Genomic DNA, 70,276 nt, shown 5'->3' on the forward strand with positions numbered 1-70,276 from the left:
ATTTTGTCACCAGCCGACTCCAAAATTCAGCGTTTCCCCATCTCAGCCCAGAAAGCAGGTAGAACAACTTTTGTGGTGTCTTTCAGATGCCTACCAAGGTAGTGTAAAAACTACCAAGAGAACTCCTGTCTGGCACCTTCCCCGGTGGAGTTGTGCATGGGGTGTGTTTGGAACATTTTGTCACCGGCCGAGTCCAAAATTCAGCGGTTCCCCATCTCAGCCCAGAAAGCAGGTAGAACAACTTTTGTGGTGTCTTTCAGATGCCTACCAAGGTAGTGTAAAAACTACCAGGAGAACTCCTGTCTGGAACCTTCCCCGGTGGAGTTGTGCATGGGGTGTGTTTGGAACATTTTGTCACCGGCCGAGTCCAAAATTCAGCGGTTCCCCATCTCAGCCCAGAAAGCAGGTACAACAACTTTTCTTGTGCCTTTCAGCTGCCTACCAAGGTAGTGTAAAAACTACCAAAAGAATTCGTTCCTGGCACCTTCCCCGGTGGAGTTGTGCATGGGGTGTGTTTGGAACATTTTGTCACCGGCCGAGTCCAAAATTCAGCGTTTCCCCATCTCAGCCCAGAAAGCAGGTAGAACAACTTTTGTGGTGTCTTTCAGATGCCTACCAAGGTAGTGTAAAAACTACCAGGAGAACTCCTGCCTGGCACCTTCCCCGGTGGAGTTGTGCATGGGGTGTGTTTGGAACATTTTGTCACCGGCCGACTCCAAAATTCAGCGGTTCCCCATCTCAGCCCAGAAAGCAGGTACAACAACTTTTCTTGTGCCTTTCAGCTGCCTACCAAGGTAGTGTAAAAACTACCAAAAGAATTCGTTCCTGGCACCTTCCCCGGTGGAGTTGTGCATGGGGTGTGTTTGGAACATTTTGTCACCGGCCGAGTCCAAAATTCAGCGGTTCCCCATCTCAGCCCAGAAAGCAGGTAGAACAACTTTTGTGGTGTCTTTCAGATGCCTACCAAGGTAGTGTAAAAACTACTAAGAGAACTCCTGTCTGGCACCTTCCCCTGTGGAGTTGTGCATGGGGTGTGTTTGGAACATTTTGTCACCAGCCGAGTCCAAAATTCAGCGATTCCCCATCTCAGCCCAGAAAGCAGGTAGAACAACTTCTGTGGTGTCTTTCAGATGCCTACCAAGGTAGTGTAAAAACTACCAGGAGAACTCCTGTCTGGCACCTTCCCCGGTGGAGTTGTGCATGGGGTGTGTTTGGAACATTTTGTCAACGGCCGAGTCCAAAATTCAGCGGTTCCCCATCTCAGCCCAGAAAGCAGGTAGAACAACTTTTGTGGTGTCTTTCAGATGCCTACCAAGGTAGTGTAAAAACTACCAAGAGAACTCCTGTCTGGCACCTTCCCCGGTGGAGTTGTGCATGGGGTGTGTTTGGAACATTTTGTCACCGGCCGAGTCCAAAATTCAGCGTTTCCCCATCTCAGCCCAGAAAGCAGGTAGAACAACTTTTGTGGTGCCTTTCAGCTGCCTACCAAGGTAGTGTAAAAACTACCAGGAGAACTCCTGTCTGGAACCTTCCGTGGTGGAGTTGTGCATGGGGTGTGTTTGGAACATTTTGTCACCGGCCGAGTCCAAAATTCAGCGGTTCCCCATCTCAGCCCAGAAAGCAGGTACAACAACTTTTCTTGTGCCTTTCAGCTGCCTACCAAGGTAGTGTAAAAACTACCAAAAGAATTCGTTCCTGGCACCTTCCCCGGTGGAGTTGTGCATGGGGTGTGTTTGGAACATTTTGTCACCGGCCGAGTCCAAAATTCAGCGGTTCCCCATCTCAGCCCAGAAAGCAGGTAGAACAACTTTTGTGGTGTCTTTCAGATGCCTACCAAGGTAGTGTAAAAACTACTAAGAGAACTCCTGTCTGGCACCTTCCCCGGTGGAGTTGTGCATGGGGTGTGTTTGGAACATTTTGTCACCAGCCGAGTCCAAAATTCAGCGGTTCCCCATCTCAGCCCAGAAAGCAGGTAGAACAACTTTTGTGGTGTCTTTCAGATGCCTACCAAGGTAGTGTAGAAACTACCAGGAGAACTCCTGTCTGGCACCTTCCGTGGTGGAGTTGTGCATGGGGTGTGTTTGGAACATTTTGTCACCGGCCGAATCCAAAATTCAGCGTTTCCCCATCTCAGCCCAGAAAGCAGGTAGAACAACTTTTGTGGTGTCTTTCAGATGCCTAACAAGGTAGTGTAAAAACTACCAGGAGAACTCCTGTCTGGAACCTTCCGTGGTGGAGTTGTGCATGGGGTGTGTTTGGAACATTTTGTCACCGGCCGACTCCAAAATTCAGCGGTTCCCCATCTCAGCCCAGAAAGCAGGTACAACAACTTTTCTTGTGCCTTTCAGCTGCCTACCAAGGTAGTGTAAAAACTACCAGGAGAACTCCTGTCTGGCACCTTCCCCGGTGGAGTTGTGCATGGGGTGTGTTTGGAACATTTTGTCACCGGCCGAGTCCAAAATTCAGCGGTTCCCCATCTCAGCCCAGAAAGCAGGTAGAACAACTTTTGTGGTGTCTTTCAGATGCCTACCAAGGTAGTGTAAAAACTACTAAGAGAACTCCTGTCTGGCACCTTCCCCGGTGGAGTTGTGCATGGGGTGTGTTTGGAACATTTTGTCACCAGCCGAGTCCAAAATTCAGCGATTCCCCATCTCAGCCCAGAAAGCAGGTAGAACAACTTCTGTGGTGTCTTTCAGATGCCTACCAAGGTAGTGTAAAAACTACCAGGAGAACTCCTGTCTGGCACCTTCCCCGGTGGAGTTGTGCATGGGGTGTGTTTGGAACATTTTGTCACCGGCCGAGTCCAAAATTCAGCGGTTCCCCATCTCAGCCCAGAAAGCAGGTAGAACAACTTTTGTGGTGTCTTTCAGATGCCTACCAAGGTAGTGTAAAAACTACCAAGAGAACTCCTGTCTGGCACCTTCCCCGGTGGAGTTGTGCATGGGGTGTGTTTGGAACATTTTGTCACCGGCCGACTCCAAAATTCAGCGTTTCCCCATCTCAGCCCAGAAAGCAGGTAGAACAAGTTTTGTGGTGTCTTTCAGATGCCTACCAAGGTAGTGTAAAAACTACCAGGAGAACTCCTGTCTGGCACCTTCCCCGGTGGAGTTGTGCATGGGGTGTGTTTGGAACATTTTGTCACCAGCCGAGTCCAAAATTCAGCGTTTCCCCATCTCAGCCCAGAAAGCAGGTAGAACAACTTTTGTGGTGCCTTTCAGCTGCCTACCAAGGTAGTGTAAAAACTACCAGGAGAACTCCTGTCTGGAACCTTCCGTGGTGGAGTTGTGCATGGGGTGTGTTTGGAACATTTTGTCACCGGCCGAGTCCAAAATTCAGCGGTTCCCCATCTCAGCCCAGAAAGCAGGTAGAACAACTTTTGTGGTGCCTTTCAGCTGCCTACCAAGGTAGTGTAAAAACTACCAAAAGAATTCGTTCCTGGCACCTTCCCCGGTGGAGTTGTGCATGGGGTGTGTTTGGAACATTTTGTCACCAGCCGAGTCCAAAATTCAGCGTTTCCCCATCTCAGCCCAGAAAGCAGGTAGAACAACTTTTGTGGTGTCTTTCAGATGCCTACCAAGGTAGTGTAAAAACTACTAAGAGAACTCCTGTCTGGCACCTTCCCCGGTGGAGTTGTGCATGGGGTGTGTTTGGAACATTTTGTCACCAGCCGAGTCCAAAATTCAGCGGTTCCCCATCTCAGCCCAGAAAGCAGGTAGAACAACTTTTGTGGTGTCTTTCAGATGCCTACCAAGGTAGTGTAGAAACTACCAGGAGAACTCCTGTCTGGCACCTTCCGTGGTGGAGTTGTGCATGGGGTGTGTTTGGAACATTTTGTCACCGGCCGACTCCAAAATTCAGCGTTTCCCCATCTCAGCCCAGAAAGCAGGTAGAACAACTTTTGTGGTGTCTTTCAGATGCCTAACAAGGTAGTGTAAAAACTACCAGGAGAACTCCTGTCTGGAACCTTCCGTGGTGGAGTTGTGCATGGGGTGTGTTTGGAACATTTTGTCACCGGCCGAGTCCAAAATTCAGCGGTTCCCCATCTCAGCCCAGAAAGCAGGTACAACAACTTTTCTTGTGCCTTTCAGCTGCCTACCAAGGTAGTGTAAAAACTACCAGGAGAACTCCTGTCTGGCACCTTCCCCGGTGGAGTTGTGCATGGGGTGTGTTTGGAACATTTTGTCAACGGCCGAGTCCAAAATTCAGCGGTTCCCCATCTCAGCCCAGAAAGCAGGTAGAACAACTTTTGTGGTGTCTTTCAGATGCCTACCGGAGCAATGTAAAAACTACCAAGAGAACTCCTGTCTGGCACCTTCCCCGGTGGAGTTGTGCATGGGGTGTGTTTGGAACATTTTGTCAACGGCCGAGTCCAAAATTCAGCGGTTCCCCATCTCAGCCCAGAAAGCAGGTAGAACAACTTTTGTGGTGTCTTTCAGATGCCTACCGGAGCAATGTAAAAACTACCAAGAGAACTCCTGTCTGGCACCTTCCCCGGTGGAGTTGTGCATGGGGTGTGTTTGGAACATTTTGTCACCGGCCGAGTCCAAAATTCAGCGTTTCCCCATCTCAGCCCAGAAAGCAGGTACAACAACTTTTCTTGTGCCTTTCAGCTGCCTACCAAGGTAGTGTAAAAACTACCAACAGAATTCGTTCCTGGCACCTTCCCCGGTGGAGTTGTGCATGGGGTGTCTGTGGAACATTTTGTCACCGGCCGAGTCCAAAATTCAGCGGTTCCCCATCTCAGCCCAGAAAGCAGGTAGAACAACTTTTGTGGTGTCTTTCAGATGCCTACCGGAGCAATGTAAAAACTACCAGGAGAACTCCTGCCTGGCACCTTCCCCGGTGGAGTTGTGCATGGGGTGTGTTTGGAACATTTTGTCACCGGCCGAGTCCAAAATTCAGCGATTCCCCATCTCAGCCCAGAAAGCAGGTAGAACAAGTTTTGTGGTGTCTTTCAGATGCCTACCAAGGTAGTGTAAAAACTACCAGGAGAACTCCTGTCTGGCACCTTCCCCGGTGGAGTTGTGCATGGGGTGTGTTTGGAACATTTTGTCACCAGCCGACTCCAAAATTCAGCGTTTCCCCATCTCAGCCCAGAAAGCAGGTAGAACAACTTTTGTGCTGCCTTTCAGCTGCCTACCAAGGTAGTGTAAAAACTACCAAGAGAACTCCTTTCTGGCACCTTCCCCGGTGGAGTTGTGCATGGGGTGTGTTTGGAACATTTTGTCACCGGCCGACTCCAAAATTCAGCGGTTCCCCATCTCAGCCCACAAAGCAGGTACAACAACTTTTGTGGTGCCTTTCAGCTGCCTACCAAGGTAGTGTAAAAACTACCAGGAGAACTCCTGCCTGGCACCTTCCCCGGTGGAGTTGTGCATGGGGTGTGTTTGGAACATTTTGTCACCAGCCGAGTCCAAAATTCAGCGTTTCCCCATCTCAGCCCAGAAAGCAGGTAGAACAACTTTTGTGGTGTCTTTCAAATGCCTACCAAGGTAGTGTAAAAACTACCAAGAGAACTCCTGCCTGGCACCTTCCCCGGTGGAGTTGTGCATGGGGTGTGTTTGGAACATTTTGTCACCGGCCGAGTCCAAAATTCAGCGTTTCCCCATCTCAGCCCAGAAAGCAGGTAGAACAAGTTTTGTGGTGTCTTTCAGATGCCTACCAAGGTAGTGTAAAAACTACCAAAAGAATTCGTTCCTGGCACCTTCCCCGGTGGAGTTGTGCATGGGGTGTGTTTGGAACATTTTGTCACCGGCCGAGTCCAAAATTCAGCGGTTCCCCATCTCAGCCCAGAAAGCAGGTAGAACAAGTTTTGTCGTGTCTTTCAAATGCCTACCAAGGTAGTGTAAAAACTACTAGGAGAACTCCTGTCTGGCACCTTCCCCGGTGGAGTTGTGCATGGGGTGTGTTTGGAACATTTTGTCACCAGCCGAGTCCAAAATTCAGCGATTCCCCATCTCAGCCCAGAAAGCAGGTAGAACAACTTCTGTGGTGTCTTTCAGATGCCTACCAAGGTAGTGTAAAAACTACCAGGAGAACTCCTGTCTGGCACCTTCCCCGGTGGAGTTGTGCATGGGGTGTGTTTGGAACATTTTGTCAACGGCCGAGTCCAAAATTCAGCGGTTCCCCATCTCAGCCCAGAAAGCAGGTAGAACAACTTTTGTGGTGTCTTTCAGATGCCTACCAAGGTAGTGTAAAAACTACCAAGAGAACTCCTGTCTGGCACCTTCCCCGGTGGAGTTGTGCATGGGGTGTGTTTGGAACATTTTGTCACCGGCCGAGTCCAAAATTCAGCGTTTCCCCATCTCAGCCCAGAAAGCAGGTAGAACAAGTTTTGTGGTGTCTTTCAGATGCCTACCAAGGTAGTGTAAAAACTACCAGGAGAACTCCTGTCTGGCACCTTCCCCGGTGGAGTTGTGCATGGGGTGTGTTTGGAACATTTTGTCACCAGCCGAGTCCAAAATTCAGCGTTTCCCCATCTCAGCCCAGAAAGCAGGTAGAACAACTTTTGTGGTGCCTTTCAGCTGCCTACCAAGGTAGTGTAAAAACTACCAAGAGAACTCCTTTCTGGCACCTTCCCCGGTGGAGTTGTGCATGGGGTGTGTTTGGAACATTTTGTCACCGGCCGAGTCCAAAATTCAGCGTTTCCCCATCTCAGCCCACAAAGCAGGTACAACAACTTTTCTTGTGCCTTTCAGCTGCCTACCAAGGTAGTGTAAAAACTACCAGGAGAACTCCTGTCTGGCACCTTCCGTGGTGGAGTTGTGCATGGGGTGTGTTTGGAACATTTTGTCACCAGCCGACTCCAAAATTCAGCGTTTCCCCATCTCAGCCCAGAAAGCAGGTAGAACAACTTTTGTGGTGTCTTTCAGATGCCTACCAAGGTAGTGTAAAAACTACCAAGAGAACTCCTGTCTGGCACCTTCCCCGGTGGAGTTGTGCATGGGGTGTGTTTGGAACATTTTGTCACCGGCCGAGTCCAAAATTCAGCGGTTCCCCATCTCAGCCCAGAAAGCAGGTAGAACAACTTTTGTGGTGCCTTTCAGATGCCTACCAAGGTAGTGTAAAAACTACTAAGAGAACTCCTGTCTGGCACCTTCCCCGGTGGAGTTGTGCATGGGGTGTGTTTGGAACATTTTGTCACCAGCCGAGTCCAAAATTCAGCTGTTCCCCATCTCAGCCCAGAAAGCAGGTAGAACAACCTTTGTGGTGTCTTTCAGATGCCTACCAAGGTAGTGTAAAAACTACCAGGAGAACTCCTGTCTGGCACCTTCCCCGGTGGAGTTGTGCAGGGGGTGTGTTTGGAACATTTTGTCACCAGCCGACTCCAAAATTCAGCGTTTCCCCATCTCAGCCCAGAAAGCAGGTAGAACAACTTTTGTGGTGTCTTTCAGATGCCTACCAAGGTAGTGTAAAAACTACCAGGAGAACTCCTGTCTGGCACCTTCCGTGGTGGAGTTGTGCATGGGGTGTGTTTGGAACATTTTGTCACCAGCCGAGTCCAAAATTCAGCGTTTCCCCATCTCAGCCCAGAAAGCAGGTAGAACAACTTTTGTGGTGTCTTTCAGATGCCTACCAAGGTAGTGTAAAAACTACCAGGAGAACTCCTGTCTGGCACCTTCCCCGGTGGAGTTGTGCATGGGGTGTGTTTGGAACATTTTGTCACCAGCCGAGTCCAAAATTCAGCGTTTCCCCATCTCAGCCCAGAAAGCAGGTAGAACAACTTTTGTGGTGCCTTTCAGCTGCCTACCAAGGTAGTGTAAAAACTACCAAGAGAACTCCTGTCTGGCACCTTCCCCGGTGGAGTTGTGCATGGGGTGTGTTTGGAACATTTTGTCACCGGCCGACTCCAAAATTCAGCGGTTCCCCATCTCAGCCCACAAAGCAGGTACAACAACTTTTCTTGTGCCTTTCAGCTGCCTACCAAGGTAGTGTAGAAACTACCAGGAGAACTCCTGTCTGGCACCTTCCCCGGTGGAGTTGTGCATGGGGTGTGTTTGGAACATTTTGTCACCGGCCGAGTCCAAAATTCAGCGTTTCCCCATCTCAGCCCAGAAAGCAGGTAGAACAAGTTTTGTGGTGTCTTTCAGATGCCTACCAAGGTAGTGTAAAAACTACCAGGAGAACTCCTGTCTGGCACCTTCCCCGGTGGAGTTGTGCATGGGGTGTGTTTGGAACATTTTGTCACCGGCCGAGTCCAAAATTCAGCGGTTCCCCATCTCAGCCCAGAAAGCAGGTACAACAACTTTTCTTGTGCCTTTCAGCTGCCTACCAAGGTAGTGTAAAAACTACCAGGAGAACTCCTGTCTGGCACCTTCCCCGGTGGAGTTGTGCATGGGGTGTGTTTGGAACATTTTGTCAACGGCCGAGTCCAAAATTCAGCGGTTCCCCATCTCAGCCCAGAAAGCAGGTAGAACAACTTTTGTGGTGTCTTTCAAATGCCTACCAAGGTAGTGTAAAAACTACCAAGAGAACTCCTGCCTGGCACCTTCCCCGGTGGAGTTGTGCATGGGGTGTGTTTGGAACATTTTGTCAACGGCCGAGTCCAAAATTCAGCGGTTCCCCATCTCAGCCCAGAAAGCAGGTAGAACAACTTTTGTGGTGTCTTTCAGATGCCTACCGGAGCAATGTAAAAACTACCAAGAGAACTCCTGTCTGGCACCTTCCCCGGTGGAGTTGTGCATGGGGTGTGTTTGGAACATTTTGTCACCGGCCGAGTCCAAAATTCAGCGTTTCCCCATCTCAGCCCAGAAAGCAGGTACAACAACTTTTCTTGTGCCTTTCAGCTGCCTACCAAGGTAGTGTAAAAACTACCAAGAGAACTCCTGCCTGGCACCTTCCCCGGTGGAGTTGTGCATGGGGTGTCTGTGGAACATTTTGTCACCGGCCGAGTCCAAAATTCAGCGGTTCCCCATCTCAGCCCAGAAAGCAGGTAGAACAACTTTTGTGGTGTCTTTCAGATGCCTACCGGAGCAATGTAAAAACTACCAGGAGAACTCCTGCCTGGCACCTTCCCCGGTGGAGTTGTGCATGGGGTGTGTTTGGAACATTTTGTCAACGGCCGAGTCCAAAATTCAGCGGTTCCCCATCTCAGCCCAGAAAGCAGGTAGAACAACTTTTGTGGTGTCTTTCAAATGCCTACCAAGGTAGTGTAAAAACTACCAAGAGAACTCCTGCCTGGCACCTTCCCCGGTGGAGTTGTGCATGGGGTGTGTTTGGAACATTTTGTCAACGGCCGAGTCCAAAATTCAGCGGTTCCCCATCTCAGCCCAGAAAGCAGGTAGAACAACTTTTGTGGTGTCTTTCAGATGCCTACCGGAGCAATGTAAAAACTACCAAGAGAACTCCTGTCTGGCACCTTCCCCGGTGGAGTTGTGCATGGGGTGTGTTTGGAACATTTTGTCACCGGCCGAGTCCAAAATTCAGCGTTTCCCCATCTCAGCCCAGAAAGCAGGTACAACAACTTTTCTTGTGCCTTTCAGCTGCCTACCAAGGTAGTGTAAAAACTACCAACAGAATTCGTTCCTGGCACCTTCCCCGGTGGAGTTGTGCATGGGGTGTCTGTGGAACATTTTGTCACCGGCCGAGTCCAAAATTCAGCGGTTCCCCATCTCAGCCCAGAAAGCAGGTAGAACAACTTTTGTGGTGTCTTTCAGATGCCTACCGGAGCAATGTAAAAACTACCAGGAGAACTCCTGCCTGGCACCTTCCCCGGTGGAGTTGTGCATGGGGTGTGTTTGGAACATTTTGTCACCGGCCGAGTCCAAAATTCAGCGATTCCCCATCTCAGCCCAGAAAGCAGGTAGAACAAGTTTTGTGGTGTCTTTCAGATGCCTACCAAGGTAGTGTAAAAACTACCAGGAGAACTCCTGTCTGGCACCTTCCCCGGTGGAGTTGTGCATGGGGTGTGTTTGGAACATTTTGTCACCAGCCGACTCCAAAATTCAGCGTTTCCCCATCTCAGCCCAGAAAGCAGGTAGAACAACTTTTGTGGTGCCTTTCAGCTGCCTACCAAGGTAGTGTAAAAACTACCAAGAGAACTCCTTTCTGGCACCTTCCCCGGTGGAGTTGTGCATGGGGTGTGTTTGGAACATTTTGTCACCGGCCGACTCCAAAATTCAGCGGTTCCCCATCTCAGCCCACAAAGCAGGTACAACAACTTTTGTGGTGCCTTTCAGCTGCCTACCAAGGTAGTGTAAAAACTACCAGGAGAACTCCTGCCTGGCACCTTCCCCGGTGGAGTTGTGCATGGGGTGTGTTTGGAACATTTTGTCACCAGCCGAGTCCAAAATTCAGCGTTTCCCCATCTCAGCCCAGAAAGCAGGTAGAACAACTTTTGTGGTGTCTTTCAAATGCCTACCAAGGTAGTGTAAAAACTACCAAGAGAACTCCTGCCTGGCACCTTCCCCGGTGGAGTTGTGCATGGGGTGTGTTTGGAACATTTTGTCACCGGCCGAGTCCAAAATTCAGCGTTTCCCCATCTCAGCCCAGAAAGCAGGTAGAACAAGTTTTGTGGTGTCTTTCAGATGCCTACCAAGGTAGTGTAAAAACTACCAAGAGAACTCCTGTCTGGCACCTTCCCCGGTGGAGTTGTGCATGGGGTGTGTTTGGAACATTTTGTCACCGGCCGAGTCCAAAATTCAGCGGTTCCCCATCTCAGCCCAGAAAGCAGGTAGAACAAGTTTTGTCGTGTCTTTCAAATGCCTACCAAGGTAGTGTAAAAACTACTAGGAGAACTCCTGTCTGGCACCTTCCCCGGTGGAGTTGTGCATGGGGTGTGTTTGGAACATTTTGTCACCAGCCGAGTCCAAAATTCAGCGATTCCCCATCTCAGCCCAGAAAGCAGGTAGAACAACTTCTGTGGTGTCTTTCAGATGCCTACCAAGGTAGTGTAAAAACTACCAGGAGAACTCCTGTCTGGCACCTTCCCCGGTGGAGTTGTGCATGGGGTGTGTTTGGAACATTTTGTCAACGGCCGAGTCCAAAATTCAGCGTTTCCCCATCTCAGCCCAGAAAGCAGGTAGAACAACTTTTGTGGTGTCTTTCAGATGCCTACCAAGGTAGTGTAAAAACTACCAAGAGAACTCCTGTCTGGCACCTTCCCCGGTGGAGTTGTGCATGGGGTGTGTTTGGAACATTTTGTCACCGGCCGAGTCCAAAATTCAGCGTTTCCCCATCTCAGCCCAGAAAGCAGGTAGAACAACTTTTGTGGTGTCTTTCAAATGCCTACCAAGGTAGTGTAAAAACTACCAAGAGAACTCCTGCCTGGCACCTTCCCCGGTGGAGTTGTGCATGGGGTGTGTTTGGAACATTTTGTCACCGGCCGAGTCCAAAATTCAGCGTTTCCCCATCTCAGCCCAGAAAGCAGGTAGAACAAGTTTTGTGGTGTCTTTCAGATGCCTACCAAGGTAGTGTAAAAACTACCAAGAGAACTCCTGTCTGGCACCTTCCCCGGTGGAGTTGTGCATGGGGTGTGTTTGGAACATTTTGTCACCGGCCGAGTCCAAAATTCAGCGGTTCCCCATCTCAGCCCAGAAAGCAGGTAGAACAAGTTTTGTCGTGTCTTTCAAATGCCTACCAAGGTAGTGTAAAAACTACTAGGAGAACTCCTGTCTGGCACCTTCCCCGGTGGAGTTGTGCATGGGGTGTGTTTGGAACATTTTGTCACCAGCCGAGTCCAAAATTCAGCGATTCCCCATCTCAGCCCAGAAAGCAGGTAGAACAACTTCTGTGGTGTCTTTCAGATGCCTACCAAGGTAGTGTAAAAACTACCAGGAGAACTCCTGTCTGGCACCTTCCCCGGTGGAGTTGTGCATGGGGTGTGTTTGGAACATTTTGTCAACGGCCGAGTCCAAAATTCAGCGTTTCCCCATCTCAGCCCAGAAAGCAGGTAGAACAACTTTTGTGGTGTCTTTCAGATGCCTACCAAGGTAGTGTAAAAACTACCAAGAGAACTCCTGTCTGGCACCTTCCCCGGTGGAGTTGTGCATGGGGTGTGTTTGGAACATTTTGTCACCGGCCGAGTCCAAAATTCAGCGTTTCCCCATCTCAGCCCAGAAAGCAGGTAGAACAAGTTTTGTGGTGTCTTTCAGATGCCTACCAAGGTAGTGTAAAAACTACCAGGAGAACTCCTGTCTGGCACCTTCCCCGGTGGAGTTGTGCATGGGGTGTGTTTGGAACATTTTGTCACCAGCCGAGTCCAAAATTCAGCGTTTCCCCATCTCAGCCCAGAAAGCAGGTAGAACAACTTTTGTGGTGCCTTTCAGCTGCCTACCAAGGTAGTGTAAAAACTACCAAGAGAACTCCTGTCTGGCACCTTCCCCGGTGGAGTTGTGCATGGGGTGTGTTTGGAACATTTTGTCACCAGCCGAGTCCAAAATTCAGCGTTTCCCCATCTCAGCCCAGAAAGCAGGTAGAACAACTTTTGTGGTGTCTTTCAGATGCCTACCAAGGTAGTGTAAAAACTACCAAGAGAACTCCTGTCTGGCACCTTCCCCGGTGGAGTTGTGCATGGGGTGTGTTTGGAACATTTTGTCACCGGCCGAGTCCAAAATTCAGCGGTTCCCCATCTCAGACCAGAAAGCAGGTAGAACAACTTTTGTGGTGCCTTTCAGATGCCTACCAAGGTAGTGTAAAAACTACTAAGAGAACTCCTGTCTGGCACCTTCCCCGGTGGAGTTGTGCATGGGGTGTGTTTGGAACATTTTGTCACCAGCCGAGTCCAAAATTCAGCTGTTCCCCATCTCAGCCCAGAAAGCAGGTAGAACAACCTTTGTGGTGTCTTTCAGATGCCTACCAAGGTAGTGTAAAAACTACCAGGAGAACTCCTGTCTGGCACCTTCCCCGGTGGAGTTGTGCAGGGGGTGTGTTTGGAACATTTTGTCACCAGCCGACTCCAAAATTCAGCGTTTCCCCATCTCAGCCCAGAAAGCAGGTAGAACAACTTTTGTGGTGTCTTTCAGATGCCTACCAAGGTAGTGTAAAAACTACCAGGAGAACTCCTGTCTGGCACCTTCCGTGGTGGAGTTGTGCATGGGGTGTGTTTGGAACATTTTGTCACCAGCCGAGTCCAAAATTCAGCGTTTCCCCATCTCAGCCCAGAAAGCAGGTAGAACAACTTTTGTGGTGCCTTTCAGCTGCCTACCAAGGTAGTGTAAAAACTACCAAGAGAACTCCTGTCTGGCACCTTCCCCGGTGGAGTTGTGCATGGGGTGTGTTTGGAACATTTTGTCACCGGCCGACTCCAAAATTCAGCGGTTCCCCATCTCAGCCCACAAAGCAGGTACAACAACTTTTCTTGTGCCTTTCAGCTGCCTACCAAGGTAGTGTAAAAACTACCAACAGAATTCCTGTCTGGCACCTTCCCCGGTGGAGTTGTGCATGGGGTGTGTTTGGAACATTTTGTCACCGGCCGAGTCCAAAATTCAGCGGTTCCCCATCTCAGCCCAGAAAGCAGGTAGAACAACTTTTGTGGTGTCTTTCAAATGCCTACCAAGGTAGTGTAAAAACTACCAAGAGAACTCCTGTCTGGCACCTTCCCCGGTGGAGTTGTGCATGGGGTGTGTTTGGAACATTTTGTCACCGGCCGAGTCCAAAATTCAGCGTTTCCCCATCTCAGCCCAGAAAGCAGGTAGAACAAGTTTTGTGGTGTCTTTCAGATGCCTACCAAGGTAGTGTAAAAACTACCAAGAGAACTCCTGTCTGGCACCTTCCCCGGTGGAGTTGTGCATGGGGTGTGTTTGGAATATTTTGTCACCGGCCGAGTCCAAAATTCAGCGGTTCCCCATCTCAGCCCAGAAAGCAGGTACAACAACTTTTCTTGTGCCTTTCAGCTGCCTACCAAGGTAGTGTAAAAACTACCAAAAGAATTCGTTCCTGGCACCTTCCCCGGTGGAGTTGTGCATGGGGTGTGTTTGGAACATTTTGTCACCGGCCGAGTCCAAAATTCAGCGGTTCCCCATCTCAGCCCAGAAAGCAGGTAGAACAAGTTTTGTCGTGTCTTTCAAATGCCTACCAAGGTAGTGTAAAAACTACCAGGAGAACTCCTGTCTGGCACCTTCCCCGGTGGAGTTGTGCATGGGGTGTGTTTGGAACATTTTGTCAACGGCCGACTCCAAAATTCAGCGGTTCCCCATCTCAGCCCAGAAAGCAGGTACAACAACTTTTCTTGTGCCTTTCAGCTGCCTACCAAGGTAGTGTAAAAACTACCAACAGAATTCGTTCCTGGCACCTTCCCCGGTGGAGTTGTGCATGGGGTGTCTGTGGAACATTTTGTCACCGGCCGAGTCCAAAATTCAGCGTTTCCCCATCTCAGCCCAGAAAGCAGGTAGAACAACTTTTGTGGTGTCTTTCAGATGCCTACCGGAGCAATGTAAAAACTACCAGGAGAACTCCTGTCTGGCACCTTCCCCGGTGGAGTTGTGCATGGGGTGTGTTTGGAACATTTTGTCACCGGCCGACTCCAAAATTCAGCGATTCCCCATCTCAGCCCAGAAAGCAGGTAGAACAACTTTTGTGGTGTCTTTCAGATGCCTACCAAGGTAGTGTAAAAACTATCAGGAGAACTCCTGCCTGGCACCTTCCCCGGTGGAGTTGTGCATGGGGTGTGTTTGGAACATTTTGTCACCGGCCGAGTCCAAAATTCAGCGATTCCCCATCTCAGCCCAGAAAGCAGGTAGAACAACTTTTGTGGTGTCTTTCAGATGCCTACCAAGGTAGTGTAAAAACTACCAGGAGAACTCCTGTCTGGCACCTTCCGTGGTGGAGTTGTGCATGGGGTGTGTTTGGAACATTTTGTCACCAGCCGACTCCAAAATTCAGCGGTTCCCCATCTCAGCCCACAAAGCAGGTAGAACAACTTTTGTGGTGCCTTTCAGCTGCCTACCAAGGTAGTGTAAAAACTACCAAGAGAACTCCTGTCTGGCACCTTCCGTGGTGGAGTTGTGCATGGGGTGTGTTTGGAACATTTTGTCACCAGCCGAGTCCAAAATTCAGCGGTTCCCTATCTCAGCCCAGAAAGCAGGTAGAACAACTTTTGTGGTGCCTTTCAAATGCCTACCAAGGTAGTGTAGAAACTACCAGGAGAACTCCTGTCTGGCACCTTCCCCGGTGGAGTTGTGCATGGGGTGTGTTTGGAACATTTTGTCACCAGCCGACTCCAAAATTCAGCGTTTCCCCATCTCAGCCCAGAAAGCAGGTAGAACAAGTTTTGTGGTGTCTTTCAGATGCCTACCAAGGTAGTGTAAAAACTACCAGGAGAACTCCTGTCTGGCACCTTCCCCGGTGGAGTTGTGCATGGGGTGTGTTTGGAACATTTTGTCACCAGCCGAGTCCAAAATTCAGCGTTTCCCCATCTCAGCCCAGAAAGCAGGTAGAACAACTTTTGTGGTGCCTTTCAGCTGCCTACCAAGGTAGTGTAAAAACTACCAAGAGAACTCCTTTCTGGCACCTTCCCCGGTGGAGTTGTGCATGGGGTGTGTTTGGAACATTTTGTCACCGGCCGACTCCAAAATTCAGCGGTTCCCCATCTCAGCCCACAAAGCAGGTACAACAACTTTTCTTGTGCCTTTCAGCTGCCTACCAAGGTAGTGTAAAAACTACCAAAAGAATTCGTTCCTGGCACCTTCCCCGGTGGAGTTGTGCATGGGGTGTGTTTGGAACATTTTGTCACCGGCCGAGTCCAAAATTCAGCGGTTCCCCATCTCAGCCCAGAAAGCAGGTACAACAACTTTTGTGGTGTCTTTCAAATGCCTACCAAGGTAGTGTAAAAACTACCAAGAGAACTCCTGTCTGGCACCTTCCCCGGTGGAGTTGTGCATGGGGTGTGTTTGGAACATTTTGTCAACGGCCGAGTCCAAAATTCAGCGGTTCCCCATCTCAGCCCAGAAAGCAGGTACAACAACTTTTGTGGTGCCTTTCAGCTGCCTACCAAGGTAGTGTAAAAACTACCAAGAGAACTCCTGTCTGGCACCTTCCCCGGTGGAGTTGTGCATGGGGTGTGTTTGGAACATTTTGTCACCGGCCGAGTCCAAAATTCAGCGGTTCCCCATCTCAGCCCAGAAAGCAGGTACAACAACTTTTCTTGTGCCTTTCAGCTGCCTACCAAGGTAGTGTAAAAACTACCAAAAGAATTCGTTCCTGGCACCTTCCCCGGTGGAGTTGTGCATGGGGTGTGTTTGGAACATTTTGTCACCAGCCGACTCCAAAATTCAGCGGTTCCCCATCTCAGCCCACAAAGCAGGTACAACAACTTTTGTGGTGCCTTTCAGCTGCCTACCAAGGTAGTGTAAAAACTACCAGGAGAACTCCTGTCTGGCACCTTCCCCGGTGGAGTTGTGCATGGGGTGTGTTTGGAACATTTTGTCAACGGCCGAGTCCAAAATTCAGCGGTTCCCCATCTCAGCCCAGAAAGCAGGTAGAACAACTTTTGTGGTGTCTTTCAGATGCCTACCAAGGTAGTGTAAAAACTACCAGGAGAACTCCTGTCTGGCACCTTCCCCGGTGGAGTTGTGCATGGGGTGTGTTTGGAACATTTTGTCACCGGCCGACTCCAAAATTCAGCGTTTCCCCATCTCAGCCCAGAAAGCAGGTAGAACAACTTTTGTGGTGTCTTTCAGATGCCTACCAAGGTAGTGTAAAAACTACCAGGAGAACTCCTGTCTGGCACCTTCCCCGGTGGAGTTGTGCATGGGGTGTGTTTGGAACATTTTGTCACCGGCCGAGTCCAAAATTCAGCGATTCCCCATCTCAGCCCAGAAAGCAGGTAGAACAACTTTTCTGGTGTCTTTCAGATGCCTACCAAGGTAGTGTAAAAACTACCAGGAGAACTCCTGTCTGGCACCTTCCCCGGTGGAGTTGTGCATGGGGTGTGTTTGGAACATTTTGTCACCAGCCGACTCCAAAATTCAGCGTTTCCCCATCTGAGCCCAGAAAGCAGGTAGAACAACTTTTGTGGTGTCTTTCAAATGCCTACCAAGGTAGTGTAAAAACTACCAGGGGAACTCCTGTCTGGCACCTTCCCCGGTGGAGTTGTGCATGGGGTGTCTGTGGAACATTTTGTCACCGGCCGACTCCAAAATTCAGCGGTTCCCCATCTCAGCCCAGAAAGCAGGTAGAACAACTTTTGTGGTGTCTTTCAGATGCCTACCGGAGCAATGTAAAAACTACCAGGAGAACTCCTGTCTGGCACCTTCCCCGGTGGAGTTGTGCATGGGGTGTGTTTGGAACATTTTGTCACCGGCCGAGTCCAAAATTCAGCGATTCCCCATCTCAGCCCAGAAAGCAGGTAGAACAACTTTTGTGGTGTCTTTCAGATGCCTACCAAGGTAGTGTAAAAACTACCAAGAGAACTCCTGTCTGGCACCTTCCCCGGTGGAGTTGTGCATGGGGTGTGTTTGGAACAGTTTGTCACCGGCCGAGTCCAAAATTCAGCGTTTCCCCATCTCAGCCCAGAAAGCAGGTAGAACAACTTTTGTGGTGTCTTTCAGATGCCTACCAAGGTAGTGTAAAAACTACCAGGAGAACTCCTGTCTGGCACCTTCCCCGGTGGAGTTGTGCATGGGGTGTGTTTGGAACATTTTGTCACCGGCCGAGTCCAAAATTCAGCGATTCCCCATCTCAGCCCACAAAGCAGGTACAACAACTTTTCTTGTGCCTTTCAGCTGCCTACCAAGGTAGTGTAAAAACTACCAAAAGAATTCGTTCCTGGCACCTTCCCCGGTGGAGTTGTGCATGGGGTGTGTTTGGAACATTTTGTCACCAGCCGAGTCCAAAATTCAGCGTTTCCCCATCTCAGCCCAGAAAGCAGGTAGAACAACTTTTGTGGTGCCTTTCAGCTGCCTACCAAGGTAGTGTAAAAACTACCAGGAGAACTCCTGTCTGGCACCTTCCCCGGTGGAGTTGTGCATGGGGTGTGTTTGGAACATTTTGTCACCGGCCGAGTCCAAAATTCAGCGGTTCCCCATCTCAGCCCAGAAAGCAGGTACAACAACTTTTCTTGTGCCTTTCAGCTGCCTACCAAGGTAGTGTAAAAACTACCAAAAGAATTCGTTCCTGGCACCTTCCCCGGTGGAGTTGTGCATGGGGTGTCTTTGGAACATTTTGTCACCGGCCGAGTCCAAAATTCAGCGGTTCCCCATCTCAGCCCAGAAAGCAGGTAGAACAACTTTTGTGGTGTCTTTCAAATGCCTACCAAGGTAGTGTAAAAACTACTAAGAGAACTCCTGTCTGGCACCTTCCCCGGTGGAGTTGTGCATGGGGTGTGTTTGGAACATTTTGTCACCAGCCGAGTCCAAAATTCAGCGTTTCCCCATCTCAGCCCAGAAAGCAGGTAGAACAACTTTTGTGGTGTCTTTCAGATGCCTACCGGAGCAATGTAAAAACTACCAGGAGAACTCCTGTCTGGCACCTTCCCCGGTGGAGTTGTGCAGGGGGTGTGTTTGGAACATTTTGTCAACGGCCGAGTCCAAAATTCAGCGGTTCCCCATCTCAGCCCAGAAAGCAGGTAGAACAACTTTTGTGGTGTCTTTCAGATGCCTACCAAGGTAGTGTAAAAACTACCAAGAGAACTCCTGTCTGGCACCTTCCCCGGTGGAGTTGTGCATGGGGTGTGTTTGGAACATTTTGTCACCGGCCGAGTCCAAAATTCAGCGTTTCCCCATCTCAGCCCAGAAAGCAGGTAGAACAACTTTTGTGGTGTCTTTCAGATGCCTACCAAGGTAGTGTAAAAACTACCAGGAGAACTCCTGTCTGGCACCTTCCCCGGTGGAGTTGTGCATGGGGTGTCTTTGGAACATTTTGTCACCAGCCGAGTCCAAAATTCAGCGTTTCCCCATCTCAGCCCAGAAAGCAGGTAGAACAACTTTTGTGGTGCCTTTCAGCTGCCTACCAAGGTAGTGTAAAAACTACCAAGAGAACTCCTTTCTGGCACCTTCCCCGGTGGAGTTGTGCATGGGGTGTGTTTGGAACATTTTGTCACCGGCCGAGTCCAAAATTCAGCGGTTCCCCATCTCAGCCCAGAAAGCAGGTAGAACATCTTTTGTGGTGTCTTTCAGATGCCTACCAAGGTAGTGTAAAAACTACTAAGAGAACTCCTGCCTGGCACCTTCCCCGGTGGAGTTGTGCATGGGGTGTGTTTGGAACATTTTGTCACCAGCCGAGTCCAAAATTCAGCGTTTCCCCATCTCAGCCCAGAAAGCAGGAAGAACAATTTCTGTGGTGTCTTTCAGATGCCTACCAAGGTAGTGTAAAAACTACCAGGAGAACTCCTGTCTGGCACCTTCCCCGGTGGAGTTGTGCATGGGGTGTGTTTGGAACATTTTGTCACCGGCCGAGTCCAAAATTCAGCGGTTCCCCATCTCAGCCCAGAAAGCAGGTAGAACAACTTTTGTGGTGCCTTTCAGCTGCCTACCAAGGTAGTGTAAAAACTACCAAGAGAACTCCTTTCTGGCACCTTCCCCGGTGGAGTTGTGCATGGGGTGTGTTTGGAACATTTTGTCACCGGCCGACTCCAAAATTCAGCGGTTCCCCATCTCAGCCCACAAAGCAGGTACAACAACTTTTGTGGTGCCTTTCAGCTGCCTACCAAGGTAGTGTAAAAACTACCAAAAGAATTCGTTCCTGGCACCTTCCCCGGTGGAGTTGTGCATGGGGTGTGTTTGGAACATTTTGTCACCGGCCGAGTCCAAAATTCAGCGGTTCCCCATCTCAGCCCACAAAGCAGGTAGAACAACTTTTGTGGTGCCTTTCAGCTGCCTACCAAGGTAGTGTAAAAACTACCAAGAGAACTCCTGTCTGGCACCTTCCGTGGTGGAGTTGTGCATGGGGTGTGTTTGGAACATTTTGTCACCAGCCGAGTCCAAAATTCAGCGGTTCCCCATCTCAGCCCAGAAAGCAGGTAGAACAACTTTTGTGGTGCCTTTCAGATGCCTACCAAGGTAGTGTAGAAACTACCAGGAGAACTCCTGTCTGGCACCTTCCCCGGTGGAGTTGTGCATGGGGTGTGTTTGGAACATTTTGTCACCAGCCGACTCCAAAATTCAGCGTTTCCCCATCTCAGCCCAGAAAGCAGGTAGAACAACTTTTGTGGTGTCTTTCAGATGCCTACCAAGGTAGTGTAAAAACTACCAAGAGAACTCCTGTCTGGCACCTTCCCCGGTGGAGTTGTGCATGGGGTGTGTTTGGAACATTTTGTCACCGGCCGAGTCCAAAATTCAGCGATTCCCCATCTCAGCCCAGAAAGCAGGTAGAACAACTTTTCTGGTGTCTTTCAGATGCCTACCAAGGTAGTGTAAAAACTACCAGGAGAACTCCTGTCTGGCACCTTCCGTGGTGGAGTTGTGCATGGGGTGTGTTTGGAACATTTTGTCACCAGCCGACTCCAAAATTCAGCGATTCCCCATCTCAGCCCAGAAAGCAGGTAGAACAAGTTTTGTGGTGTCTTTCACATGCCTACCAAGGTAGTGTAAAAACTACCAGGAGAACTCCTGTCTGGCACCTTCCCCGGTGGAGTTGTGCATGGGGTGTGTTTGGAACATTTTGTCACCAGCCGAGTCCAAAATTCAGCGTTTCCCCATCTCAGCCCAGAAAGCAGGTAGAACAACTTTTGTGGTGCCTTTCAGCTGCCTACCAAGGTAGTGTAAAAACTTCCAAGAGAACTCCTTTCTGGCACCTTCCCCGGTGGAGTTGTGCATGGGGTGTGTTTGGAACATTTTGTCACCGGCCGAGTCCAAAATTCAGCGTTTCCCCATCTCAGCCCAGAAAGCAGGTAGAACAACTTTTGTGGTGTCTTTCAGCTGCCTACCAAGGTAGTGTAAAAACTACCAAAAGAATTCGTTCCTGGCACCTTCCCCGGTGGAGTTGTGCATGGGGTGTGTTTGGAACATTTTGTCACCAGCCGACTCCAAAATTCAGCGATTCCCCATCTCAGCCCAGAAAGCAGGTAGAACAACTTTTCTGGTGTCTTTCAGATGCCTACCAAGGTAGTGTAAAAACTACCAGGAGAACTCCTGTCTGGCACCTTCCGTGGTGGAGTTGTGCATGGGGTGTGTTTGGAACATTTTGTCACCAGCCGACTCCAAAATTCAGCGGTTCCCCATCTCAGCCCACAAAGCAGGTAGAACAACTTTTGTGGTGCCTTTCAGCTGCCTACCAAGGTAGTGTAAAAACAACCAAAAGAATTCGTTCCTGGCACCTTCCCCAGTGGAGTTGTGCATGGGGTGTGTTTGGAACATTTTGTCACCGGCCGAGTCCAAAATTCAGCGGTTCCCCATCTCAGCCCAGAAAGCAGGTAGAACAAGTTTTGTGGTGTCTTTCAGATGCCTACCAAGGTAGTGTAAAAACTACCAGGAGAACTCCTGTCTGGCACCTTCCCCGGTGGAGTTGTGCATGGGGTGTCTTTGGAACATTTTGTCACCAGCCGAGTCCAAAATTCAGCGTTTCCCCATCTCAGCCCAGAAAGCAGGTAGAACAACTTTTGTGGTGTCTTTCAGATGCCTACCAAGGTAGTGTAAAAACTACCAAGAGAACTCCTTTCTGGCACCTTCCCCGGTGGAGTTGTGCATGGGGTGTGTTTGGAACATTTTGTCACCGGCCGAGTCCAAAATTCAGCGGTTCCCCATCTCAGCCCAGAAAGCAGGTACAACAACTTTTCTTGTGCCTTTCAGCTGCCTACCAAGGTAGTGTAAAAACTACCAAAAGAATTCGTTCCTGGCACCTTCCCCGGTGGAGTTGTGCATGGGGTGTCTTTGGAACATTTTGTCACCGGCCGACTCCAAAATTCAGCGATTCCCCATCTCAGCCCAGAAAGCAGGTAGAACAAGTTTTGTGGTGTCTTTCACATGCCTACCAAGGTAGTGTAAAAACTACCAGGAGAACTCCTGTCTGGCACCTTCCCCGGTGGAGTTGTGCATGGGGTGTGTTTGGAACATTTTGTCACCAGCCGAGTCCAAAATTCAGCGTTTCCCCATCTCAGCCCAGAAAGCAGGTAGAACAACTTTTGTGGTGCCTTTCAGCTGCCTACCAAGGTAGTGTAAAAACTTCCAAGAGAACTCCTTTCTGGCACCTTCCCCGGTGGAGTTGTGCATGGGGTGTGTTTGGAACATTTTGTCACCGGCCGAGTCCAAAATTCAGCGTTTCCCCATCTCAGCCCAGAAAGCAGGTAGAACAACTTTTGTGGTGTCTTTCAGCTGCCTACCAAGGTAGTGTAAAAACTACCAAAAGAATTCGTTCCTGGCACCTTCCCCGGTGGAGTTGTGCATGGGGTGTGTTTGGAACATTTTGTCACCAGCCGACTCCAAAATTCAGCGATTCCCCATCTCAGCCCAGAAAGCAGGTAGAACAACTTTTCTGGTGTCTTTCAGATGCCTACCAAGGTAGTGTAAAAACTACCAGGAGAACTCCTGTCTGGCACCTTCCGTGGTGGAGTTGTGCATGGGGTGTGTTTGGAACATTTTGTCACCAGCCGACTCCAAAATTCAGCGGTTCCCCATCTCAGCCCACAAAGCAGGTAGAACAACTTTTGTGGTGCCTTTCAGCTGCCTACCAAGGTAGTGTAAAAACAACCAAAAGAATTCGTTCCTGGCACCTTCCCCAGTGGAGTTGTGCATGGGGTGTGTTTGGAACATTTTGTCACCGGCCGAGTCCAAAATTCAGCGGTTCCCCATCTCAGCCCAGAAAGCAGGTAGAACAAGTTTTGTGGTGTCTTTCAGATGCCTACCAAGGTAGTGTAAAAACTACCAGGAGAACTCCTGTCTGGCACCTTCCCCGGTGGAGTTGTGCATGGGGTGTCTTTGGAACATTTTGTCACCAGCCGAGTCCAAAATTCAGCGTTTCCCCATCTCAGCCCAGAAAGCAGGTAGAACAACTTTTGTGGTGTCTTTCAGATGCCTACCAAGGTAGTGTAAAAACTACCAAGAGAACTCCTTTCTGGCACCTTCCCCGGTGGAGTTGTGCATGGGGTGTGTTTGGAACATTTTGTCACCGGCCGAGTCCAAAATTCAGCGGTTCCCCATCTCAGCCCAGAAAGCAGGTACAACAACTTTTCTTGTGCCTTTCAGCTGCCTACCAAGGTAGTGTAAAAACTACCAAAAGAATTCGTTCCTGGCACCTTCCCCGGTGGAGTTGTGCATGGGGTGTCTTTGGAACATTTTGTCACCGGCCGAGTCCAAAATTCAGCGGTTCCCCATCTCAGCCCAGAAAGCAGGTAGAACAACTTTTGTGGTGTCTTTCAGATGCCTACCAAGGTAGTGTAAAAACTACTAAGAGAACTCCTGTCTGGCACCTTCCCCTGTGGAGTTGTGCATGGGGTGTGTTTGGAACATTTTGTCACCAGCCGAGTCCAAAATTCAGCGTTTCCCCATCTCAGCCCAGAAAGCAGGTAGAACAACTTTTGTGGTGCCTTTCAGCTGCCTACCAAGGTAGTGTAAAAACTACCAAGAGAACTCCTTTCTGGCACCTTCCCCGGTGGAGTTGTGCATGGGGTGTGTTTGGAACATTTTGTCACCGGCCGAGTCCAAAATTCAGCGGTTCCCCATCTCAGCCCAGAAAGCAGGTAGAACATCTTTTGTGGTGTCTTTCAGATGCCTACCAAGGTAGTGTAAAAACTACTAAGAGAACTCCTGCCTGGCACCTTCCCCGGTGGAGTTGTGCATGGGGTGTGTTTGGAACATTTTGTCACCAGCCGAGTCCAAAATTCAGCGTTTCCCCATCTCAGCCCAGAAAGCAGGAAGAACAATTTCTGTGGTGTCTTTCAGATGCCTACCAAGGTAGTGTAAAAACTACCAGGAGAACTCCTGTCTGGCACCTTCCCCGGTGGAGTTGTGCATGGGGTGTGTTTGGAACATTTTGTCACCGGCCGACTCCAAAATTCAGCGGTTCCCCATCTCAGCCCAGAAAGCAGGTAGAACAACTTTTGTGGTGCCTTTCAGCTGCCTACCAAGGTAGTGTAAAAACTACCAAGAGAACTCCTTTCTGGCACCTTCCCCGGTGGAGTTGTGCATGGGGTGTGTTTGGAACATTTTGTCACCGGCCGACTCCAAAATTCAGCGGTTCCCCATCTCAGCCCACAAAGCAGGTACAACAACTTTTGTGGTGCCTTTCAGCTGCCTACCAAGGTAGTGTAAAAACTACCAAAAGAATTCGTTCCTGGCACCTTCCCCGGTGGAGTTGTGCATGGGGTGTGTTTGGAACATTTTGTCACCGGCCGAGTCCAAAATTCAGCGGTTCCCCATCTCAGCCCACAAAGCAGGTAGAACAACTTTTGTGGTGCCTTTCAGCTGCCTACCAAGGTAGTGTAAAAACTACCAAGAGAACTCCTGTCTGGCACCTTCCGTGGTGGAGTTGTGCATGGGGTGTGTTTGGAACATTTTGTCACCAGCCGAGTCCAAAATTCAGCGGTTCCCCATCTCAGCCCAGAAAGCAGGTAGAACAACTTTTGTGGTGCCTTTCAGATGCCTACCAAGGTAGTGTAGAAACTACCAGGAGAACTCCTGTCTGGCACCTTCCCCGGTGGAGTTGTGCATGGGGTGTGTTTGGAACATTTTGTCACCAGCCGACTCCAAAATTCAGCGTTTCCCCATCTCAGCCCAGAAAGCAGGTAGAACAACTTTTGTGGTGTCTTTCAGATGCCTACCAAGGTAGTGTAAAAACTACCAAGAGAACTCCTGTCTGGCACCTTCCCCGGTGGAGTTGTGCATGGGGTGTGTTTGGAACATTTTGTCACCGGCCGACTCCAAAATTCAGCGTTTCCCCATCTCAGCCCAGAAAGCAGGTAGAACAACTTTTGTGGTGTCTTTCAGATGCCTACCAAGGTAGTGTAAAAACTACCAGGAGAACTCCTGTCTGGCACCTTCCGTGGTGGAGTTGTGCATGGGGTGTGTTTGGAACATTTTGTCACCGGCCGAGTCCAAAATTCAGCGGTTCCCCATCTCAGCCCACAAAGCAGGTACAACAACTTTTCTTGTGCCTTTCAGCTGCCTACCAAGGTAGTGTAAAAACTACCAAGAGAACTCCTGTCTGGCACCTTCCCCGGTGGAGTTGTGCATGGGGTGTGTTTGGAACATTTTGTCACCGGCCGAGTCCAAAATTCAGCGGTTCCCCATCTCAGCCCAGAAAGCAGGTAGAACAACTTTTGTGGTGTCTTTCAGATGCCTACCAAGGTAGTGTAAAAACTACTAAGAGAACTCCTGCCTGGCACCTTCCCCGCTGGAGTTGTGCATGGGGTGTGTTTGGAACATTTTGTCACCAGCCGAGTCCAAAATTCAGCGGTTCCCCATCTCAGCCCAGAAAGCAGGTACAACAACTTTTCTTGTGCCTTTCAGCTGCCTACCAAGGTAGTGTAAAAACTACCAGGAGAACTCCTGTCTGGCACCTTCCCCGGTGGAGTTGTGCATGGGGTGTCTGTGGAACATTTTGTCACCGGCCGAGTCCAAAATTCAGCGGTTCCCCATCTCAGCCCAGAAAGCAGGTAGAACAACTTTTGTGGTGTCTTTCAGATGCCTACCGGAGCAATGTAAAAACTACCAGGAGAACTCCTGCCTGGCACCTTCCCCGGTGGAGTTGTGCATGGGGTGTGTTTGGAACATTTTGTCACCGGCCGAGTCCAAAATTCAGCGATTCCCCATCTCAGCCCAGAAAGCAGGTAGAACAACTTTTCTGGTGTCTTTCAGATGCCTACCAAGGTAGTGTAAAAACTACCAGGAGAACTCCTGTCTGGCACCTTCCGTGGTGGAGTTGTGCATGGGGTGTGTTTGGAACATTTTGTCACCAGCCGACTCCAAAATTCAGCGATTCCCCATCTCAGCCCAGAAAGCAGGTAGAACAAGTTTTGTGGTGTCTTTCACATGCCTACCAAGGTAGTGTAAAAACTACTAAGAGAACTCCTGTCTGGCACCTTCCCCGGTGGAGTTGTGCATGGGGTGTGTTTGGAACATTTTGTCACCAGCCGAGTCCAAAATTCAGCGTTTCCCCATCTCAGCCCAGAAAGCAGGTAGAACAACTTTTGTGGTGCCTTTCAGCTGCCTACCAAGGTAGTGTAAAAACTACCAAGAGAACTCCTTTCTGGCACCTTCCCCGGTGGAGTTGTGCATGGGGTGTGTTTGGAACATTTTGTCACCGGCCGAGTCCAAAATTCAGCGTTTCCCCATCTCAGCCCAGAAAGCAGGTAGAACAACTTTTGTGGTGTCTTTCAGCTGCCTACCAAGGTAGTGTAAAAACTACCAAAAGAATTCGTTCCTGGCACCTTCCCCGGTGGAGTTGTGCATGGGGTGTGTTTGGAACATTTTGTCACCAGCCGACTCCAAAATTCAGCGATTCCCCATCTCAGCCCAGAAAGCAGGTAGAACAAGTTTTGTGGTGTCTTTCAGATGCCTACCAAGGTAGTGTAAAAACTACCAGGAGAACTCCTGTCTGGCACCTTCCCCGGTGGAGTTGTGCATGGGGTGTGTTTGGAACATTTTGTCACCAGCCGACTCCAAAATTCAGCGATTCCCCATCTCAGCCCAGAAAGCAGGTAGAACAACTTTTCTTGTGCCTTTCACATGCCTACCAAGGTAGTGTAAAAACTACTAAGAGAACTCCTGTCTGGCACCTTCCCCGGTGGAGTTGTGCATGGGGTGTGTTTGGAACATTTTGTCACCAGCCGAGTCCAAAATTCAGCGTTTCCCCATCTCAGCCCAGAAAGCAGGTAGAACAACTTTTGTGGTGCCTTTCAGCTGCCTACCAAGGTAGTGTAAAAACTACCAAGAGAACTCCTTTCTGGCACCTTCCCCGGTGGAGTTGTGCATGGGGTGTGTTTGGAACATTTTGTCACCGGCCGAGTCCAAAATTCAGCGTTTCCCCATCTCAGCCCAGAAAGCAGGTAGAACAACTTTTGTGGTGTCTTTCAGCTGCCTACCAAGGTAGTGTAAAAACTACCAAGAGAACTCCTGTCTGGCACCTTCCCCGGTGGAGTTGTGCATGGGGTGTGTTTGGAACATTTTGTCACCAGCCGACTCCAAAATTCAGCGATTCCCCATCTCAGCCCAGAAAGCAGGTAGAACAAGTTTTGTGGTGTCTTTCAGATGCCTACCAAGGTAGTGTAAAAACTACCAGGAGAACTCCTGTCTGGCACCTTCCCCGGTGGAGTTGTGCATGGGGTGTGTTTGGAACATTTTGTCACCAGCCGAGTCCAAAATTCAGCGTTTCCCCATCTCAGCCCAGAAAGCAGGTAGAACAACTTTTGTGGTGTCTTTCAGATGCCTACCAAGGTAGTGTAAAAACTACCAGGAGAACTCCTGCCTGGCACCTTCCCCGGTGGAGTTGTGCATGGGGTGTGTTTGGAACATTTTGTCACCGGCCGAGTCCAAAATTCAGCGGTTCCCCATCTCAGCCCAGAAAGCAGGTACAACAACTTTTCTTGTGCCTTTCAGCTGCCTACCAAGGTAGTGTAAAAACTACCAAAAGAATTCGTTCCTGGCACCTTCCCCGGTGGAGTTGTGCATGGGGTGTGTTTGGAACATTTTGTCACCGGCCGAGTCCAAAATTCAGCGGTTCCCCATCTCAGCCCAGAAAGCAGGTAGAACAACTTTTGTGGTGTCTTTCAGATGCCTACCAAGGTAGTGTAAAAACTACTAAGAGAACTCCTGCCTGGCACCTTCCCCGCTGGAGTTGTGCATGGGGTGTGTTTGGAACATTTTGTCACCAGCCGAGTCCAAAATTCAGCGGTTCCCCATCTCAGCCCAGAAAGCAGGAAGAACAATTTCTGTTATCTTTCAGATGCCTACCAAGGCAGTGTAAAAACTACCAAGAGAACTCCTGTCTGGCACCTTCCCCGGTGGAGTTGTGCATGGGGTGTGTTTGGAACATTTTGTCAACGGCCGAGTCCAAAATTCAGCGGTTCCCCATCTCAGCCCAGAAAGCAGGTAGAACAACTTTTGTGGTGTCTTTCAGATGCCTACCGGAGCAATGTAAAAACTACCAAGAGAACTCCTGTCTGGCACCTTCCCCGGTGGAGTTGTGCATGGGGTGTGTTTGGAACATTTTGTCACCGGCCGAGTCCAAAATTCAGCGGTTCCCCATCTCAGCCCAGAAAGCAGGTACAACAACTTTTCTTGTGCCTTTCAGCTGCCTACCAAGGTAGTGTAAAAACTACCAACAGAATTCGTTCCTGGCACCTTCCCCGGTGGAGTTGTGCATGGGGTGTCTGTGGAACATTTTGTCACCGGCCGAGTCCAAAATTCAGCGGTTCCCCATCTCAGCCCAGAAAGCAGGTAGAACAACTTTTGTGGTGTCTTTCAGATGCCTACCGGAGCAATGTAAAAACTACCAGGAGAACTCCTGCCTGGCACCTTCCCCGGTGGAGTTGTGCATGGGGTGTGTTTGGAACATTTTGTCACCGGCCGAGTCCAAAATTCAGCGATTCCCCATCTCAGCCCAGAAAGCAGGTAGAACAACTTTTCTGGTGTCTTTCAGATGCCTACCAAGGTAGTGTAAAAACTACCAGGAGAACTCCTGTCTGGCACCTTCCGTGGTGGAGTTGTGCATGGGGTGTGTTTGGAACATTTTGTCACCAGCCGACTCCAAAATTCAGCGATTCCCCATCTCAGCCCAGAAAGCAGGTAGAACAAGTTTTGTGGTGTCTTTCACATGCCTACCAAGGTAGTGTAAAAACTACTAAGAGAACTCCTGTCTGGCACCTTCCCCGGTGGAGTTGTGCATGGGGTGTGTTTGGAACATTTTGTCACCAGCCGAGTCCAAAATTCAGCGTTTCCCCATCTCAGCCCAGAAAGCAGGTAGAACAACTTTTGTGGTGCCTTTCAGCTGCCTACCAAGGTAGTGTAAAAACTACCAAGAGAACTCCTTTCTGGCACCTTCCCCGGTGGAGTTGTGCATGGGGTGTGTTTGGAACATTTTGTCACCGGCCGAGTCCAAAATTCAGCGTTTCCCCATCTCAGCCCAGAAAGCAGGTAGAACAACTTTTGTGGTGTCTTTCAGCTGCCTACCAAGGTAGTGTAAAAACTACCAAAAGAATTCGTTCCTGGCACCTTCCCCGGTGGAGTTGTGCATGGGGTGTGTTTGGAACATTTTGTCACCAGCCGACTCCAAAATTCAGCGATTCCCCATCTCAGCCCAGAAAGCAGGTAGAACAAGTTTTGTGGTGTCTTTCAGATGCCTACCAAGGTAGTGTAAAAACTACCAGGAGAACTCCTGTCTGGCACCTTCCCCGGTGGAGTTGTGCATGGGGTGTGTTTGGAACATTTTGTCACCAGCCGAGTCCAAAATTCAGCGTTTCCCCATCTCAGCCCAGAAAGCAGGTAGAACAACTTTTGTGGTGTCTTTCAGATGCCTACCAAGGTAGTGTAAAAACTACCAGGAGAACTCCTGCCTGGCACCTTCCCCGGTGGAGTTGTGCATGGGGTGTGTTTGGAACATTTTGTCACCGGCCGAGTCCAAAATTCAGCGGTTCCCCATCTCAGCCCAGAAAGCAGGTACAACAACTTTTCTTGTGCCTTTCAGCTGCCTACCAAGGTAGTGTAAAAACTACCAAAAGAATTCGTTCCTGGCACCTTCCCCGGTGGAGTTGTGCATGGGGTGTCTTTGGAACATTTTGTCACCGGCCGAGTCCAAAATTCAGCGGTTCCCCATCTCAGCCCAGAAAGCAGGTAGAACAAGTTTTGTCGTGTCTTTCAAATGCCTACCAAGGTAGTGTAAAAACTACCAGGAGAACTCCTGTCTGGCACCTTCCCCGGTGGAGTTGTGCATGGGGTGTGTTTAGAACATTTTGTCAACGGCCGACTCCAAAATTCAGCGGTTCCCCATCTCAGCCCAGAAAGCAGGTACAACAACTTTTCTTGTGCCTTTCAGCTGCCTACCAAGGTAGTGTAAAAACTACCAACAGAATTCGTTCCTGGCACCTTCCCCGGTGGAGTTGTGCATGGGGTGTGTTTGGAACATTTTGTCACCGGCCGAGTCCAAAATTCAGCGTTTCCCCATCTCAGCCCAGAAAGCAGGTAGAACAACTTTTGTGGTGTCTTTCAGATGCCTACTGGAGCAATGTAAAAACTACCAGGAGAACTCCTGTCTGGCACCTTCCCCGGTGGAGTTGTGCATGGGGTGTGTTTGGAACATTTTGTCACCAGCCGACTCCAAAATTCAGCGTTTCCCCATCTCAGCCCAGAAAGCAGGTAGAACAACTTTTGTGGTGTCTTTCAGATGCCTACCAAGGTAGTGTAAAAACTACCAAGAGAACTCCTGTCTGGCACCTTCCCCGGTGGAGTTGTGCATGGGGTGTGTTTGGAACATTTTGTCACCGGCCGAGTCCAAAATTCAGCGGTTCCCCATCTCAGCCCAGAAAGCAGGTAGAACAACTTTTGTGGTGTCTTTCAGATGCCTACCAAGGTAGTGTAAAAACTACCAAAAGAATTCGTTCCTGGCACCTTCCCCGGTGGAGTTGTGCATGGGGTGTGTTTGGAACATTTTGTCACCGGCCGAGTCCAAAATTCAGCGTTTCCCCATCTCAGCCCAGAAAGCAGGTAGAACAACTTTTGTGGTGTCTTTCAGATGCCTACCAAGGTAGTGTAAAAACTACCAGGAGAACTCCTGCCTGGCACCTTCCCCGGTGGAGTTGTGCATGGGGTGTGTTTGGAACATTTTGTCACCGGCCGACTCCAAAATTCAGCGGTTCCCCATCTCAGCCCAGAAAGCAGGTACAACAACTTTTCTTGTGCCTTTCAGCTGCCTACCAAGGTAGTGTAAAAACTACCAAAAGAATTCGTTCCTGGCACCTTCCCCGGTGGAGTTGTGCATGGGGTGTGTTTGGAACATTTTGTCACCGGCCGAGTCCAAAATTCAGCGGTTCCCCATCTCAGCCCAGAAAGCAGGTAGAACAACTTTTGTGGTGTCTTTCAGATGCCTACCAAGGTAGTGTAAAAACTACTAAGAGAACTCCTGTCTGGCACCTTCCCCTGTGGAGTTGTGCATGGGGTGTGTTTGGAACATTTTGTCACCAGCCGAGTCCAAAATTCAGCGATTCCCCATCTCAGCCCAGAAAGCAGGTAGAACAACTTCTGTGGTGTCTTTCAGATGCCTACCAAGGTAGTGTAAAAACTACCAGGAGAACTCCTGTCTGGCACCTTCCCCGGTGGAGTTGTGCATGGGGTGTGTTTGGAACATTTTGTCAACGGCCGAGTCCAAAATTCAGCGGTTCCCCATCTCAGCCCAGAAAGCAGGTAGAACAACTTTTGTGGTGTCTTTCAGATGCCTACCAAGGTAGTGTAAAAACTACCAAGAGAACTCCTGTCTGGCACCTTCCGTGGTGGAGTTGTGCATGGGGTGTGTTTGGAACATTTTGTCACCGGCCGAGTCCAAAATTCAGCGTTTCCCCATCTCAGCCCAGAAAGCAGGTAGAACAAGTTTTGTGGTGTCTTTCAGATGCCTACCAAGGTAGTGTAAAAACTACCAGGAGAACTCCTGTCTGGCACCTTCCCCGGTGGAGTTGTGCATGGGGTGTGTTTGGAACATTTTGTCACCAGCCGAGTCCAAAATTCAGCGTTTCCCCATCTCAGCCCAGAAAGCAGGTAGAACAACTTTTGTGGTGCCTTTCAGCTGCCTACCAAGGTAGTGTAAAAACTACCAGGAGAACTCCTGTCTGGAACCTTCCGTGGTGGAGTTGTGCATGGGGTGTGTTTGGAACATTTTGTCACCGGCCGAGTCCAAAATTCAGCGGTTCCCCATCTCAGCCCAGAAAGCAGGTACAACAACTTTTCTTGTGCCTTTCAGCTGCCTACCAAGGTAGTGTAAAAACTACCAAAAGAATTCGTTCCTGGCACCTTCCCCGGTGGAGTTGTGCATGGGGTGTGTTTGGAACATTTTGTCACCAGCCGAGTCCAAAATTCAGCGTTTCCCCATCTCAGCCCAGAAAGCAGGTAGAACAACTTTTGTGGTGTCTTTCAGATGCCTACCAAGGTAGTGTAAAAACTACTAAGAGAACTCCTGTCTGGCACCTTCCCCGGTGGAGTTGTGCATGGGGTGTGTTTGGAACATTTTGTCACCAGCCGAGTCCAAAATTCAGCGGTTCCCCATCTCAGCCCAGAAAGCAGGTAGAACAACTTTTGTGGTGTCTTTCAGATGCCTACCAAGGTAGTGTAGAAACTACCAGGAGAACTCCTGTCTGGCACCTTCCGTGGTGGAGTTGTGCATGGGGTGTGTTTGGAACATTTTGTCACCGGCCGACTCCAAAATTCAGCGTTTCCCCATCTCAGCCCAGAAAGCAGGTAGAACAACTTTTGTGGTGTCTTTCAGATGCCTAACAAGGTAGTGTAAAAACTACCAGGAGAACTCCTGTCTGGAACCTTCCGTGGTGGAGTTGTGCATGGGGTGTGTTTGGAACATTTTGTCACCGGCCGAGTCCAAAATTCAGCGGTTCCCCATCTCAGCCCAGAAAGCAGGTACAACAACTTTTCTTGTGCCTTTCATCTGCCTACCAAGGTAGTGTAAAAACTACCAGGAGAACTCCTGTCTGGCACCTTCCCCGGTGGAGTTGTGCATGGGGTGTGTTTGGAACATTTTGTCACCGGCCGAGTCCAAAATTCAGCGGTTCCCCATCTCAGCCCAGAAAGCAGGTAGAACAACTTTTGTGGTGTCTTTCAGATGCCTACCAAGGTAGTGTAAAAACTACTAAGAGAACTCCTGTCTGGCACCTTCCCCTGTGGAGTTGTGCATGGGGTGTGTTTGGAACATTTTGTCACCAGCCGAGTCCAAAATTCAGCGATTCCCCATCTCAGCCCAGAAAGCAGGTAGAACAACTTCTGTGGTGTCTTTCAGATGCCTACCAAGGTAGTGTAAAAACTACCAGGAGAACTCCTGTCTGGCACCTTCCCCGGTGGAGTTGTGCATGGGGTGTGTTTGGAACATTTTGTCAACGGCCGAGTCCAAAATTCAGCGGTTCCCCATCTCAGCCCAGAAAGCAGGTAGAACAACTTTTGTGGTGTCTTTCAGATGCCTACCAAGGTAGTGTAAAAACTACCAAGAGAACTCCTGTCTGGCACCTTCCCCGGTGGAGTTGTGCATGGGGTGTGTTTGGAACATTTTGTCACCGGCCGAGTCCAAAATTCAGCGTTTCCCCATCTCAGCCCAGAAAGCAGGTAGAACAAGTTTTGTGGTGTCTTTCAGATGCCTACCAAGGTAGTGTAAAAACTACCAGGAGAACTCCTGTCTGGCACCTTCCCCGGTGGAGTTGTGCATGGGGTGTGTTTGGAACATTTTGTCACCAGCCGAGTCCAAAATTCAGCGTTTCCCCATCTCAGCCCAGAAAGCAGGTAGAACAACTTTTGTGGTGCCTTTCAGCTGCCTACCAAGGTAGTGTAAAAACTACCAGGAGAACTCCTGTCTGGAACCTTCCGTGGTGGAGTTGTGCATGGGGTGTGTTTGGAACATTTTGTCACCGGCCGAGTCCAAAATTCAGCGGTTCCCCATCTCAGCCCAGAAAGCAGGTACAACAACTTTTCTTGTGCCTTTCAGCTGCCTACCAAGGTAGTGTAAAAACTACCAACAGAATTCGTTCCTGGCACCTTCCCCGGTGGAGTTGTGCATGGGGTGTGTTTGGAACATTTTGTCACCAGCCGAGTCCAAAATTCAGCGTTTCCCCATCTCAGCCCAGAAAGCAGGTAGAACAACTTTTGTGGTGTCTTTCAGATGCCTACCAAGGTAGTGTAAAAACTACTAAGAGAACTCCTGCCTGGCACCTTCCCCGGTGGAGTTGTGCATGGGGTGTGTTTGGAACATTTTGTCACCAGCCGAGTCCAAAATTCAGCGGTTCCCCATCTCAGCCCAGAAAGCAGGTAGAACAACTTTTGTGGTGTCTTTCAGATGCCTACCAAGGTAGTGTAGAAACTACCAGGAGAACTCCTGTCTGGCACCTTCCGTGGTGGAGTTGTGCATGGGGTGTGTTTGGAACATTTTGTCACCGGCCGACTCCAAAATTCAGCGTTTCCCCATCTCAGCCCAGAAAGCAGGTAGAACAACTTTTGTGGTGTCTTTCAGATGCCTAACAAGGTAGTGTAAAAACTACCAGGAGAACTCCTGTCTGGAACCTTCCGTGGTGGAGTTGTGCATGGGGTGTGTTTGGAACATTTTGTCACCGGCCGAGTCCAAAATTCAGCGGTTCCCCATCTCAGCCCAGAAAGCAGGTACAACAACTTTTCTTGTGCCTTTCAGCTGCCTACCAAGGTAGTGTAAAAACTACCAGGAGAACTCCTGTCTGGCACCTTCCCCGGTGGAGTTGTGCATGGGGTGTGTTTGGAACATTTTGTCAACGGCCGAGTCCAAAATTCAGCGGTTCCCCATCTCAGCCCAGAAAGCAGGTAGAACAACTTTTGTGGTGTCTTTCAGATGCCTACCGGAGCAATGTAAAAACTACCAAGAGAACTCCTGTCTGGCACCTTCCCCGGTGGAGTTGTGCATGGGGTGTGTTTGGAACATTTTGTCAACGGCCGACTCCAAAATTCAGCGGTTCCCCATCTCAGCCCAGAAAGCAGGTAGAACAACTTTTGTGGTGTCTTTCAGATGCCTACCGGAGCAATGTAAAAACTACCAAGAGAACTCCTGTCTGGCACCTTCCCCGGTGGAGTTGTGCATGGGGTGTGTTTGGAACATTTTGTCACCGGCCGAGTCCAAAATTCAGCGTTTCCCCATCTCAGCCCAGAAAGCAGGTACAACAACTTTTCTTGTGCCTTTCAGCTGCCTACCAAGGTAGTGTAAAAACTACCAACAGAATTCGTTCCTGGCACCTTCCCCGGTGGAGTTGTGCATGGGGTGTCTGTGGAACATTTTGTCACCGGCCGAGTCCAAAATTCAGCGGTTCCCCATCTCAGCCCAGAAAGCAGGTAGAACAACTTTTGTGGTGTCTTTCAGATGCCTACCGGAGCAATGTAAAAACTACCAGGAGAACTCCTGCCTGGCACCTTCCCCGGTGGAGTTGTGCATGGGGTGTGTTTGGAACATTTTGTCACCGGCCGAGTCCAAAATTCAGCGATTCCCCATCTCAGCCCAGAAAGCAGGTAGAACAAGTTTTGTGGTGTCTTTCAGATGCCTACCAAGGTAGTGTAAAAACTACCAGGAGAACTCCTGTCTGGCACCTTCCCCGGTGGAGTTGTGCATGGGGTGTGTTTGGAACATTTTGTCACCAGCCGACTCCAAAATTCAGCGTTTCCCCATCTCAGCCCAGAAAGCAGGTAGAACAACTTTTGTGGTGCCTTTCAGCTGCCTACCAAGGTAGTGTAAAAACTACCAAGAGAACTCCTTTCTGGCACCTTCCCCGGTGGAGTTGTTAATGGGGTGTGTTTGGAACATTTTGTCACCGGCCGACTCCAAAATTCAGCGGTTCCCCATCTCAGCCCACAAAGCAGGTACAACAACTTTTGTGGTGCCTTTCAGCTGCCTACCAAGGTAGTGTAAAAACTACCAGGAGAACTCCTGCCTGGCACCTTCCCCGGTGGAGTTGTGCATGGGGTGTGTTTGGAACATTTTGTCACCAGCCGAGTCCAAAATTCAGCGTTTCCCCATCTCAGCCCAGAAAGCAGGTAGAACAACTTTTGTGGTGTCTTTCAAATGCCTACCAAGGTAGTGTAAAAACTACCAAGAGAACTCCTGCCTGGCACCTTCCCCGGTGGAGTTGTGCATGGGGTGTGTTTGGAACATTTTGTCACCGGCCGAGTCCAAAATTCAGCGTTTCCCCATCTCAGCCCAGAAAGCAGGTAGAACAAGTTTTGTGGTGTCTTTCAGATGCCTACCAAGGTAGTGTAAAAACTACCAAGAGAACTCCTGTCTGGCACCTTCCCCGGTGGAGTTGTGCATGGGGTGTGTTTGGAACATTTTGTCACCGGCCGAGTCCAAAATTCAGCGGTTCCCCATCTCAGCCCAGAAAGCAGGTACAACAACTTTTGTGGTGCCTTTCAGCTGCCTACCAAGGTAGTGTAAAAACTACCAAAAGAATTCGTTCCTGGCACCTTCCCCGGTGGAGTTGTGCATGGGGTGTCTTTGGAACATTTTGTCACCGGCCGAGTCCAAAATTCAGCGGTTCCCCATCTCAGCCCAGAAAGCAGGTAGAACAAGTTTTGTCGTGTCTTTCAAATGCCTACCAAGGTAGTGTAAAAACTACTAGGAGAACTCCTGTCTGGCACCTTCCCCGGTGGAGTTGTGCATGGGGTGTGTTTGGAACATTTTGTCACCAGCCGAGTCCAAAATTCAGCGATTCCCCATCTCAGCCCAGAAAGCAGGTAGAACAACTTCTGTGGTGTCTTTCAGATGCCTACCAAGGTAGTGTAAAAACTACCAGGAGAACTCCTGTCTGGCACCTTCCCCGGTGGAGTTGTGCATGGGGTGTGTTTGGAACATTTTGTCAACGGCCGAGTCCAAAATTCAGCGTTTCCCCATCTCAGCCCAGAAAGCAGGTAGAACAACTTTTGTGGTGTCTTTCAGATGCCTACCAAGGTAGTGTAAAAACTACCAAGAGAACTCCTGTCTGGCACCTTCCCCGGTGGAGTTGTGCATGGGGTGTGTTTGGAACATTTTGTCACCGGCCGAGTCCAAAATTCAGCGTTTCCCCATCTCAGCCCAGAAAGCAGGTAGAACAAGTTTTGTGGTGTCTTTCAGATGCCTACCAAGGTAGTGTAAAAACTACCAGGAGAACTCCTGTCTGGCACCTTCCCCGGTGGAGTTGTGCATGGGGTGTGTTTGGAACATTTTGTCACCAGCCGAGTCCAAAATTCAGCGTTTCCCCATCTCAGCCCAGAAAGCAGGTAGAACAAGTTTTGTGGTGTCTTTCAGATGCCTACCAAGGTAGTGTAAAAACTACCAAGAGAACTCCTTTCTGGCACCTTCCCCGGTGGAGTTGTGCATGGGGTGTGTTTGGAACATTTTGTCACCGGCCGAGTCCAAAATTCAGCGGTTCCCCATCTCAGCCCACAAAGCAGGTACAACAACTTTTCTTGTGCCTTTCAGCTGCCTACCAAGGTAGTGTAAAAACTACCAAAAGAATTCGTTCCTGGCACCTTCCCCGGTGGAGTTGTGCATGGGGTGTGTTTGGAACATTTTGTCACCAGCCGAGTCCAAAATTCAGCGTTTCCCCATCTCAGCCCAGAAAGCAGGTAGAACAACTTTTGTGGTGTCTTTCAGATGCCTACCAAGGTAGTGTAAAAACTACCAAGAGAACTCCTGTCTGGCACCTTCCCCGGTGGAGTTGTGCATGGGGTGTGTTTGGAACATTTTGTCACCGGCCGAGTCCAAAATTCAGCGGTTCCCCATCTCAGACCAGAAAGCAGGTAGAACAACTTTTGTGGTGCCTTTCAGATGCCTACCAAGGTAGTGTAAAAACTACTAAGAGAACTCCTGTCTGGCACCTTCCCCGGTGGAGTTGTGCATGGGGTGTGTTTGGAACATTTTGTCACCAGCCGAGTCCAAAATTCAGCTGTTCCCCATCTCAGCCCAGAAAGCAGGTAGAACAACCTTTGTGGTGTCTTTCAGATGCCTACCAAGGTAGTGTAAAAACTACCTGGAGAACTCCTGTCTGGCACCTTCCCCGGTGGAGTTGTGCAGGGGGTGTGTTTGGAACATTTTGTCACCAGCCGACTCCAAAATTCAGCGTTTCCCCATCTCAGCCCAGAAAGCAGGTAGAACAACTTTTGTGGTGTCTTTCAGATGCCTACCAAGGTAGTGTAAAAACTACCAGGAGAACTCCTGTCTGGCACCTTCCGTGGTGGAGTTGTGCATGGGGTGTGTTTGGAACATTTTGTCACCAGCCGAGTCCAAAATTCAGCGTTTCCCCATCTCAGCCCAGAAAGCAGGTAGAACAACTTTTGTGGTGTCTTTCAGATGCCTACCAAGGTAGTGTAAAAACTACCAGGAGAACTCCTGTCTGGCACCTTCCGTGGTGGAGTTGTGCATGGGGTGTGTTTGGAACATTTTGTCACCAGCCGAGTCCAAAATTCAGCGTTTCCCCATCTCAGCCCAGAAAGCAGGTAGAACAACTTTTGTGGTGCCTTTCAGCTGCCTACCAAGGTAGTGTAAAAACTACCAAGAGAACTCCTGTCTGGCACCTTCCCCGGTGGAGTTGTGCATGGGGTGTGTTTGGAACATTTTGTCACCGGCCGACTCCAAAATTCAGCGGTTCCCCATCTCAGCCCACAAAGCAGGTACAACAACTTTTCTTGTGCCTTTCAGCTGCCTACCAAGGTAGTGTAGAAACTACCAGGAGAACTCCTGTCTGGCACCTTCCGTGGTGGAGTTGTGCATGGGGTGTGTTTGGAACATTTTGTCACCGGCCGACTCCAAAATTCAGCGTTTCCCCATCTCAGCCCAGAAAGCAGGTAGAACAACTTTTGTGGTGTCTTTCAGATGCCTAACAAGGTAGTGTAAAAACTACCAGGAGAACTCCTGTCTGGAACCTTCCGTGGTGGAGTTGTGCATGGGGTGTGTTTGGAACATTTTGTCACCGGCCGAGTCCAAAATTCAGCGGTTCCCCATCTCAGCCCAGAAAGCAGGTACAACAACTTTTCTTGTGCCTTTCAGCTGCCTACCAAGGTAGTGTAAAAACTACCAGGAGAACTCCTGTCTGGCACCTTCCCCGGTGGAGTTGTGCATGGGGTGTGTTTGGAACATTTTGTCAACGGCCGAGTCCAAAATTCAGCGGTTCCCCATCTCAGCCCAGAAAGCAGGTAGAACAACTTTTGTGGTGTCTTTCAAATGCCTACCAAGGTAGTGTAAAAACTACCAAGAGAACTCCTGCCTGGCACCTTCCCCGGTGGAGTTGTGCATGGGGTGTGTTTGGAACATTTTGTCAACGGCCGAGTCCAAAATTCAGCGGTTCCCCATCTCAGCCCAGAAAGCAGGTAGAACAACTTTTGTGGTGTCTTTCAGATGCCTACCGGAGCAATGTAAAAACTACCAAGAGAACTCCTGTCTGGCACCTTCCCCGGTGGAGTTGTGCATGGGGTGTGTTTGGAACATTTTGTCACCGGCCGAGTCCAAAATTCAGCGTTTCCCCATCTCAGCCCAGAAAGCAGGTAGAACAACTTTTCTTGTGCCTTTCAGCTGCCTACCAAGGTAGTGTAAAAACTACCAACAGAATTCGTTCCTGGCACCTTCCCCGGTGGAGTTGTGCATGGGGTGTCTGTGGAACATTTTGTCACCGGCCGAGTCCAAAATTCAGCGGTTCCCCATCTCAGCCCAGAAAGCAGGTAGAACAACTTTTGTGGTGTCTTTCAGATGCCTACCGGAGCAATGTAAAAACTACCAGGAGAACTCCTGCCTGGCACCTTCCCCGGTGGAGTTGTGCATGGGGTGTGTTTGGAACATTTTGTCACCGGCCGAGTCCAAAATTCAGCGATTCCCCATCTCAGCCCAGAAAGCAGGTAGAACAAGTTTTGTGGTGTCTTTCAGATGCCTACCAAGGTAGTGTAAAAACTACCAGGAGAACTCCTGTCTGGCACCTTCCCCGGTGGAGTTGTGCATGGGGTGTGTTTGGAACATTTTGTCACCAGCCGACTCCAAAATTCAGCGTTTCCCCATCTCAGCCCAGAAAGCAGGTAGAACAACTTTTGTGGTGTCTTTCAGATGCCTACCAAGGTAGTGTAAAAACTACCAAGAGAACTCCTGTCTGGCACCTTCCCCGGTGGAGTTGTGCATGGGGTGTGTTTGGAACATTTTGTCACCGGCCGACTCCAAAATTCAGCGGTTCCCCATCTCAGCCCACAAAGCAGGTACAACAACTTTTCTTGTGCCTTTCAGCTGCCTACCAAGGTAGTGTAGAAACTACCAGGAGAACTCCTGTCTGGCACCTTCCGTGGTGGAGTTGTGCATGGGGTGTGTTTGGAACATTTTGTCACCGGCCGACTCCAAAATTCAGCGTTTCCCCATCTCAGCCCAGAAAGCAGGTAGAACAACTTTTGTGGTGTCTTTCAGATGCCTACCAAGGTAGTGTAAAAACTACCAGGAGAACTCCTGTCTGGAACCTTCCGTGGTGGAGTTGTGCATGGGGTGTGTTTGGAACATTTTGTCACCGGCCGAGTCCAAAATTCAGCGGTTCCCCATCTCAGCCCAGAAAGCAGGTACAACAACTTTTCTTGTGCCTTTCAGCTGCCTACCAAGGTAGTGTAAAAACTACCAGGAGAACTCCTGTCTGGCACCTTCCCCGGTGGAGTTGTGCATGGGGTGTGTTTGGAACATTTTGTCAACGGCCGAGTCCAAAATTCAGCGGTTCCCCATCTCAGCCCAGAAAGCAGGTAGAACAACTTTTGTGGTGTCTTTCAAATGCCTACCAAGGTAGTGTAAAAACTACCAAGAGAACTCCTGCCTGGCACCTTCCCCGGTGGAGTTGTGCATGGGGTGTGTTTGGAACATTTTGTCAACGGCCGAGTCCAAAATTCAGCGGTTCCCCATCTCAGCCCAGAAAGCAGGTAGAACAACTTTTGTGGTGTCTTTCAGATGCCTACCGGAGCAATGTAAAAACTACCAAGAGAACTCCTGTCTGGCACCTTCCCCGGTGGAGTTGTGCATGGGGTGTGTTTGGAACATTTTGTCACCGGCCGAGTCCAAAATTCAGCGTTTCCCCATCTCAGCCCAGAATGCAGGTACAACAACTTTTCTTGTGCCTTTCAGCTGCCTACCAAGGTAGTGTAAAAACTACCAACAGAATTCGTTCCTGGCACCTTCCCCGGTGGAGTTGTGCATGGGGTGTCTGTGGAACATTTTGTCACCGGCCGAGTCCAAAATTCAGCGGTTCCCCATCTCAGCCCAGAAAGCAGGTAGAACAACTTTTGTGGTGTCTTTCAGATGCCTACCGGAGCAATGTAAAAACTACCAGGAGAACTCCTGCCTGGCACCTTCCCCGGTGGAGTTGTGCATGGGGTGTGTTTGGAACATTTTGTCACCGGCCGAGTCCAAAATTCAGCGATTCCCCATCTCAGCCCAGAAAGCAGGTAGAACAAGTTTTGTGGTGTCTTTCAGATGCCTACCAAGGTAGTGTAAAAACTACCAGGAGAACTCCTGTCTGGCACCTTCCCCGGTGGAGTTGTGCATGGGGTGTGTTTGGAACATTTTGTCACCAGCCGAGTCCAAAATTCAGCGTTTCCCCATCTCAGCCCAGAAAGCAGGTAGAACAACTTTTGTGGTGCCTTTCAGCTGCCTACCAAGGTAGTGTAAAAACTACCAAGAGAACTCCTTTCTGGCACCTTCCCCGGTGGAGTTGTGCATGGGGTGTGTTTGGAACATTTTGTCACCGGCCGACTCCAAAATTCAGCGGTTCCCCATCTCAGCCCACAAAGCAGGTACAACAACTTTTGTGGTGCCTTTCAGCTGCCTACCAAGGTAGTGTAAAAACTACCAGGAGAACTCCTGCCTGGCACCTTCCCCGGTGGAGTTGTGCATGGGGTGTGTTTGGAACATTTTGTCACCAGCCGAGTCCAAAATTCAGCGTTTCCCCATCTCAGCCCAGAAAGCAGGTAGAACAACTTTTGTGGTGTCTTTCAAATGCCTACCAAGGTAGTGTAAAAACTACCAAGAGAACTCCTGCCTGGCACCTTCCCCGGTGGAGTTGTGCATGGGGTGTGTTTGGAACATTTTGTCACCGGCCGAGTCCAAAATTCAGCGTTTCCCCATCTCAGCCCAGAAAGCAGGTAGAACAAGTTTTGTGGTGTCTTTCAGATGCCTACCAAGGTAGTGTAAAAACTACCAAGAGAACTCCTGTCTGGCACCTTCCCCGGTGGAGTTGTGCATGGGGTGTGTTTGGAACATTTTGTCACCGGCCGAGTCCAAAATTCAGCGGTTCCCCATCTCAGCCCAGAAAGCAGGTAGAACAAGTTTTGTCGTGTCTTTCAAATGCCTACCAAGGTAGTGTAAAAACTACTAGGAGAACTCCTGTCTGGCACCTTCCCCGGTGGAGTTGTGCATGGGGTGTGTTTGGAACATTTTGTCACCAGCCGAGTCCAAAATTCAGCGATTCCCCATCTCAGCCCAGAAAGCAGGTAGAACAACTTCTGTGGTGTCTTTCAGATGCCTACCAAGGTAGTGTAAAAACTACCAGGAGAACTCCTGTCTGGCACCTTCCCCGGTGGAGTTGTGCATGGGGTGTGTTTGGAACATTTTGTCAACGGCCGAGTCCAAAATTCAGCGGTTCCCCATCTCAGCCCAGAAAGCAGGTAGAACAACTTTTGTGGTGTCTTTCAGATGCCTACCAAGGTAGTGTAAAAACTACCAAGAGAACTCCTGTCTGGCACCTTCCCCGGTGGAGTTGTGCATGGGGTGTGTTTGGAACATTTTGTCACCGGCCGAGTCCAAAATTCAGCGTTTCCCCATCTCAGCCCAGAAAGCAGGTAGAACAAGTTTTGTGGTGTCTTTCAGATGCCTACCAAGGTAGTGTAAAAACTACCAGGAGAACTCCTGTCTGGCACCTTCCCCGGTGGAGTTGTGCATGGGGTGTGTTTGGAACATTTTGTCACCAGCCGAGTCCAAAATTCAGCGTTTCCCCATCTCAGCCCAGAAAGCAGGTAGAACAACTTTTGTGGTGCCTTTCAGCTGCCTACCAAGGTAGTGTAAAAACTACCAAGAGAACTCCTGTCTGGCACCTTCCCCGGTGGAGTTGTGCATGGGGTGTGTTTGGAACATTTTGTCACCAGCCGAGTCCAAAATTCAGCGTTTCCCCATCTCAGCCCAGAAAGCAGGTAGAACAACTTTTGTGGTGTCTTTCAGATGCCTACCAAGGTAGTGTAAAAACTACCAAGAGAACTCCTGTCTGGCACCTTCCCCGGTGGAGTTGTGCATGGGGTGTGTTTGGAACATTTTGTCACCGGCCGAGTCCAAAATTCAGCGGTTCCCCATCTCAGACCAGAAAGCAGGTAGAACAACTTTTGTGGTGCCTTTCAGATGCCTACCAAGGTAGTGTAAAAACTACTAAGAGAACTCCTGTCTGGCACCTTCCCCGGTGGAGTTGTGCATGGGGTGTGTTTGGAACATTTTGTCACCAGCCGAGTCCAAAATTCAGCTGTTCCCCATCTCAGCCCAGAAAGCAGGTAGAACAACCTTTGTGGTGTCTTTCAGATGCCTACCAAGGTAGTGTAAAAACTACCAGGAGAACTCCTGTCTGGCACCTTCCCCGGTGGAGTTGTGCAGGGGGTGTGTTTGGAACATTTTGTCACCAGCCGACTCCAAAATTCAGCGTTTCCCCATCTCAGCCCAGAAAGCAGGTAGAACAACTTTTGTGGTGTCTTTCAGATGCCTACCAAGGTAGTGTAAAAACTACCAGGAGAACTCCTGTCTGGCACCTTCCGTGGTGGAGTTGTGCATGGGGTGTGTTTGGAACATTTTGTCACCGGCCGACTCCAAAATTCAGCGGTTCCCCATCTCAGCCCAGAAAGCAGGTAGAACAACTTTTGTGGTGCCTTTCAGCTGCCTACCAAGGTAGTGTAAAAACTACCAAGAGAACTCCTGTCTGGCACCTTCCCCGGTGGAGTTGTGCATGGGGTGTGTTTGGAACATTTTGTCACCGGCCGACTCCAAAATTCAGCGGTTCCCCATCTCAGCCCACAAAGCAGGTACAACAACTTTTCTTGTGCCTTTCAGCTGCCTACCAAGGTAGTGTAAAAACTACCAACAGAATTCCTGTCTGGCACCTTCCCCGGTGGAGTTGTGCATGGGGTGTGTTTGGAACATTTTGTCACCGGCCGAGTCCAAAATTCAGCGGTTCCCCATCTCAGCCCAGAAAGCAGGTAGAACAACTTTTGTGGTGTCTTTCAAATGCCTACCAAGGTAGTGTAAAAACTACCAAGAGAACTCCTGTCTGGCACCTTCCCCGGTGGAGTTGTGCATGGGGTGTGTTTGGAACATTTTGTCACCGGCCGAGTCCAAAATTCAGCGTTTCCCCATCTCAGCCCAGAAAGCAGGTAGAACAAGTTTTGTGGTGTCTTTCAGATGCCTACCAAGGTAGTGTAAAAACTACCAAGAGAACTCCTGTCTGGCACCTTCCCCGGTGGAGTTGTGCATGGGGTGTGTTTGGAATATTTTGTCACCGGCCGAGTCCAAAATTCAGCGGTTCCCCATCTCAGCCCACAAAGCAGGTACAACAACTTTTCTTGTGCCTTTCAGCTGCCTACCAAGGTAGTGTAAAAACTACCAAAAGAATTCGTTCCTGGCACCTTCCCCGGTGGAGTTGTGCATGGGGTGTGTTTGGAACATTTTGTCACCGGCCGAGTCCAAAATTCAGCGGTTCCCCATCTCAGCCCAGAAAGCAGGTAGAACAAGTTTTGTCGTGTCTTTCAAATGCCTACCAAGGTAGTGTAAAAACTACCAGGAGAACTCCTGTCTGGCACCTTCCCCGGTGGAGTTGTGCATGGGGTGTGTTTGGAACATTTTGTCAACGGCCGACTCCAAAATTCAGCGGTTCCCCATCTCAGCCCAGAAAGCAGGTACAACAACTTTTCTTGTGCCTTTCAGCTGCCTACCAAGGTAGTGTAAAAACTACCAACAGAATTCGTTCCTGGCACCTTCCCCGGTGGAGTTGTGCATGGGGTGTCTGTGGAACATTTTGTCACCGGCCGAGTCCAAAATTCAGCGTTTCCCCATCTCAGCCCAGAAAGCAGGTAGAACAACTTTTGTGGTGTCTTTCAGATGCCTACCGGAGCAATGTAAAAACTACCAGGAGAACTCCTGTCTGGCACCTTCCCCGGTGGAGTTGTGCATGGGGTGTGTTTGGAACATTTTGTCACCAGCCGACTCCAAAATTCAGCGATTCCCCATCTCAGCCCAGAAAGCAGGTAGAACAACTTTTGTGGTGTCTTTCAGATGCCTACCAAGGTAGTGTAAAAACTATCAGGAGAACTCCTGCCTGGCACCTTCCCCGGTGGAGTTGTGCATGGGGTGTGTTTGGAACATTTTGTCACCGGCCGAGTCCAAAATTCAGCGATTCCCCATCTCAGCCCAGAAAGCAGGTAGAACAACTTTTCTGGTGTCTTTCAGATGCCTACCAAGGTAGTGTAAAAACTACCAGGAGAACTCCTGTCTGGCACCTTCCGTGGCGGAGTTGTGCATGGGGTGTGTTTGGAACATTTTGTCACCAGCCGACTCCAAAATTCAGCGGTTCCCCATCTCAGCCCACAAAGCAGGTAGAACAACTTTTGTGGTGCCTTTCAGCTGCCTACCAAGGTAGTGTAAAAACTACCAAGAGAACTCCTGTCTGGCACCTTCCGTGGTGGAGTTGTGCATGGGGTGTGTTTGGAACATTTTGTCACCAGCCGAGTCCAAAATTCAGCGGTTCCCTATCTCAGCCCAGAAAGCAGGTAGAACAACTTTTGTGGTGCCTTTCAAATGCCTACCAAGGTAGTGTAGAAACTACCAGGAGAACTCCTGTCTGGCACCTTCCCCGGTGGAGTTGTGCATGGGGTGTGTTTGGAACATTTTGTCACCAGCCGACTCCAAAATTCAGCGTTTCCCCATCTCAGCCCAGAAAGCAGGTAGAACAAGTTTTGTGGTGTCTTTCAGATGCCTACCAAGGTAGTGTAAAAACTACCAGGAGAACTCCTGTCTGGCACCTTCCCCGGTGGAGTTGTGCATGGGGTGTGTTTGGAACATTTTGTCACCAGCCGAGTCCAAAATTCAGCGTTTCCCCATCTCAGCCCAGAAAGCAGGTAGAACAACTTTTGTGGTGCCTTTCAGCTGCCTACCAAGGTAGTGTAAAAACTACCAAGAGAACTCCTGTCTGGCACCTTCCCCGGTGGAGTTGTGCATGGGGTGTGTTTGGAACATTTTGTCACCGGCCGACTCCAAAATTCAGCGGTTCCCCATCTCAGCCCACAAAGCAGGTACAACAACTTTTCTTGTGCCTTTCAGCTGCCTACCAAGGTAGTGTAAAAACTACCAAAAGAATTCGTTCCTGGCACCTTCCCCGGTGGAGTTGTGCATGGGGTGTGTTTGGAACATTTTGTCACCGGCCGAGTCCAAAATTCAGCGGTTCCCCATCTCAGCCCAGAAAGCAGGTAGAACAACTTTTGTGGTGTCTTTCAAATGCCTACCAAGGTAGTGTAAAAACTACCAAGAGAACTCCTGTCTGGCACCTTCCCCGGTGGAGTTGTGCATGGGGTGTGTTTGGAACATTTTGTCACCGGCCGAGTCCAAAATTCAGCGTTTCCCCATCTCAGCCCAGAATGCAGGTACAACAACTTTTCTTGTGCCTTTCAGCTGCCTACCAAGGTAGTGTAAAAACTACCAAGAGAACTCCTGTCTGGCACCTTCCCCGGTGGAGTTGTGCATGGGGTGTGTTTGGAACATTTTGTCACCGGCCGAGTCCAAAATTCAGCGGTTCCCCATCTCAGCCCAGAAAGCAGGTACAACAACTTTTCTTGTGCCTTTCAGCTGCCTACCAAGGTAGTGTAAAAACTACCAAAAGAATTCGTTCCTGGCACCTTCCCCGGTGGAGTTGTGCATGGGGTGTGTTTGGAACATTTTGTCACCAGCCGACTCCAAAATTCAGCGGTTCCCCATCTCAGCCCACAAAGCAGGTACAACAACTTTTGTGGTGCCTTTCAGCTGCCTACCAAGGTAGTGTAAAAACTACCAGGAGAACTCCTGTCTGGCACCTTCCCCGGTGGAGTTGTGCATGGGGTGTGTTTGGAACATTTTGTCACCGGCCGAGTCCAAAATTCAGCGTTTCCCCATCTCAGCCCAGAAAGCAGGTAGAACAAGTTTTGTGGTGTCTTTCAGATGCCTACCAAGGTAGTGTAAAAACTACCAGGAGAACTCCTGTCTGGCACCTTCCCCGGTGGAGTTGTGCATGGGGTGTGTTTGGAACATTTTGTCACCGGCCGAGTCCAAAATTCAGCGATTCCCCATCTCAGCCCAGAAAGCAGGTAGAACAACTTTTCTGGTGTCTTTCAGATGCCTACCAAGGTAGTGTAAAAACTACCAGGAGAACTCCTGTCTGGCACCTTCCCCGGTGGAGTTGTGCATGGGGTGTGTTTGGAACATTTTGTCACCAGCCGACTCCAAAATTCAGCGGTTCCCCATCTCAGCCCACAAAGCAGGTAGAACAACTTTTGTGGTGCCTTTCAGCTGCCTACCAAGGTAGTGTAAAAACTACCAAGAGAACTCCTGTCTGGCACCTTCCCCGGTGGAGTTGTGCATGGGGTGTCTGTGGAACATTTTGTCACCGGCCGACTCCAAAATTCAGCGGTTCCCCATCTCAGCCCAGAAAGCAGGTAGAACAACTTTTGTGGTGTCTTTCAGATGCCTACCGGAGCAATGTAAAAACTACCAGGAGAACTCCTGCCTGGCACCTTCCCCGGTGGAGTTGTGCATGGGGTGTGTTTGGAACATTTTGTCACCGGCCGAGTCCAAAATTCAGCGATTCCCCATCTCAGCCCAGAAAGCAGGTAGAACAACTTTTGTGGTGTCTTTCAGATGCCTACCAAGGTAGTGTAAAAACTACCAAGAGAACTCCTGTCTGGCACCTTCCCCGGTGGAGTTGTGCATGGGGTGTGTTTGGAACAGTTTGTCACCAGCCGAGTCCAAAATTCAGCGTTTCCCCATCTCAGCCCAGAAAGCAGGTAGAACAACTTTTGTGGTGTCTTTCAGATGCCTACCAAGGTAGTGTAAAAACTACCAGGAGAACTCCTGTCTGGCACCTTCCCCGGTGGAGTTGTGCATGGGGTGTGTTTGGAACATTTTGTCACCGGCCGACTCCAAAATTCAGCGGTTCCCCATCTCAGCCCACAAAGCAGGTACAACAACTTTTCTTGTGCCTTTCAGCTGCCTACCAAGGTAGTGTAAAAACTACCAAAAGAATTCGTTCCTGGCACCTTCCCCGGTGGAGTTGTGCATGGGGTGTGTTTGGAACATTTTGTCACCGGCCGACTCCAAAATTCAGCGTTTCCCCATCTCAGCCCAGAAAGCAGGTAGAACAACTTTTGTGGTGTCTTTCAGATGCCTACCAAGGTAGTGTAAAAACTACCAAGAGAACTCCTGTCTGGCACCTTCCCCGGTGGAGTTGTGCATGGGGTGTCTTTGGAACATTTTGTCACCGGCCGAGTCCAAAATTCAGCGGTTCCCCATCTCAGACCAGAAAGCAGGTAGAACAACTTTTGTGGTGCCTTTCAGATGCCTACCAAGGTAGTGTAAAAACTACTAAGAGAACTCCTGTCTGGCACCTTCCCCGGTGGAGTTGTGCATGGGGTGTGTTTGGAACATTTTGTCACCAGCCGAGTCCAAAATTCAGCTGTTCCCCATCTCAGCCCAGAAAGCAGGTAGAACAACCTTTGTGGTGTCTTTCAGATGCCTACCAAGGTAGTGTAAAAACTACCAGGAGAACTCCTGTCTGGCACCTTCCCCGGTGGAGTTGTGCAGGGGGTGTGTTTGGAACATTTTGTCACCAGCCGACTCCAAAATTCAGCGTTTCCCCATCTCAGCCCAGAAAGCAGGTAGAACAACTTTTGTGGTGTCTTTCAGATGCCTACCAAGGTAGTGTAAAAACTACCAGGAGAACTCCTGTCTGGCACCTTCCGTGGTGGAGTTGTGCATGGGGTGTGTTTGGAACATTTTGTCACCAGCCGAGTCCAAAATTCAGCGTTTCCCCATCTCAGCCCAGAAAGCAGGTAGAACAACTTTTGTGGTGCCTTTCAGCTGCCTACCAAGGTAGTGTAAAAACTACCAAGAGAACTCCTGTCTGGCACCTTCCCCGGTGGAGTTGTGCATGGGGTGTGTTTGGAACATTTTGTCACCGGCCGACTCCAAAATTCAGCGGTTCCCCATCTCAGCCCACAAAGCAGGTACAACAACTTTTCTTGTGCCTTTCAGCTGCCTACCAAGGTAGTGTAAAAACTACCAACAGAATTCCTGTCTGGCACCTTCCCCGGTGGAGTTGTGCATGGGGTGTGTTTGGAACATTTTGTCACCGGCCGAGTCCAAAATTCAGCGGTTCCCCATCTCAGCCCAGAAAGCAGGTAGAACAACTTTTCTTGTGCCTTTCAGCTGCCTACCAAGGTAGTGTAAAAACTACCAAGAGAACTCCTGTCTGGCACCTTCCCCGGTGGAGTTGTGCATGGGGTGTGTTTGGAACATTTTGTCACCGGCCGAGTCCAAAATTCAGCGTTTCCCCATCTCAGCCCAGAAAGCAGGTAGAACAAGTTTTGTGGTGTCTTTCAGATGCCTACCAAGGTAGTGTAAAAACTACCAAGAGAACTCCTGTCTGGCACCTTCCCCGGTGGAGTTGTGCATGGGGTGTGTTTGGAATATTTTGTCACCGGCCGAGTCCAAAATTCAGCGGTTCCCCATCTCAGCCCAGAAAGCAGGTACAACAACTTTTCTTGTGCCTTTCAGCTGCCTACCAAGGTAGTGTAAAAACTACCAAAAGAATTCGTTCCTGGCACCTTCCCCGGTGGAGTTGTGCATGGGGTGTGTTTGGAACATTTTGTCACCGGCCGAGTCCAAAATTCAGCGGTTCCCCATCTCAGCCCAGAAAGCAGGTAGAACAAGTTTTGTCGTGTCTTTCAAATGCCTACCAAGGTAGTGTAAAAACTACCAGGAGAACTCCTGTCTGGCACCTTCCCCGGTGGAGTTGTGCATGGGGTGTGTTTGGAACATTTTGTCAACGGCCGACTCCAAAATTCAGCGTTTCCCCATCTCAGCCCAGAAAGCAGGTACAACAACTTTTCTTGTGCCTTTCAGCTGCCTACCAAGGTAGTGTAAAAACTACCAACAGAATTCGTTCCTGGCACCTTCCCCGGTGGAGTTGTGCATGGGGTGTCTGTGGAACATTTTGTCACCGGCCGACTCCAAAATTCAGCGTTTCCCCATCTCAGCCCAGAAAGCAGGTAGAACAACTTTTGTGGTGTCTTTCAGATGCCTACCGGAGCAATGTAAAAACTACCAGGAGAACTCCTGTCTGGCACCTTCCCCGGTGGAGTTGTGCATGGGGTGTGTTTGGAACATTTTGTCACCAGCCGACTCCAAAATTCAGCGATTCCCCATCTCAGCCCAGAAAGCAGGTAGAACAACTTTTGTGGTGTCTTTCAGATGCCTACCAAGGTAGTGTAAAAACTATCAGGAGAACTCCTGCCTGGCACCTTCCCCGGTGGAGTTGTGCATGGGGTGTGTTTGGAACATTTTGTCACCGGCCGAGTCCAAAATTCAGCGATTCCCCATCTCAGCCCAGAAAGCAGGTAGAACAACTTTTCTGGTGTCTTTCAGATGCCTACCAAGGTAGTGTAAAAACTACCAGGAGAACTCCTGTCTGGCACCTTCCGTGGTGGAGTTGTGCATGGGGTGTGTTTGGAACATTTTGTCACCAGCCGACTCCAAAATTCAGCGGTTCCCCATCTCAGCCCACAAAGCAGGTAGAACAACTTTTGTGGTGCCTTTCAGCTGCCTACCAAGGTAGTGTAAAAACTACCAAGAGAACTCCTGTCTGGCACCTTCCGTGGTGGAGTTGTGCATGGGGTGTGTTTGGAACATTTTGTCACCAGCCGAGTCCAAAATTCAGCGGTTCCCTATCTCAGCCCAGAAAGCAGGTAGAACAACTTTTGTGGTGCCTTTCAAATGCCTACCAAGGTAGTGTAGAAACTACCAGGAGAACTCCTGTCTGGCACCTTCCCCGGTGGAGTTGTGCATGGGGTGTGTTTGGAACATTTTGTCACCAGCCGAGTCCAAAATTCAGCGTTTCCCCATCTCAGCCCAGAAAGCAGGTAGAACAAGTTTTGTGGTGTCTTTCAGATGCCTACCAAGGTAGTGTAAAAACTACCAGGAGAACTCCTGTCTGGCACCTTCCCCGGTGGAGTTGTGCATGGGGTGTGTTTGGAACATTTTGTCACCAGCCGAGTCCAAAATTCAGCGTTTCCCCATCTCAGCCCAGAAAGCAGGTAGAACAACTTTTGTGGTGCCTTTCAGCTGCCTACCAAGGTAGTGTAAAAACTACCAAGAGAACTCCTTTCTGGCACCTTCCCCGGTGGAGTTGTGCATGGGGTGTGTTTGGAACATTTTGTCACCGGCCGACTCCAAAATTCAGCGGTTCCCCATCTCAGCCCACAAAGCAGGTACAACAACTTTTCTTGTGCCTTTCAGCTGCCTACCAAGGTAGTGTAAAAATTACCAAAAGAATTCGTTCCTGGCACCTTCCCCGGTGGAGTTGTGCATGGGGTGTGTTTGGAACATTTTGTCACCGGCCGAGTCCAAAATTCAGCGGTTCCCCATCTCAGCCCAGAAAGCAGGTAGAACAACTTTTGTGGTGTCTTTCAAATGCCTACCAAGGTAGTGTAAAAACTACCAAGAGAACTCCTGTCTGGCACCTTCCCCGGTGGAGTTGTGCATGGGGTGTGTTTGGAACATTTTGTCACCGGCCGAGTCCAAAATTCAGCGGTTCCCCATCTCAGCCCAGAAAGCAGGTACAACAACTTTTCTTGTGCCTTTCAGCTGCCTACCAAGGTAGTGTAAAAACTACCAAGAGAACTCCTGTCTGGCACCTTCCCCGGTGGAGTTGTGCATGGGGTGTGTTTGGAACATTTTGTCACCGGCCGAGTCCAAAATTCAGCGGTTCCCCATCTCAGCCCAGAAAGCAGGTACAACAACTTTTCTTGTGCCTTTCAGCTGCCTACCAAGGTAGTGTAAAAACTACCAAAAGAATTCGTTCCTGGCACCTTCCCCGGTGGAGTTGTGCATGGGGTGTGTTTGGAACATTTTGTCACCAGCCGACTCCAAAATTCAGCGGTTCCCCATCTCAGCCCACAAAGCAGGTACAACAACTTTTGTGGTGCCTTTCAGCTGCCTACCAAGGTAGTGTAAAAACTACCAGGAGAACTCCTGTCTGGCACCTTCCCCGGTGGAGTTGTGCATGGGGTGTGTTTGGAACATTTTGTCACCAGCCGAGTCCAAAATTCAGCGGTTCCCCATCTCAGCCCAGAAAGCAGGTACAACAACTTTTCTTGTGCCTTTCAGCTGCCTACCAAGGTAGTGTAAAAACTACCAGGAGAACTCCTGTCTGGCACCTTCCCCGGTGGAGTTGTGCATGGGGTGTGTTTGGAACATTTTGTCACCGGCCGAGTCCAAAATTCAGCGTTTCCCCATCTCAGCCCAGAAAGCAGGTAGAACAACTTTTGTGGTGTCTTTCAGATGCCTACCAAGGTAGTGTAAAAACTACCAGGAGAACTCCTGTCTGGCACCTTCCTCGGTGGAGTTGTGCATGGGGTGTGTTTGGAACATTTTGTCACCGGCCGAGTCCAAAATTCAGCGATTCCCCATCTCAGCCCAGAAAGCAGGTAGAACAACTTTTCTGGTGTCTTTCAGATGCCTACCAAGGTAGTGTAAAAACTACCAGGAGAACTCCTGTCTGGCACCTTCCCCGGTGGAGTTGTGCATGGGGTGTGTTTGGAACATTTTGTCACCAGCCGACTCCAAAATTCAGCGGTTCCCCATCTCAGCCCACAAAGCAGGTAGAACAACTTTTGTGGTGCCTTTCAGCTGCCTACCAAGGTAGTGTAAAAACTACCAAGAGAACTCCTGTCTGGCACCTTCCCCGGTGGAGTTGTGCATGGGGTGTGTTTGGAACATTTTGTCACCGGCCGACTCCAAAATTCAGCGGTTCCCCATCTCAGCCCAGAAAGCAGGTAGAACAACTTTTGTGGTGTCTTTCAGATGCCTACCGGAGCAATGTAAAAACTACCAGGAGAACTCCTGCCTGGCACCTTCCCCGGTGGAGTTGTGCATGGGGTGTGTTTGGAACATTTTGTCACCGGCCGAGTCCAAAATTCAGCGTTTCCCCATCTCAGCCCAGAAAGCAGGTAGAACAACTTTTGTGGTGTCTTTCAGATGCCTACCAAGGTAGTGTAAAAACTACCAAGAGAACTCCTGTCTGGCACCTTCCCCGGTGGAGTTGTGCATGGGGTGTGTTTGGAACAGTTTGTCACCGGCCGAGTCCAAAATTCAGCGTTTCCCCATCTCAGCCCAGAAAGCAGGTAGAACAACTTTTGTGGTGTCTTTCAGATGCCTACCAAGGTAGTGTAAAAACTACCAGGAGAACTCCTGTCTGGCACCTTCCCCGGTGGAGTTGTGCATGGGGTGTGTTTGGAACATTTTGTCACCGGCCGACTCCAAAATTCAGCGGTTCCCCATCTCAGCCCACAAAGCAGGTACAACAACTTTTCTTGTGCCTTTCAGCTGCCTACCAAGGTAGTGTAAAAACTACCAAAAGAATTCGTTCCTGGCACCTTCCCCGGTGGAGTTGTGCATGGGGTGTGTTTGGAACATTTTGTCACCGGCCGACTCCAAAATTCAGCGGTTCCCCATCTCAGCCCAGAAAGCAGGTAGAACAACTTTTGTGGTGTCTTTCAAATGCCTACCAAGGTAGTGTAAAAACTACCAAGAGAACTCCTGTCTGGCACCTTCCCCGGTGGAGTTGTGCATGGGGTGTGTTTGGAACATTTTGTCATCGGCCGAGTCCAAAATTCAGCGATTCCCCATCTCAGCCCAGAAAGCAGGTAGAACAACTTTTGTGGTGTCTTTCAGATGCCTACCAAGGTAGTGTAAAAACTACCAGGAGAACTCCTGTCTGGCACCTTCCCCGGTGGAGTTGTGCATGGGGTGTGTTTGGAACATTTTGTCACCAGCCGACTCCAAAATTCAGCGGTTCCCCATCTCAGCCCACAAAGCAGGTAGAACAACTTTTGTGGTGCCTTTCAAATGCCTACCAAGGTAGTGTAAAAAATACCAAAAGAATTCGTTCCTGGCACCTTCCCCGGTGGAGTTGTGCATGGGGTGTGTTTGGAACATTTTGTCACCAGCCGAGTCCAAAATTCAGCGATTCCCCATCTCAGCCCAGAAAGCAGGTAGAACAACTTCTGTGGTGTCTTTCAGATGCCTACCAAGGTAGTGTAAAAACTACCAGGAGAACTCCTGTCTGGCACCTTCCCCGGTGGAGTTGTGCATGGGGTGTGTTTGGAACATTTTGTCACCGGCCGAGTCCAAAATTCAGCGTTTCCCCATCTCAGCCCAGAAAGCAGGTAGAACAAGTTTTGTGGTGTCTTTCAGATGCCTACCAAGGTAGTGTAAAAACTACCAGGAGAACTCCTGTCTGGCACCTTCCCCGGTGGAGTTGTGCATGGGGTGTGTTTGGAACATTTTGTCACCGGCCGAGTCCAAAATTCAGCGATTCCCCATCTCAGCCCAGAAAGCAGGTAGAACAACTTTTGTGGTGTCTTTCAGATGCCTACCAAGGTAGTGTAAAAACTACCAGGAGAACTCCTGTCTGGCACCTTCCGTGGTGGAGTTGTGCATGGGGTGTGTTTGGAACATTTTGTCACCAGCCGACTCCAAAATTCAGCGGTTCCCCATCTCAGCCCACAAAGCAGGTAGAACAACTTTTGTGGTGCCTTTCAGCTGCCTACCAAGGTAGTGTAAAAACTACCAAAAGAATTCGTTCCTGGCACCTTCCCCGGTGGAGTTGTGCATGGGGTGTGTTTGGAACATTTTGTCACCGGCCGAGTCCAAAATTCAGCGGTTCCCCATCTCAGCCCACAAAGCAGGTAGAACAACTTTTGTGGTGCCTTTCAGCTGCCTACCAAGGTAGTGTAAAAACTACCAAGAGAACTCCTGTCTGGCACCTTCCGTGGTGGAGTTGTGCATGGGGTGTGTTTGGAACATTTTGTCACCGGCCGAGTCCAAAATTCAGCGGTTCCCCATCTCAGCCCAGAAAGCAGGTAGAACAACTTTTGTGGTGCCTTTCAGATGCCTACCAAGGTAGTGTAGAAACTACCAGGAGAACTCCTGTCTGGCACCTTCCCCGGTGGAGTTGTGCATGGGGTGTGTTTGGAACATTTTGTCACCAGCCGACTCCAAAATTCAGCGTTTCCCCATCTCAGCCCAGAAAGCAGGTAGAACAACTTTTGTGGTGTCTTTCAGATGCCTACCAAGGTAGTGTAAAAACTACCAAGAGAACTCCTGTCTGGCACCTTCCCCGGTGGAGTTGTGCATGGGGTGTGTTTGGAACATTTTGTCACCGGCCGACTCCAAAATTCAGCGTTTCCCCATCTCAGCCCAGAAAGCAGGTAGAACAAGTTTTGTGGTGTCTTTCAGATGCCTACCAAGGTAGTGTAAAAACTACCAGGAGAACTCCTGTCTGGAACCTTCCGTGGTGGAGTTGTGCATGGGGTGTGTTTGGAACATTTTGTCACCGGCCGAGTCCAAAATTCAGCGGTTCCCCATCTCAGCCCAGAAAGCAGGTACAACAACTTTTCTTGTGCCTTTCAGCTGCCTACCAAGGTAGTGTAAAAACTACCAAAAGAATTCGTTCCTGGCACCTTCCCCGGTGGAGTTGTGCATGGGGTGTGTTTGGAACATTTTGTCACCGGCCGAGTCCAAAATTCAGCGGTTCCCCATCTCAGCCCAGAAAGCAGGTAGAACAACTTTTGTGGTGTCTTTCAGATGCCTACCAAGGTAGTGTAAAAACTACTAAGAGAACTCCTGCCTGGCACCTTCCCCGGTGGAGTTGTGCATGGGGTGTGTTTGGAACATTTTGTCACCAGCCGAGTCCAAAATTCAGCGGTTCCCCATCTCAGCCCAGAAAGCAGGAAGAACAATTTCTGTGGTGTCTTTCAGATGCCTACCAAGGCAGTGTAAAAACTACCAAGAGAACTCCTGTCTGGCACCTTCCCCGGTGGAGTTGTGCATGGGGTGTGTTTGGAACATTTTGTCACCGGCCGAGTCCAAAATTCAGCGTTTCCCCATCTCAGCCCAGAAAGCAGGTAGAACAACTTTTGTGGTGTCTTTCAGATGCCTACCGGAGCAATGTAAAAACTACCAAGAGAACTCCTGTCTGGCACATTCCCCGGTGGAGTTGTGCATGGGGTGTGTTTGGAACATTTTGTCACCGGCCGAGTCCAAAATTCAGCGGTTCCCCATCTCAGCCCAGAAAGCAGGTACAACAACTTTTCTTGTGCCTTTCAGCTGCCTACCAAGGTAGTGTAAAAACTACCAACAGAATTCGTTCCTGGCACCTTCCCCGGTGGAGTTGTGCATGGGGTGTCTGTGGAACATTTTGTCACCGGCCGAGTCCAAAATTCAGCGGTTCCCCATCTCAGCCCAGAAAGCAGGTAGAACAACTTTTGTGGTGTCTTTCAGATGCCTACCGGAGCAATGTAAAAACTACCAGGAGAACTCCTGCCTGGCACCTTCCCCGGTGGAGTTGTGCATGGGGTGTGTTTGGAACATTTTGTCACCGGCCGAGTCCAAAATTCAGCGATTCCCCATCTCAGCCCAGAAAGCAGGTAGAACAACTTTTCTGGTGTCTTTCAGATGCCTACCAAGGTAGTGTAAAAACTACCAGGAGAACTCCTGTCTGGCACCTTCCGTGGTGGAGTTGTGCATGGGGTGTGTTTGGAACATTTTGTCACCAGCCGACTCCAAAATTCAGCGATTCCCCATCTCAGCCCAGAAAGCAGGTAGAACAAGTTTTGTGGTGTCTTTCAGCTGCCTACCAAGGTAGTGTAAAAACTACCAAAAGAATTCGTTTCTGGCACCTTCCCCGGTGGAGTTGTGCATGGGGTGTGTTTGGAACATTTTGTCACCAGCCGAGTCCAAAATTCAGCGATTCCCCATCTCAGCCCAGAAAGCAGGTAGAACAACTTCTGTGGTGTCTTTCAGATGCCTACCAAGGTAGTGTAAAAACTATCAGGAGAACTCCTGTCTGGCACCTTCCCCGGTGGAGTTGTGCATGGGGTGTGTTCGGAACATTTTGTCACCAGCCGAGTCCAAAATTCAGCGATTCCCCATCTCAGCCCAGAAAGCAGGTAGAACAACTTTTCTGGTGTCTTTCAGATGCCTACCAAGGTAGTGTAAAAACTACCAGGAGAACTCCTGTCTGGCACCTTCCCCGGTGGAGTTGTGCATGGGGTGTGTTTGGAACATTTTGTCACCAGCCGACTCCAAAATTCAGCGGTTCCCCATCTCAGCCCACAAAGCAGGTAGAACAACTTTTGTGGTGCCTTTCAGCTGCCTACCAAGGTAGTGTAAAAACTACCAAAAGAATTCGTTCCTGGCACCTTCCCCGGTGGAGTTGTGCATGGGGTGTGTTTGGAACATTTTGTCACCGGCCGACTCCAAAATTCAGCGGTTCCCCATCTCAGCCCAGAAAGCAGGTAGAACAAGTTTTGTGGTGTCTTTCAGATGCCTACCAAGGTAGTGTAAAAACTACCAGGAGAACTCCTGCCTGGCACCTTCCCCGGTGGAGTTGTGCATGGGGTGTGTTTGGAACATTTTGTCACCGGCCGAGTCCAAAATTCAGCGGTTCCCCATCTCAGCCCAGAAAGCAGGTACAACAACTTTTCTTGTGCCTTTCAGCTGCCTACCAAGGTAGTGTAAAAACTACCAAAAGAATTCGTTCCTGGCACCTTCCCCGGTGGAGTTGTGCATGGGGTGTCTTTGGAACATTTTGTCACCGGCCGAGTCCAAAATTCAGCGGTTCCCCATCTCAGCCCAGAAAGCAGGTAGAACAAGTTTTGTCGTGTCTTTCAAATGCCTACCAAGGTAGTGTAAAAACTACCAGGAGAACTCCTGTCTGGCACCTTCCCCGGTGGAGTTGTGCATGGGGTGTGTTTAGAACATTTTGTCAACGGCCGACTCCAAAATTCAGCGGTTCCCCATCTCAGCCCAGAAAGCAGGTACAACAACTTTTCTTGTGCCTTTCAGCTGCCTACCAAGGTAGTGTAAAAACTACCAACAGAATTCGTTCCTGGCACCTTCCCCGGTGGAGTTGTGCATGGGGTGTGTTTGGAACATTTTGTCACCGGCCGAGTCCAAAATTCAGCGTTTCCCCATCTCAGCCCAGAAAGCAGGTAGAACAACTTTTGTGGTGTCTTTCAGATGCCTACTGGAGCAATGTAAAAACTACCAGGAGAACTCCTGTCTGGCACCTTCCCCGGTGGAGTTGTGCATGGGGTGTGTTTGGAACATTTTGTCACCAGCCGACTCCAAAATTCAGCGGTTCCCCATCTCAGCCCAGAAAGCAGGTAGAACAAGTTTTGTGGTGTCTTTCAGATGCCTACCAAGGTAGTGTAAAAACTACCAGGAGAACTCCTGTCTGGCACCTTCCCCGGTGGAGTTGTGCATGGGGTGTGTTTGGAACATTTTGTCAACGGCCGACTCCAAAATTCAGCGTTTCCCCATCTCAGCCCAGAAAGCAGGTACAACAACTTTTCTTGTGCCTTTCAGCTGCCTACCAAGGTAGTGTAAAAACTACCAAAAGAATTCGTTCCTGGCACCTTCCCCGGTGGAGTTGTGCATGGGGTGTGTTTGGAACATTTTGTCACCGGCCGAGTCCAAAATTCAGCGATTCCCCATCTCAGCCCAGAAAGCAGGTAGAACAACTTTTCTGGTGTCTTTCAGATGCCTACCAAGGTAGTGTAAAAACTACCAGGAGAACTCCTGTCTGGCACCTTCCGTGGTGGAGTTGTGCATGGGGTGTGTTTGGAACATTTTGTCACCAGCCGACTCCAAAATTCAGCGGTTCCCCATCTCAGCCCACAAAGCAGGTAGAACAACTTTTGTGGTGCCTTTCAGCTGCCTACCAAGGTAGTGTAAAAACAACCAAAAGAATTCGTTCCTGGCACCTTCCCCGGTGGAGTTGTGCATGGGGTGTGTTTGGAACATTTTGTCACCGGCCGAGTCCAAAATTCAGCGGTTCCCCATCTCAGCCCAGAAAGCAGGTAGAACAAGTTTTGTGGTGTCTTTCAGATGCCTACCAAGGTAGTGTAAAAACTACCAGGAGAACTCCTGTCTGGCACCTTCCCCGGTGGAGTTGTGCATGGGGTGTGTTTGGAACATTTTGTCACCAGCCGAGTCCAAAATTCAGCGTTTCCCCATCTCAGCCCAGAAAGCAGGTAGAACAACTTTTGTGGTGTCTTTCAGATGCCTACCAAGGTAGTGTAAAAACTACCAGGAGAACTCCTGCCTGGCACCTTCCCCGGTGGAGTTGTGCATGGGGTGTGTTTGGAACATTTTGTCACCGGCCGAGTCCAAAATTCAGCGGTTCCCCATCTCAGCCCAGAAAGCAGGTACAACAACTTTTCTTGTGCCTTTCAGCTGCCTACCAAGGTAGTGTAAAAACTACCAAAAGAATTCGTTCCTGGCACCTTCCCCGGTGGAGTTGTGCATGGGGTGTCTTTGGAACATTTTGTCACCGGCCGAGTCCAAAATTCAGCGGTTCCCCATCTCAGCCCAGAAAGCAGGTAGAACAACTTTTGTGGTGTCTTTCAGATGCCTACCAAGGTAGTGTAAAAACTACTAAGAGAACTCCTGTCTGGCACCTTCCCCTGTGGAGTTGTGCATGGGGTGTGTTTGGAACATTTTGTCACCAGCCGAGTCCAAAATTCAGCGTTTCCCCATCTCAGCCCAGAAAGCAGGTAGAACAACTTTTGTGGTGTCTTTCAGATGCCTACCGGAGCAATGTAAAAACTACCAGGAGAACTCCTGTCTGGCACCTTCCCCGGTGGAGTTGTGCAGGGGGTGTGTTTGGAACATTTTGTCAACGGCCGAGTCCAAAATTCAGCGGTTCCCCATCTCAGCCCAGAAAGCAGGAAGAACAATTTCTGTGGTGTCTTTCAGATGCCTACCAAGGTAGTGTAAAAACTACCAGGAGAACTCCTGTCTGGCACCTTCCCCGGTGGAGTTGTGCATGGGGTGTGTTTGGAACATTTTGTCAACGGCCGAGTCCAAAATTCAGCGTTTCCCCATCTCAGCCCAGAAAGCAGGTAGAACAACTTTTGTGGTGTCTTTCAGATGCCTACCGGAGCAATGTAAAAACTACCAAGAGAACTCCTGTCTGGCACCTTCCCCGGTGGAGTTGTGCATGGGGTGTGTTTGGAACATTTTGTCACCGGCCGAGTCCAAAATTCAGCGGTTCCCCATCTCAGCCCAGAAAGCAGGTAGAACAACTTTTGTGGTGCCTTTCAGCTGCCTACCAAGGTAGTGTAAAAACTACCAAGAGAACTCCTTTCTGGCACCTTCCCCGGTGGAGTTGTGCATGGGGTGTGTTTGGAACATTTTGTCACCGGCCGACTCCAAAATTCAGCGGTTCCCCATCTCAGCCCACAAAGCAGGTACAACAACTTTTCTTGTGCCTTTCAGCTGCCTACCAAGGTAGTGTAAAAACTACCAGGAGAACTCCTGTCTGGCACCTTCCCCGGTGGAGTTGTGCATGGGGTGTGTTTGGAACATTTTGTCAACGGCCGAGTCCAAAATTCAGCGGTTCCCCATCTCAGCCCAGAAAGCAGGTAGAACAACTTTTGTGGTGTCTTTCAAATGCCTACCAAGGTAGTGTAAAAACTACCAAGAGAACTCCTGCCTGGCACCTTCCCCGGTGGAGTTGTGCATGGGGTGTGTTTGGAACATTTTGTCAACGGCCGAGTCCAAAATTCAGCGGTTCCCCATCTCAGCCCAGAAAGCAGGTAGAACAACTTTTGTGGTGTCTTTCAGATGCCTACCGGAGCAATGTAAAAACTACCAAGAGAACTCCTGTCTGGCACCTTCCCCGGTGGAGTTGTGCATGGGGTGTGTTTGGAACATTTTGTCACCGGCCGAGTCCAAAATTCAGCGTTTCCCCATCTCAGCCCAGAATGCAGGTACAACAACTTTTCTTGTGCCTTTCAGCTGCCTACCAAGGTAGTGTAAAAACTACCAACAGAATTCGTTCCTGGCACCTTCCCCGGTGGAGTTGTGCATGGGGTGTCTGTGGAACATTTTGTCACCGGCCGAGTCCAAAATTCAGCGGTTCCCCATCTCAGCCCAGAAAGCAGGTAGAACAACTTTTGTGGTGTCTTTCAGATGCCTACCGGAGCAATGTAAAAACTACCAGGAGAACTCCTGCCTGGCACCTTCCCCGGTGGAGTTGTGCATGGGGTGTGTTTGGAACATTTTGTCACCGGCCGAGTCCAAAATTCAGCGATTCCCCATCTCAGCCCAGAAAGCAGGTAGAACAAGTTTTGTGGTGTCTTTCAGATGCCTACCAAGGTAGTGTAAAAACTACCAGGAGAACTCCTGTCTGGCACCTTCCCCGGTGGAGTTGTGCATGGGGTGTGTTTGGAACATTTTGTCACCAGCCGACTCCAAAATTCAGCGTTTCCCCATCTCAGCCCAGAAAGCAGGTAGAACAACTTTTGTGGTGCCTTTCAGCTGCCTACCAAGGTAGTGTAAAAACTACCAAGAGAACTCCTTTCTGGCACCTTCCCCGGTGGAGTTGTGCATGGGGTGTGTTTGGAACATTTTGTCACCGGCCGACTCCAAAATTCAGCGGTTCCCCATCTCAGCCCACAAAGCAGGTACAACAACTTTTGTGGTGCCTTTCAGCTGCCTACCAAGGTAGTGTAAAAAATACCAGGAGAACTCCTGCCTGGCACCTTCCCCGGTGGAGTTGTGCATGGGGTGTGTTTGGAACATTTTGTCACCAGCCGAGTCCAAAATTCAGCGTTTCCCCATCTCAGCCCAGAAAGCAGGTAGAACAACTTTTGTGGTGTCTTTCAAATGCCTACCAAGGTAGTGTAAAAACTACCAAGAGAACTCCTGCCTGGCACCTTCCCCGGTGGAGTTGTGCATGGGGTGTGTTTGGAACATTTTGTCACCGGCCGAGTCCAAAATTCAGCGTTTCCCCATCTCAGCCCAGAAAGCAGGTAGAACAAGTTTTGTGGTGTCTTTCAGATGCCTACCAAGGTAGTGTAAAAACTACCAAGAGAACTCCTGTCTGGCACCTTCCCCGGTGGAGTTGTGCATGGGGTGTGTTTGGAACATTTTGTCACCGGCCGAGTCCAAAATTCAGCGGTTCCCCATCTCAGCCCAGAAAGCAGGTAGAACAAGTTTTGTCGTGTCTTTCAAATGCCTACCAAGGTAGTGTAAAAACTACTAGGAGAACTCCTGTCTGGCACCTTCCCCGGTGGAGTTGTGCATGGGGTGTGTTTGGAACATTTTGTCACCAGCCGAGTCCAAAATTCAGCGATTCCCCATCTCAGCCCAGAAAGCAGGTAGAACAACTTCTGTGGTGTCTTTCAGATGCCTACCAAGGTAGTGTAAAAACTACCAGGAGAACTCCTGTCTGGCACCTTCCCCGGTGGAGTTGTGCATGGGGTGTGTTTGGAACATTTTGTCAACGGCCGAGTCCAAAATTCAGCGGTTCCCCATCTCAGCCCAGAAAGCAGGTAGAACAACTTTTGTGGTGTCTTTCAGATGCCTACCAAGGTAGTGTAAAAACTACCAAGAGAACTCCTGTCTGGCACCTTCCCCGGTGGAGTTGTGCATGGGGTGTGTTTGGAACATTTTGTCACCGGCCGAGTCCAAAATTCAGCGTTTCCCCATCTCAGCCCAGAAAGCAGGTAGAACAAGTTTTGTGGTGTCTTTCAGATGCCTACCAAGGTAGTGTAAAAACTACCAGGAGAACTCCTGTCTGGCACCTTCCCCGGTGGAGTTGTGCATGGGGTGTGTTTGGAACATTTTGTCACCAGCCGAGTCCAAAATTCAGCGTTTCCCCATCTCAGCCCAGAAAGCAGGTAGAACAACTTTTGTGGTGCCTTTCAGCTGCCTACCAAGGTAGTGTAAAAACTACCAAGAGAACTCCTGTCTGGCACCTTCCCCGGTGGAGTTGTGCATGGGGTGTGTTTGGAACATTTTGTCACCAGCCGAGTCCAAAATTCAGCGTTTCCCCATCTCAGCCCAGAAAGCAGGTAGAACAACTTTTGTGGTGTCTTTCAGATGCCTACCAAGGTAGTGTAAAAACTACCAAGAGAACTCCTGTCTGGCACCTTCCCCGGTGGAGTTGTGCATGGGGTGTGTTTGGAACATTTTGTCACCGGCCGAGTCCAAAATTCAGCGGTTCCCCATCTCAGACCAGAAAGCAGGTAGAACAACTTTTGTGGTGCCTTTCAGATGCCTACCAAGGTAGTGTAAAAACTACTAAGAGAACTCCTGTCTGGCACCTTCCCCGGTGGAGTTGTGCATGGGGTGTGTTTGGAACATTTTGTCACCAGCCGAGTCCAAAATTCAGCTGTTCCCCATCTCAGCCCAGAAAGCAGGTAGAACAACCTTTGTGGTGTCTTTCAGATGCCTACCAAGGTAGTGTAAAAACTACCAGGAGAACTCCTGTCTGGCACCTTCCCCGGTGGAGTTGTGCAGGGGGTGTGTTTGGAACATTTTGTCACCAGCCGACTCCAAAATTCAGCGTTTCCCCATCTCAGCCCAGAAAGCAGGTAGAACAACTTTTGTGGTGTCTTTCAGATGCCTACCAAGGTAGTGTAAAAACTACCAGGAGAACTCCTGTCTGGCACCTTCCGTGGTGGAGTTGTGCATGGGGTGTGTTTGGAACATTTTGTCACCGGCCGACTCCAAAATTCAGCGGTTCCCCATCTCAGCCCAGAAAGCAGGTAGAACAACTTTTGTGGTGCCTTTCAGCTGCCTACCAAGGTAGTGTAAAAACTACCAAGAGAACTCCTGTCTGGCACCTTCCCCGGTGGAGTTGTGCATGGGGTGTGTTTGGAACATTTTGTCACCGGCCGACTCCAAAATTCAGCGGTTCCCCATCTCAGCCCAGAAAGCAGGTACAACAACTTTTCTTGTGCCTTTCAGCTGCCTACCAAGGTAGTGTAAAAACTACCAACAGAATTCCTGTCTGGCACCTTCCCCGGTGGAGTTGTGCATGGGGTGTGTTTGGAACATTTTGTCACCGGCCGAGTCCAAAATTCAGCGGTTCCCCATCTCAGCCCAGAAAGCAGGTAGAACAACTTTTGTGGTGTCTTTCAAATGCCTACCAAGGTAGTGTAAAAACTACCAAGAGAACTCCTGTCTGGCACCTTCCCCGGTGGAGTTGTGCATGGGGTGTGTTTGGAACTTTTTGTCACCGGCCGAGTCCAAAATTCAGCGTTTCCCCATCTCAGCCCAGAAAGCAGGTAGAACAAGTTTTGTGGTGTCTTTCAGATGCCTACCAAGGTAGTGTAAAAACTACCAAGAGAACTCCTGTCTGGCACCTTCCCCGGTGGAGTTGTGCATGGGGTGTGTTTGGAATATTTTGTCACCGGCCGAGTCCAAAATTCAGCGGTTCCCCATCTCAGCCCAGAAAGCAGGTACAACAACTTTTCTTGTGCCTTTCAGCTGCCTACCAAGGTAGTGTAAAAACTACCAAAAGAATTCGTTCCTGGCACCTTCCCCGGTGGAGTTGTGCATGGGGTGTGTTTGGAACATTTTGTCACCGGCCGAGTCCAAAATTCAGCGGTTCCCCATCTCAGCCCAGAAAGCAGGTAGAACAAGTTTTGTCGTGTCTTTCAAATGCCTACCAAGGTAGTGTAAAAACTACCAGGAGAACTCCTGTCTGGCACCTTCCCCGGTGGAGTTGTGCATGGGGTGTGTTTGGAACATTTTGTCAACGGCCGACTCCAAAATTCAGCGGTTCCCCATCTCAGCCCAGAAAGCAGGTACAACAACTTTTCTTGTGCCTTTCAGCTGCCTACCAAGGTAGTGTAAAAACTACCAACAGAATTCGTTCCTGGCACCTTCCCCGGTGGAGTTGTGCATGGGGTGTCTGTGGAACATTTTGTCACCGGCCGAGTCCAAAATTCAGCGTTTCCCCATCTCAGCCCAGAAAGCAGGTAGAACAACTTTTGTGGTGTCTTTCAGATGCCTACCGGAGCAATGTAAAAACTACCAGGAGAACTCCTGTCTGGCACCTTCCCCGGTGGAGTTGTGCATGGGGTGTGTTTGGAACATTTTGTCACCAGCCGACTCCAAAATTCAGCGATTCCCCATCTCAGCCCAGAAAGCAGGTAGAACAACTTTTGTGGTGTCTTTCAGATGCCTACCAAGGTAGTGTAAAAACTATCAGGAGAACTCCTGCCTGGCACCTTCCCCGGTGGAGTTGTGCATGGGGTGTGTTTGGAACATTTTGTCACCGGCCGAGTCCAAAATTCAGCGATTCCCCATCTCAGCCCAGAAAGCAGGTAGAACAACTTTTCTGGTGTCTTTCAGATGCCTACCAAGGTAGTGTAAAAACTACCAGGAGAACTCCTGTCTGGCACCTTCCGTGGCGGAGTTGTGCATGGGGTGTGTTTGGAACATTTTGTCACCAGCCGACTCCAAAATTCAGCGGTTCCCCATCTCAGCCCACAAAGCAGGTAGAACAACTTTTGTGGTGCCTTTCAGCTGCCTACCAAGGTAGTGTAAAAACTACCAAGAGAACTCCTGTCTGGCACCTTCCGTGGTGGAGTTGTGCATGGGGTGTGTTTGGAACATTTTGTCACCAGCCGAGTCCAAAATTCAGCGGTTCCCTATCTCAGCCCAGAAAGCAGGTAGAACAACTTTTGTGGTGCCTTTCAAATGCCTACCAAGGTAGTGTAGAAACTACCAGGAGAACTCCTGTCTGGCACCTTCCCCGGTGGAGTTGTGCATGGGGTGTGTTTGGAACATTTTGTCACCAGCCGACTCCAAAATTCAGCGTTTCCCCATCTCAGCCCAGAAAGCAGGTAGAACAAGTTTTGTGGTGTCTTTCAGATGCCTACCAAGGTAGTGTAAAAACTACCAGGAGAACTCCTGTCTGGCACCTTCCCCGGTGGAGTTGTGCATGGGGTGTGTTTGGAACATTTTGTCACCGGCCGACTCCAAAATTCAGCGGTTCCCCATCTCAGCCCACAAAGCAGGTACAACAACTTTTCTTGTGCCTTTCAGCTGCCTACCAAGGTAGTGTAAAAACTACCAAAAGAATTCGTTCCTGGCACCTTCCCCGGTGGAGTTGTGCATGGGGTGTGTTTGGAACATTTTGTCACCGGCCGAGTCCAAAATTCAGCGGTTCCCCATCTCAGCCCAGAAAGCAGGTAGAACAACTTTTGTGGTGTCTTTCAAATGCCTACCAAGGTAGTGTAAAAACTACCAAGAGAACTCCTGTCTGGCACCTTCCCCGGTGGAGTTGTGCATGGGGTGTGTTTGGAACATTTTGTCACCGGCCGAGTCCAAAATTCAGCGGTTCCCCATCTCAGCCCAGAAAGCAGGTACAACAACTTTTCTTGTGCCTTTCAGCTGCCTACCAAGGTAGTGTAAAAACTACCAAGAGAACTCCTGTCTGGCACCTTCCCCGGTGGAGTTGTGCATGGGGTGTGTTTGGAACATTTTGTCACCGGCCGAGTCCAAAATTCAGCGGTTCCCCATCTCAGCCCAGAAAGCAGGTACAACAACTTTTCTTGTGCCTTTCAGCTGCCTACCAAGGTAGTGTAAAAACTACCAAAAGAATTCGTTCCTGGCACCTTCCCCGGTGGAGTTGTGCATGGGGTGTGTTTGGAACATTTTGTCACCAGCCGACTCCAAAATTCAGCGGTTCCCCATCTCAGCCCACAAAGCAGGTACAACAACTTTTGTGGTGCCTTTCAGATGCCTACCAAGGTAGTGTAGAAACTACCAGGAGAACTCCTGTCTGGCACCTTCCCCGGTGGAGTTGTGCATGGGGTGTGTTTGGAACATTTTGTCACCGGCCGAGTCCAAAATTCAGCGTTTCCCCATCTCAGCCCAGAAAGCAGGTAGAACAAGTTTTGTGGTGTCTTTCAGATGCCTACCAAGGTAGTGTAAAAACTACCAGGAGAACTCCTGTCTGGCACCTTCCCCGGTGGAGTTGTGCATGGGGTGTGTTTGGAACATTTTGTCACCGGCCGAGTCCAAAATTCAGCGATTCCCCATCTCAGCCCAGAAAGCAGGTAGAACAACTTTTCTGGTGTCTTTCAGATGCCTACCAAGGTAGTGTAAAAACTACCAGGAGAACTCCTGTCTGGCACCTTCCCCGGTGGAGTTGTGCATGGGGTGTGTTTGGAACATTTTGTCACCAGCCGACTCCAAAATTCAGCGGTTCCCCATCTCAGCCCACAAAGCAGGTAGAACAACTTTTGTGGTGCCTTTCAGCTGCCTACCAAGGTAGTGTAAAAACTACCAAGAGAACTCCTGTCTGGCACCTTCCCCGGTGGAGTTGTGCATGGGGTGTCTGTGGAACATTTTGTCACCGGCCGACTCCAAAATTCAGCGGTTCCCCATCTCAGCCCAGAAAGCAGGTAGAACAACTTTTGTGGTGTCTTTCAGATGCCTACCGGAGCAATGTAAAAACTACCAGGAGAACTCCTGCCTGGCACCTTCCCCGGTGGAGTTGTGCATGGGGTGTGTTTGGAACATTTTGTCACCGGCCGAGTCCAAAATTCAGCGATTCCCCATCTCAGCCCAGAAAGCAGGTAGAACAACTTTTGTGGTGTCTTTCAGATGCCTACCAAGGTAGTGTAAAAACTACCAAGAGAACTCCTGTCTGGCACCTTCCCCGGTGGAGTTGTGCATGGGGTGTGTTTGGAACAGTTTGTCACCAGCCGAGTCCAAAATTCAGCGGTTCCCCATCTCAGACCAGAAAGCAGGTAGAACAACTTTTGTGGTGTCTTTCAGATGCCTACCAAGGTAGTGTAAAAACTACCAGGAGAACTCCTGTCTGGCACCTTCCCCGGTGGAGTTGTGCATGGGGTGTGTTTGGAACATTTTGTCACCGGCCGACTCCAAAATTCAGCGGTTCCCCATCTCAGCCCACAAAGCAGGTACAACAACTTTTCTTGTGCCTTTCAGCTGCCTACCAAGGTAGTGTAAAAACTACCAAAAGAATTCGTTCCTGGCACCTTCCCCGGTGGAGTTGTGCATGGGGTGTGTTTGGAACATTTTGTCACCGGCCGACTCCAAAATTCAGCGTTTCCCCATCTCAGCCCAGAAAGCAGGTAGAACAACTTTTGTGGTGTCTTTCAGATGCCTACCAAGGTAGTGTAAAAACTACCAAGAGAACTCCTGTCTGGCACCTTCCCCGGTGGAGTTGTGCATGGGGTGTCTTTGGAACATTTTGTCACCGGCCGAGTCCAAAATTCAGCGGTTCCCCATCTCAGACCAGAAAGCAGGTAGAACAACTTTTGTGGTGCCTTTCAGATGCCTACCAAGGTAGTGTAAAAACTACTAAGAGAACTCCTGTCTGGCACCTTCCCCGGTGGAGTTGTGCATGGGGTGTGTTTGGAACATTTTGTCACCAGCCGAGTCCAAAATTCAGCTGTTCCCCATCTCAGCCCAGAAAGCAGGTAGAACAACCTTTGTGGTGTCTTTCAGATGCCTACCAAGGTAGTGTAAAAACTACCAGGAGAACTCCTGTCTGGCACCTTCCCCGGTGGAGTTGTGCAGGGGGTGTGTTTGGAACATTTTGTCACCAGCCGACTCCAAAATTCAGCGTTTCCCCATCTCAGCCCAGAAAGCAGGTAGAACAACTTTTGTGGTGTCTTTCAGATGCCTACCAAGGTAGTGTAAAAACTACCAGGAGAACTCCTGTCTGGCACCTTCCGTGGTGGAGTTGTGCATGGGGTGTGTTTGGAACATTTTGTCACCAGCCGAGTCCAAAATTCAGCGTTTCCCCATCTCAGCCCAGAAAGCAGGTAGAACAACTTTTGTGGTGCCTTTCAGCTGCCTACCAAGGTAGTGTAAAAACTACCAAGAGAACTCCTGTCTGGCACCTTCCCCGGTGGAGTTGTGCATGGGGTGTGTTTGGAACATTTTGTCACCGGCCGACTCCAAAATTCAGCGGTTCCCCATCTCAGCCCACAAAGCAGGTACAACAACTTTTCTTGTGCCTTTCAGCTGCCTACCAAGGTAGTGTAAAAACTACCAACAGAATTCCTGTCTGGCACCTTCCCCGGTGGAGTTGTGCATGGGGTGTGTTTGGAACATTTTGTCACCGGCCGAGTCCAAAATTCAGCGGTTCCCCATCTCAGCCCAGAAAGCAGGTAGAACAACTTTTGTGGTGTCTTTCAAATGCCTACCAAGGTAGTGTAAAAACTACCAAGAGAACTCCTGTCTGGCACCTTCCCCGGTGGAGTTGTGCATGGGGTGTGTTTGGAACATTTTGTCACCGGCCGAGTCCAAAATTCAGCGTTTCCCCATCTCAGCCCAGAAAGCAGGTAGAACAAGTTTTGTGGTGTCTTTCAGATGCCTACCAAGGTAGTGTAAAAACTACCAAGAGAACTCCTGTCTGGCACCTTCCCCGGTGGAGTTGTGCATGGGGTGTGTTTGGAATATTTTGTCACCGGCCGAGTCCAAAATTCAGCGGTTCCCCATCTCAGCCCAGAAAGCAGGTACAACAACTTTTCTTGTGCCTTTCAGCTGCCTACCAAGGTAGTGTAAAAACTACCAAAAGAATTCGTTCCTGGCACCTTCCCCGGTGGAGTTGTGCATGGGGTGTGTTTGGAACATTTTGTCACCGGCCGAGTCCAAAATTCAGCGGTTCCCCATCTCAGCCCAGAAAGCAGGTAGAACAAGTTTTGTCGTGTCTTTCAAATGCCTACCAAGGTAGTGTAAAAACTACCAGGAGAACTCCTGTCTGGCACCTTCCCCGGTGGAGTTGTGCATGGGGTGTGTTTGGAACATTTTGTCAACGGCCGACTCCAAAATTCAGCGGTTCCCCATCTCAGCCCAGAAAGCAGGTACAACAACTTTTCTTGTGCCTTTCAGCTGCCTACCAAGGTAGTGTAAAAACTACCAACAGAATTCGTTCCTGGCACCTTCCCCGGTGGAGTTGTGCATGGGGTGTCTGTGGAACATTTTGTCACCGGCCGACTCCAAAATTCAGCGTTTCCCCATCTCAGCCCAGAAAGCAGGTAGAACAACTTTTGTGGTGTCTTTCAGATGCCTACCGGAGCAATGTAAAAACTACCAGGAGAACTCCTGTCTGGCACCTTCCCCGGTGGAGTTGTGCATGGGGTGTGTTTGGAACATTTTGTCACCAGCCGACTCCAAAATTCAGCGATTCCCCATCTCAGCCCAGAAAGCAGGTAGAACAACTTTTGTGGTGTCTTTCAGATGCCTACCAAGGTAGTGTAAAAACTATCAGGAGAACTCCTGCCTGGCACCTTCCCCGGTGGAGTTGTGCATGGGGTGTGTTTGGAACATTTTGTCACCGGCCGAGTCCAAAATTCAGCGATTCCCCATCTCAGCCCAGAAAGCAGGTAGAACAACTTTTCTGGTGTCTTTCAGATGCCTACCAAGGTAGTGTAAAAACTACCAGGAGAACTCCTGTCTGGCACCTTCCGTGGTGGAGTTGTGCATGGGGTGTGTTTGGAACATTTTGTCACCAGCCGACTCCAAAATTCAGCGGTTCCCCATCTCAGCCCACAAAGCAGGTAGAACAACTTTTGTGGTGCCTTTCAGCTGCCTACCAAGGTAGTGTAAAAACTACCAAGAGAACTCCTGTCTGGCACCTTCCGTGGTGGAGTTGTGC

This window comes from Falco cherrug, chromosome 7, assembly GCF_023634085.1.
Source record: "Falco cherrug isolate bFalChe1 chromosome 7, bFalChe1.pri, whole genome shotgun sequence".
Taxonomy (NCBI): Eukaryota; Metazoa; Chordata; class Aves; order Falconiformes; family Falconidae; genus Falco; species Falco cherrug.